At 53.3% G+C, this 71,029-nt stretch overlaps 1 pseudogene and 2 gene segments (V, D, J or C); all 3 read left to right on the forward strand.

Moving 5' to 3' along the window:
* Nucleotides 1-2,919: 2,919 nt before the first annotated feature.
* Nucleotides 2,920-10,740, forward strand: LOC132487772 (immunoglobulin heavy constant gamma 4-like; the record flags this gene model as incomplete). The annotated part of the segment is given in 7 exon segments: nt 2,920-2,960; nt 7,135-7,456; nt 7,689-7,716; nt 7,847-8,176; nt 8,260-8,580; nt 10,000-10,133; nt 10,657-10,740. Coding segments are annotated over 7 exon segments (1,260 nt in total), but the record flags the coding sequence as incomplete, so codon positions are not given.
* Nucleotides 10,741-10,972: 232 nt separating this feature from the next.
* LOC132489326 (immunoglobulin heavy constant gamma 4-like) lies at nt 10,973-27,517 on the forward strand (annotated as a pseudogene).
* A 2,410-nt stretch (nt 27,518-29,927) lies between these two features.
* Nucleotides 29,928-58,850, forward strand: LOC132489331 (immunoglobulin heavy constant gamma 4-like). The segment is given in 10 exon segments: nt 29,928-29,985; nt 30,893-31,048; nt 51,732-51,796; nt 52,341-52,459; nt 55,380-55,673; nt 56,005-56,049; nt 56,191-56,520; nt 56,604-56,924; nt 58,345-58,478; nt 58,767-58,850. Coding segments are annotated over 10 exon segments (1,606 nt in total).
* Nucleotides 58,851-71,029: the final 12,179 nt, after the last annotated feature.

Raw genomic sequence — 71,029 nt, forward strand, 5'->3', positions numbered from 1 at the left:
TATATTTTGGAGATTAATCTTGTGTCTGATACTTTGTTTGCAAATATTTTATCCCATTCTGAGGGTTGTCTTTTCGTCTTGTTTATGGTTTCCTTTGCTGTGCAAAAGTTTTTATATTTCATTAGGTCCCATTTGTTTATTTTTGGGTTTATTTCCATTACTCCAGGAGGTGGGTCAAAAAAAGAGCTTGATGTGATTTATGTCAAAGAGTGTTTTTCCTATGTTTTCTTCTAAGAGTTTTATAGTGTCCAGCCTTACATTTAAGTCTTTTTTTATGAGTTGTTAACATATTTATTAACTTGGTTTTTTTAACATCTTTATTGGAGTATAATTGCTTTACAATGGTGTGTTAGTTTTTGCTTTATAACAAAGTGAATCAGTTATTCATATACATATGTTCCCATATCTCTTCCCTCTTGCGTCTCCCTCCCTCCCACCCTCCCTATCCCACCCCTCTAGGTGGTCACAAAGCACCAAGCTGATCTCCCTGTGCTATGCGGCTGCTTCCCACTAGCTATCTATTTTACATTTGATAGTGTATATATGTCCATGCCACTCTCTCACTTTGTCACAGCTTACCCTTCCCCCTCCTAATATCCTCAAGTCCATTCTCTAGTAGGTCTGTGTCTTTATTCCTGTCTTACCCCTAGGTTCTTCACAACATTCTTTTTCTTAGATTCCATATATATGTGTTAGCATACGGTATTTGTCTTTCTCTTTCTGACTTACTTCACTCTGTATGACAGTCTCTAGGTCCATCCACCTCACTACAAATCATTTAATTTCGTTTCTTTTTATGGCTGAGTAATATTCCATTGTATATATGTGCCACATCTTCTTTATCCATTCATCTGTCGACGGCCACTTAGGTTGATTCCATGTTCTGGCTATTGTTAATAGAGCTGCAATGAACATTTTGGTACATGACTCTTTTTGAATTATGGTTTCCTCAGGGCATATGCCCAGTAGTGGGATTGCTGGGTCGTATGGTAGTTCTATCTAGTTTTTTAACGAACCTCCATACTGTTCTCCATAGTGGCTGTATCAATTTGCATTCCACGAACAGTGCAAGAGTGGTCCCTTCACTCCAAACCCTCTCCAGCATTTATTGTTTCTAGATTTTTTGATGATGGCCATTCTGACCGGTGTGAGATGATATCTCATTGTAGTTTTGATTTGCATTTCTCTAATGATTAATGATGTTGAGCATTCTTTCATGTGTTTGTTGGCAGTCTGTATATCTTCTTTGGAGAAATGTCTATTTAGGTCTCCTGCCTATTTTTGGATTGGGTTGTTTGTTTTTTTGTTATTGAGCTGCATGAGCTGCTTATAAATTTTGGAGATTAATCCTTTGTCAGTTGCTTCATTTGCAAATATTTTCTCCCATTCTGAGGGTTGTCTTTTGGTCTTGTTTATGGTTTCCTTTGCTGTGCAAAAGCTTTGAAGTTTCATTAGGTCCCATGTGTTTATTTTTGTTTTTATGTCCATTTCTCTAGGAGGTGGGTCCAAAAGGATCTTGCTGTGATTTATGTCATAGAGTGTTCTGCCTATGTTTTCCTCTAAGAGTTTGATAGTGTCTGGCCTTACATTTAGGTCTTTAATCCATTTTGAGCTTATTTTTGTGTATGGTGTTAGGGAGTGATCTAATCTCATACTTTTACATGTCCCTGTCCAGTTTTCCCAGCACCACTTATTGAGGAGACTGTCCTTCCTCCACTGTATATTCCTGCCTCCTTTATCAAACATAAGGTGACCATATGTGCGTGGGTTTAACTCTGGGCTTTCTATCCAGTTCCATTGATCTATCTTTCTGTTTTTGTGCCAGTACCATACTGTTTTGATTACTGTAGCTTTGTAGTATAGTCTGAAGTCAGGGAGCCTGATTCCTCCAGCTCCGTTTTTGGTTCTCAGGATTGCTTTGGTTATTCGGGGTCTTTTGTGTTTCCATACAAATTGTGAAATTTTTTGTTCTAGTTCTGTGAAAAATGCCAGTGGTAGTTTGATAGGGATTGCATTGAATCTGTAGATTGCTTTGGGTAGTAGAGTCATTTTCACAATATTGATTCTTCCAATCCAGGAGCATGGTATATCTGTCCATCTATTTGTATCATCTTTAATTTCTTTCATCAGTGTCTTATAATTTTCTGCATACAGGTCTTTTGTCTCCTTAGGTAGGTTTATTCCTAGATATTTTATTCTTTTTGTTGCAATGGTAAATGGGAGTGTTTTCGTAATTTCACTTTCAGATTTTTCATCATTAGTGTATAGGAATGCCAGAGATATCTGTGCATTAATTTTGTATCCTGCTACTTTACCAACTTCATTGATTAGCTCTAGTAGTTTTCTGGTAGCATCTTGAGGATTCTCTATGTATAGTATCATGTCATCTGCAAACAGTGACAGCTTTACTTCTTCTTTTCCGATTTGGATTCCTTTTATTTCCTTTTCTTCTCTGGTTTCTGTGGCTAAAACTTCCAAAACTATGTTGAATAATAGTGGTGAGAGTGGGCAACCTTGTCTTGTTCCTGATCTTAGTGGAAATGGTTTCAGTTTTTCACCATTGAGGATGATGTTGGCTGTTGGTTTTTCGTATATGGCCTTTATTATGTTGAGGAAAGTTCCCTCTATGCCTACTCTCTGCACGGTTTTTATCATAAATGGGTGTTGAATTTTGTCAAAAGCTTTCTCCTCATGTATTGAGATGATCATATGGTTTTTCTCCTTCAATTTGTTAATATGGTGTATCACGTAGATTGATTTGCATATATTGAAGAATCCTTGCATTCCTGGAATAAACCCCACTTGATCATTGTGTATGATCCTTTTAATGTGCTGTTGGATTCTGTTGCTAGTATTTTGTTGAGGATTTTTGCATCTATGTTCATCAGTCATATTGGCCTGTAGTTTTCTTTCTTTGTGACATCTTTGTCTGGTTTTGGTATCAAGGTGATGGTGGCCTCATAGAATGAGTTTGGGAGTGTTCCTCCCTCTGCTATATTTTGGAAAAGTTTGAGAAGGATAGGTGTTAGCTCTTCTCTAAATGTTAGATAGAATTCACCTGTGAAGCCATCTGGTCCTGGGCTTTTGTTTGTTGGAAGATTTTTAATCACAGTTTCAATTTCAGTGCTTGTGATTGGTCTGTTCATATTTTCTATTTCTTCCTGAGTCAGTCTTGGCAGGTTGTGCATTTCTAAGAATTTGTCCATTTCTTCCAGGTTGTCCATTTTATTGGCATAGAGTTGCTTGTAGTAATCTCTCATGATCTTTTGTATTTCTGCAGTGTCAGTTGTTACTTCTCCTTTTTCATTTCTAATTCTATTGATTTGAGTCTTCTCCCTTTTCTTCTTGATGAGTCTGGCTAATGGTTTATCAATTTTGTTTAGCTTCTCAAAGAAGCAGCTTTTAGTTTTATTGATCTTTGCTATTGTTTCCTTCATTTATTTTTCATTTATTTCTGATTTGATTTTTGTGATTTCTTTCCTTCTGCTAACTTTGGGGGTTTTTTGTTCTTCTTTCTCTAATTGCTTCAGGTGCAAGGTCAGGTTGTTTAGTCGAGATGTTTCCTGTTTCTTAAGGTGGGATTGTATTGCTATAAACTTCCCTCTTAGAACTGCTTTTGCTGCATACCATAGGTTTGGGGTCGTCATGTCTCCATTGTCATTTGTTTCTAGGTATTTTTTATTTCCTCTTTGATTTCTTCAGTGATCACTTCGTTATTAAGTAAGTAGTGTATTGTTTAGCCTCCATGTGTTTGTATTTTTTACAGATCTTTTCCTGTAATTGATATCTAGTTTAATAGCGCTGTGGTCAGAAAAGATACTTGATACAATTTCAATTTTCTTAAATTTATCAAGGCTTGATTTGTGACCCAAGATATGTTCTATCCTGGAGAATGTTCCATGAGCACTTGAGAAAAAATGTGTATTCTGTTGTTTTTGGATGCAATGTCCTATAAATTTCAATTAAGTCCATCTCATTTAATGTATCATTTAAAGCTTGTGTTTACTTATTTATTTTCATTTTGGATGATCTGTCCATTGGTGAAAGTGGGGTGTTAAGGTCCCCCACTATGATTGTATTACTGTCGATTTCCCCTTTTATGGCTGTTAGTATTTGCCTTATGTATTGAGGTGCTCCTATGTTGGGTGCATAAATATTTACAATTGTTGTATCTTCTTCTTGGATGGATCCTTGATCATTATGTAGTGTCCTTCTTTGTCTCTTCTAATAGTCTTTATTTTAAAGTCTATTTTGTCTGATATGAGAATTGCTACTCCAGCTTTCTTTTGGTTTCCATTTGCATGGAATATATTTTTCCATCCCCTTACTTTCAATCTGTATGTGTCTGTAGGTCTCAAGTGGGTCTCTTGTAGACAGCATATATATGGGTCTTGTTTTTGTATCCATTCAGCCAATCTGTGTCTTTTGGTGGGAGCATTTAGTCCATTTACATTTAAGGTAATTATCGATATGTATGTTCCTAATCCCATTTTCTTAATTGTTTTGGGTTCGTTATTGTAGGTCTTTTCCTTCTGTTGTGTTTCTTGCCTAGAGAAGTTCCTTTAACATTTGTTGTAAAGATGGTTTGGTGGTGCTGAACTCTCTCAGCTTTTGCTTGTCTGTAAATGTTTTAATTTCTCCATCGAATCTTAATGAGATCCTTGCTCGGTACAGTAATCTTGGCTGCAGCTTTTTCTCCTTCATCACTTTAAATATGTCCTGCCAGTCCCTTCTGGCTTGCAGAGTTTCTGCTGAAAGATCAGCTGTTTACCTAATGGGGATTCCCTTGTGTGTTATTTGTTGTTTTTCCCTTGCTGCTTTTAATATGTTTTCTTTGTATTTAATTTTTGACAGTTTGATTATTGTGTGTCTTGACGTATTTCTCCTTGGATTTATCCTGTATGGGACTCTCTGAGCTTCCTGGACTTGATTAACTCTTTCCTTTCCCATATTAGGGAAGTTTTCAACTATAATCTCTTCAAATATTTTCTCAGTCCCTTTCTTTTACTCTTCTTCTTCTGTACCCTGATAATTCAGATGTTGGTACGTTTAACGTTGTCCCAGAGGTCTCTGAGGCTGTCCTCAGTTCTTTGCATTATTTTTTCTTTATTCTGCTCTGCAGTAGTTTTTTCCACTATTTTATCTTCCACGTCACCAGATACAGCCCTGGGAAAGAAAGGAGGCAGGAGTGGAGCTGCACTAGGGTGAGGTCTTGGGGGTGGGCCAGAGGGGCACGGGTGCTGAGGGCCAGAGCTCCAGGGACAAGTGGCAGGGAGGCAGCAGGTGGCAGGGGGCTGGGAGGGTAGGGGGCTGCCTGGGAGCTTTGGGAGAGCAGGTAAAGCTAGTGTAGGTGAGCCTGGGGCTGGGAGGGCAGGGGGCTGCCTGGGAGCTTTGGGAGAGCAGGTAGAGCTGGTGTAGGTGAGCCTGGGGCTGGGAGATCAGTGTGCTGCCGTGGGACCTTTTGGGGAGCAGTAGAGCTTGTGCAGGTGAGCACGGGGCTGGGAGGGCAAAGTGCTGCCCCAGAACCTTTTGTGGAGCAGTGGAGCTTGTGCAGGTGAGCACGGGACTGCGAGGGCAGGGTGCTGCCCCTGGAACTTTTGGGGAGCAGTAGAGCTTGTGCAAGTGAACACGGGGCTGGGAGGGCAAAGTGCTGCCCCAGAACCTTTTGGGGAGCAGTGGAGCTTCTGCAGGTGAGTCTGGGGCTGGGAGGACAGGGACCTGTCCAGGACCTCAGCCAACCAGGTACTGGGGTGAGCAGGTGAGTAGGCAAGTGTCATAGGGTGCAAGGGCCATTTCGTGCTGTGGGCCCAGCGCTGCAGTGACAGTGGTCAGTCCGACGCCGGTGAGCAGGTGACATGAGGACACAGCATCCGTGAGCTGAGCCCAGAGACCTGAGCCAAGGGGGCTGGGAGGGCAGGACACAGGGCAGCTGGCAGTGGGGACGGAGCAGGGAGTCCTACAGGACATCGGGCTGGGGGTCCCCCTGGACTGTGCTGAGGGCCCAGGGCCGGGTAGAAGGGACACAAGGGCAGGGAGGACTCAGGCCTGAGATGGTGAACCGGAGCTCAGATGGGCAGAGGCTAGACACTCGATGGACAGGAAGCCCGGGCTCAGCTGAGGGGCCAGGATGAGGGGCTGGAGGCAGGTGAGGGAACCTCTAGAGGAGGGGAACCTGAGTGCACAGAGAAAGCAGAGCAGCCTTTCTGCTGGAGCTCAGGGGGCTGGTAAGGCCGGGCACAGGGGGAGCTCAGGGGAGCAGGCAGAGATGTGCAGGGCAGCAGGGGGCTGGGAGGGCAGGGCCTGCCCATGAGCCCGGGGTCAGGGGACAAGGGCCTGAGCTAAAGGTGCTTTGGTCTGGTGGGAGGGGCCAGGTGGACGGCAAGGCCGGATGGAGAGACGACCATGGGAGGGAAGGTCTCTGGGGCTGAAGGGGCACGGGCATCACTGAGGGGACCTGATGGGCTGCAATTCATGGGCCCAGGGTCCCCAGTATTCCAGGCGCCTGTCGGGGCTTGGGACACGAGGTTACGACGTGCCAATGTGAGGTGGGGTTGACAGGGCAGCGGACCTGGCTGAGGGGAAACGAGGGGCCCTTTCAGAGCTCTAAGGGGGCTGCAGGTCTGGGTTAATCAGACCAGGTTCAGAGGGGACAGGTCCAGCTGGGGAATGGTGCTTGGGGTGCTAGCACCGTGTAGGAGAAAATGACGAGGGCAGTGCAAGGCTCCCAGGGATGCCAATGGGCAGAGTGATCCAGAACACAGAGGCCCTGGGTGGCAAAGAGCAGGCCAGGACAAAGGGACAGGAACAGAGCAAGGCAGTGGGCTCAGGGAGAAGTAGCCACTGCTCAGGGCTAAGACCGAGGGCCTGATCAGGCCAGGGACCCACAGGGGGACTGGGGCACAGGGGACTTTAATCCAGGTGGACACCCAGCCCTGACTGGGCTGCTGAGTCCAGGACCCACAGCTGTGAAGGCAGAGAACCAGAGTAGCAGAGACCATGTCAGGCCGCTGGCCTTCAGAAACTCTGGAATCACATAGTCTCTGGGCACAACGGTGCCCCAGGCCTGGACACCTGATGCCCTGCCCGGACCCTCACAGGGGTGAGGCCCTGGCAGTCACACGGCCTCTCTCTCACAGCCCCCACCACGGCCCCGGCAGTCTACCCTCTGCCTCCCAGCTGTGGGGACACACCTAGTTCCACAGTGACCGTGGGCTGCCTGGTCTCGAGCTACTTCCCTGAGCCAGTGACCGTGACCTGGAACCCGGGCGCCCTATCCAGCGGCGTGCACACTTTCCCATCTGTCCGAGGGTCCTCGGGGCTGTACTCTCTCAGCAGCACTGTGACCGTGCCTGCCAGCACCTTGTCCGGCAAGACCTTCACCTGCAACGTAGCCCACCCGGCCAGCAGCACCAAGGTGAACAAGAGCATCGGTGAGAGGACGGGCTGCAGGGAGGGTGTCCACTACGGGACAGACCTGGGGTCAGCCTTCCCACCTGCTGAGAGTTTCCACAAGATCCAGTGTGGGCAAGGCTGGATGCCTCCCCCAGCCCCTGGGCCCACAGAGGCGGGCACAGATCTCAGCTGCCAAAACCTGGCCCTGCCCTAAGCCCAGCCCCGGGCCATGCCCAACCCCGGTAACCTCCAGTCTGTTCTCTGCAGAAATCAACGGCCCAAACCCCTATTCCAAGTGTCCCAGATGCCCACATAAGTCAGCCGGCCTCAGCCTCCACCCCTCAGAGGTGGACCTTGCCCAGGCGTGGCACTGGGGGGTGGGGGTTGGGGGTGGATGAGTGTCTAAGGGGCGGTCCACCCAGGGGCTGACCCCCCACCGTGTCTCCCTGACCAGCCCCTCAGCTCCCAGGAGGACCGTCCGTCTTCATCTTCCACCCGAAACTCAAGGACACCCTCACAATATCCCGAACACCGGAAGTCTCCTGCATGGTGGTGGACGTGAGCAAGGAGGACCCCGATATCCAGTTCTCGTGGTACGTGGACGCTGTAGAGGTGCACACGGCCAAGACGAAGCTAAGGGAGGAGCAGTTCAACAGCACCTACCGTGTGGTCAGCGCCCTGCCCATCCAACACCAGGACTGGCTGAAGGGAAAGGAGTTCAAGTGCAAGGTCAACAACAAAGGCCTCCCGGCCCCCATCGTGAGGAGCATCTCCAAGGCCAAAGGTGGGTCAGGTGGACGGGCGCAGGAGGGTCCCTGGGGCCAAGAGCAGTGACCATCGTGCTAACAGCCATACCTCTCCCCACAGGGCAGCCCCAGGAGCCACAGGTGTACGTACTGGCCCCACCGCAGGAGGAGCTGGCCAAGACCTCGGTCAGCTTAACCTGCATGGTCACCGCCTTCTACCCGGGCGACATCGACGTGGAGTGGCAGAAAAACGGGCAGCCAGAGTCAGAGGGCAAGTACGGCACGACCCCACCCCAGCTGGACGCCGACGGGTCCTTCTTCCTGTACAGCAAGCTCAGGGTGGACAAGAAGAGCTGGCAGCAGGGAGACACCTACACGTGTGTAGTTTTGCACGAGGCTCTACACAATCACAACACGCAGAAGTCCATCTCCAAGTCTTCGGGTAAATGAGCCACACGGCATTGTTGCCCCAGCGAGCCCTCCCCCCCCTTGGGCTCTCAGGGCCCAGTGAGGCCGCCTGAGCCCCAGCCCTGTGTACATTCCTCCCGGGCGCCGTGAAATAAAGCACCCAGCGCCGCCCTGGGCCCCGCAATGCTGTCATGGTTCTTTCCGAGCAGAGCCCCGGGGCACGTCGGGCCTGCGAGGGGCAGGGGTGGACCCGGCTCTGGGTCACAGGGGTCAGCAGCAATGCGGGAGAGCTGACCCCACTCAGGGCCGGACCCAGAGTGTGCGGGTCTGCGCAGGCCGCTTGGGGGCTGCCCGAGGCCGGGGAGGGCCTCTCCTGGAGGCGACAGCTGCTCCGGCCGCCCTCCACCCAGCAGCTGCTGGGGCTCGAGTGTGTGCCTGGAACGGGAGAAGCCCACCAGAGACCCTCAGGAGAATGAGTGCCCACTTCTTCCCGCCCCTGTTGCAGCCCAAGCTGTGGGACACTGGCCGTCCTCGTCCCCATGTTCCTGTCCCTGGCTCCAGAGTCCGCGTGCCGGCTCTGTGCCCCGAGGGGGGCCACACGTGGCACGGGGTAGGGGGATGGCCCTCCTTCACGGTCGGGCACGGGAGATCAGCCCCCCCCACACTCAGGCCAGGTGGCTCTGCCCTGCTTGACCCTGCCGGGGGCCAGGCCTGGGCACTCGTGGGGACACTCATCCCTGTACCCAAAAGGGGCAGAGGCAAGCGGCCCTGAGTTCCCGGGGGGACCCTCCACACGCACCCGTGGACACCGAGCCCAGAGCCATTGAAAACAGATCCCCCACTGAGTCACACCAGCCGGCACACCACCGCCTTCATCCACATGCACTCACCTGCCCACGTACACATGTGCAGTGCACCCACCACAACACCCACGCACGAGCACACATGCGGGCCTTGCACACGGGCCCTCCCACAGGGCAGCTGCACAGACCCACACCCGACCTCAGAGCTGGGTCTCATGAGCCCTCACCGTAGACCCCAGCCTGGTCCCCACCCTCCAACGCCCATGGGACAGAGCCCAACAGGGGCAGGGCCCACGTGCTCTGCTGACCCTCCCGCCCTCCGGCTCTGGCCCCCAGCGGGAGAGGAGCCCAGGGCCTGAGCCACTGTCCTGCCAGGGGGTCCTGGCACCCTCCCCACAAGGACCCCAGCTCAGCACACAGCACAGGAGAGGGACCAGGACAGACTGGGCAGGCCGAGACGGGGGCCCAGGCTGGAGGAATGGGGTGTTGGGGCTGGTGCCCAGCGACTGTCCTCAGGTGCCTCTTGCCCGGCCCACCCGGGGCATCCCGCCACCTCCGCGCCACAATGGGACCTGCGCTGTGAGGCCCCGATGAGCCCCTCCCCGCCCCCCGGGGACAGGCGCAGCACTGACCCCGCCCTCCCTGTGCAGAACTGCTCCTAGAGGAGGAGGCCTGTGCTGACGCCCAGGACAGGGAGCTGGACGGGCTGTGGACAACCATCTCCATCTTCATCACCCTCTTCCTGCTCAGCGTGTGCTACAGCGCCACCGTGACCCTCTTCAAGGTGGGCGGGTCGGCCCCGCTGTGCCCTCGCCGTCCCCACTGTGTCTGCACCTGGCCCCTGGTCCCTCACTGTCTCTCAATTCCCCTCACTGTCCCTCACTGTCCCTCAGTGTTCCTCACGGTCCCTCACTGGCCCTCATGGTGCCTCACTGTACCTCACTGTCCCCTCACTGTCCCCTCACTGACCCCTCACCTCCCTCACTGTCCCTGACTGTACCGTCACTGTCCCCTACTGTGCCTCACTGTCCCCCACTGTCCCTCACTGTCCCTCACTGTCCCCTCACTGACCCCTCACCTTCCCTGACTGTCCCCGCACTGTCCCCTCATGGTCTTTCACTTTCCCTCACTGTCCCTCACTGTTCCTCACCTTCCCTCACTGTCCCACACTCTCCCTCACTGTCCCCAACAAGGCCTCCTGTCCCCCCTGGAACCCCTCGCTCTCCATCAGCCCAGGAACTGGGGGGCAGGCCCTGGGAGGTGGCCCGGGTGGGCTCCAGCCTGTACTCACCCCCGCCGCCCCTCAGGTGAAGTGGATCTTCTCATCGGTGGTGGAGCTGAAGCGGACAATCGTCCCCGACTACAGAAACATGATCGGCCAGGGCGCCTAGTGCTCATGACGGGCTGCGTCCAGGGCCGCCCCAGACCTGTAGGACCACGGCCATCCCCTTGTGCCGCTCAGCCTGTGCCAGGCCTGTTCCTCCGCCCGCTGACCTCGCCAGCCTCCGAGCTCACGAGCACCCTCGCCTGCACTCCCGGCCTCTGGTCTCGTGGCCACCACAACCTGCCCCCCACCCCCCTCACAGACCCAAGTGGACTGCAGGTGATGCCCACCCTGAGCTGATGTCCCCGCAGGACACCTGCGGGGCCCCAGGGACCACCTGGAAGGCCCGGGTCGGCTTGGGGGTCCCCTTCGAAGAGGAGGAGGAGGCCGGCGTCCGGGTTTCTGCACAGGGCCCGCCCCCTGCCTCTTGTCCCTGACAGGCTCCAGATGCAGGGTCTCCAGGAGGAGAGCCTGTGACAGATGCTGGAGGGAAACCGCACCCCTCAGCGCCCACCTCTCCCAGCAGGAGACCTTCTGCAGGTGCCGCTAACGGTCCCTCAGGTCACCTCCACCGAGGACGCTGCTCAGATCAGGTCCTGGGCCCGAGGCCGCCGCAGGAGCCCCAGCACGGGAGGTGGTGAGGTCCAGCCAGACCGGCCTCTCGGAGAGGACGCTGTTGACCTGGCGCCCTGCGGGCTGAGCTGGAGGGGCTCCCGGAGAAGAAGGCAGAAGGCACGGCCAGCCCATCCTGCAGCCAAAGGCCTGAGTCACGTACAGCAGGAGCTCCGCCTGCACCGGTGTGGGGGTGAGAGGCGCGACCCGCGTAGGGCCAGCCTCCAACCCCGGGCCCCCGCCTCAGGGCCCAGTACCAACTCTCCCGTCTCTGCGGAAAAGCACAGTCAGCATCCGCATGTGGAGGAGCTGCTCCCCGGACGGAAAAGAAGGTCCATGTCACTGCAGCCTGGGAGGCGTTTCTCCTTTTCTGAATGTTGGAGCCCGTTGATGCTCTTCGCTGTCTCTTCATTTTTTTAATGACAATAAAGCGTTCTTTACAATCGCCTAGCTCGCTGAGAAGTCTCCCTAGGTTAACACACCACCTACCCTCGTGAAATCCACAGCCGGTCTCCCCCACACACCACCCAAGCCTGGGGTTCCCCCCCTGGCCTGTGGGCACAGGGGCGAGCCAGGGGCCTGGGGGAGCCACAGGGAAGTCGCACGTGTTGGGTGTGTCTGCACAGGAGGCTGTAACAGACAGCACAGGGGGCCTTTGACAACAGACATCACTGTCTGACACCCTGGAAGCTGGAATCCCAGATCCAGGAGGTGCAGGGCTGGCTTCTCCTGAGGGCTGTCTCCGTGCCGTGTAGACAACGTCTTCTCCCGTGTCCTCACGTGGCTGTCCCTCTGTGCGTGTCTCTGTCCTAATGTCCTCCTCTTTTAAGGACGCCAGTCAGCCTGGATTAGGGCCCACCCTGGAGACCCCAGTTTGCATCATCACATCTTTACAGACCCCATCTCCAAATACAGTTACATTCTGAGGTCCTGGGGGTCTGGGCTTCAAAACTGGAATTTGGGGCACACAATTCAGCCCAAAACAGCCGAGCTGGGTGCGAGAAAGGAGGACCAGGAGGGAAGGCCAGGAAGCCAGGCCAGGAGGGGCAGCGGTGGGGAGGGGCTGCCAAAGGGGAGCAGGGGCAGGCCTGGCTCAGCGCTCAGGACAGACTGGGCAGCGAGAAGGAGAGCAGGAGTGGAGGGCATCCGGGGGCACAGAGGTGACCAGTGTGTCACAGGGGAGCAGGGGTGGGGCTCCAGGGGCTCCGGTGAGGGACCAGGAAGGGTGGCCGTGCAGATGCCATGAGGCCGCTGTGCCCGCCAGTGGGCAAGGATGCAGGGATGGTCAGGACTCCGCCCTCACAGAGACCAGGGACCCATCCCTCCTGGTGATTCCACCTCAGAGGAGACACAACCCTCCCCAGAGGGCAGAGTCAGGATCCACAGCTGTCGGCCCTTCTCAGTAAAAGCTCCAAAAAAGTGGGCCGGCGTCTGGGTCGGGTTCTGGCCGTGCTGGGCTCCCTCAGGCCGGCATTTCAGGGGGGGACGCGGGGACGCAGCCTTGGGCTGTTGGAAGCCACGCTTAATTTTGTTGCAGCCTTTCAGGGTGAGGGGAGGAGGCCGCCACTCGACAGCCCCAGGCCGAGGCTCAGCTGGACAGCCCCCCAGACCACAATCCAGGGTCTGGTCAGCATGGACACTGTGCCCCAAGGCCATCCGATATGCCGGTCCAGCTTCCTATGGGAGAGAGAGAGACAGACAGAGGCAGACACAGAGAGAATGGTATGCAGGGAAGGGACTGCATCGCTCAGGGGGCCCTGCACCAAACGGGGAGGCTGGGAGGGGCGGCAAACAGGACGGCCGAGGGGTGGACAGCAGTGTCCAGGAGAAAATCTGGCCCTCAGGGACCCTGCCAGGCACGCTGGGCACGCTGGCACAGGAGCCCCTCTGCCTGCTGGGCTCCATGGGGATTCCAGGTGAGGGACTTGGGGATCACCCCACACCCTGCGTTTCCCTCCCCCTAAACATATAACCAAGAAGCTGAACTTGCCTGAGGGCAGCACAGCCTGCCCAGCCCTGAGCCCTGTCCCTCATTTCCATCCCCCTGACCAACGATCAGCCGCTAGCGGGCCCGCCCCGCAGGAATGCCAGAGTGGTCACACGAGGGCCGCCCCCACGGCCTCGTAACTGAACACCGTCCCTGGCACGGCTGCCTCTGGGTCCCTCAAGAACTGCCCCACACTGGGCCCCAGGGCTCCCACCCTCACCCCCCAGCAGTGCCACACCACACGGCATCCCTCACCTCTCCATGCCCCCCGAGCACCCCGAAGCCCAGTGGCGATGCCTGCCCTTGAGCCCCTCGGGTTGCCCCTGTGTGAGCCTGAGATCAGCCTCCCGCTGCCTCCTGACCCCTAGAGCCCCCCCAGACCATGAGCTCCACACACACCTGTCAGTGTCTCACCTCACCACCATACACCTTCATCTGTGTCTTACACACACACACAGACACACCACACGAGCGCCCAGAGGCCCCAGCTCAGCCCCAAGGTCAAAAGCAACAGGGGGCCCGCCTATCACAGCCCCACCCCACCCCACTTTGGGGCAAGTCCCAGAAGAGCATCTGTTCCCTCCACAGAGAGACCTGGGCTGGGCATGGGTGCTGACCACCCCAGGCTTCTCCCAGGCTCCTGCGCTTGGGCCCACACCGGTTCTGACTGAACAACCCCTGAAACACAGTGATTGCCTGGAGCCCAGGGCCCAGCCCATGCTGGAGCCCAGAGCCACATGTCGGACTCAGCGTCCCCACCAGCCCAATCCAGCGTCTGAGTCCAGCCCAACCAAGCCAAGGGCTCACTCCCCAGGCTCAGTCCCGCCCTCCGTGCCCCCAGGTCCAAGTGCGCTGCCCCCCATGCCCTGCTCCTGTCCCGTGCCCACCCTCCCTGCTGTCCACCCCCAGGCCCCGTTCGTGCAGAATGAGGATGCAGAGCAGACCTTCTGGGGAGAGGCCAGAGGAGTTTTCGGGGCTGCAGGCAGGGCCCTAGGCTGTGAGGCAGGGTCCCACAGCAGAAGGCGCTTCCCAAGGGGTCCGCAGTGTGGCCAAATCAGCCCTGCAGCACCCGCCCCCATCCCCCGTGCCCTCGTCCTGACATAGGAGAGAGATGGGCTCCAGGCTGAGCAGCTGCAACCACTCTCCTGCTGACACTTCAAGATGATTGGCCAGAGACCACCTGGAAAACCGTCCCCATGTAAGCAACCCAAGCCACCCTACGGCACATGACTCACTCCAAGTTCCCCGTGTGCTCTTCCACTCTTACCTTCCTTCTAGTAAACACAGTCTCCATTTCACAATCTTGGTCTCTTTCCTAAATTCTTTCTTCAAAGAAGACAAGGACCAAGGTCCATGTTCCAGCCACTCCACCACCAGATTCATTTGGGTGCCGTGATTCGGATCCCCAGATTCAAGGTAGATCGCAGGCCTCGTGCAGCTGCAGCTAGAGACCCCTGAGTTCTCTCTCCGCCTTCCACACTCTGCCTTTTCTAAGACTCTCGGGCCATGATCTCAGTCCATCCATCGTGTTATGCTTTCCCTTTTTGGAGGATGGCTGGGGTTTCCCCAAGCCACATAGCTTCAAGTCACACTCTGAGTGACAGTGGACACCATCCCCCAGGGCCTGATAGAAACACGTTCTCCAGCCATGAAGGAGCCTCATGAGCCTTTCTCCTAATTCCGTTTGGGATCCTCTTCTGGGGCTTTCTTTCCTACCTTACTTGCACAGGGGTCTCTTCTTCACTTCCCCCATCCTTGCCAAGCGTTGTGCTATGTAGGTAGAATTCACAGGTCTGTGTAGGACTTATTTTAGCTGCTAGGAAAACAGGGCGAGTGATCTTGGACTCTTGTGTTCCTGGTCACCCACCTCGCCCTCTGTCCACTGACCCCTTACAGGAATACTGACACCTCCGACCCTCAGGCCCTGACCTCCATGCCACCTTACATTGCATCCAACTCCAATTCCTCCAAGAGTTCTTTTCTTCATCTCTTGGAACCCCTTCTCTTCAGGCCTTGGCAACTTATTCCCTCCCAGCAAAAGACTTTGGGTTGGTCGATTCCACGCAGCCCACGTCCTGAATCTTCTAGATGCCCGGTCCAGGGCGATACACCCCAGCAAAGGATATAGTCAAAATATCATCCCTAAGGAAAGTCCTGGCAACCACTCTGCCCTAATCAAAAGGTCCTCCCCAGGCAATATGGGAGGACTGCCTGTGCAGGAAAGTACGTTCCACCAGAGATGTCTGGTTCAGAATCGAGGGGGATCTAGGGGAAGCCCTGGACCCCTTCCAGATTGAAGCCTCGTGGTACACGTTTCTGGCCCGCCGGAGTGAATTCCTAGGAGAGCCTCTTCGTTCTTGGCCGCAGGTGGCTCAGCATGGGAGGACCCCTTCTAAACCAGAAGACACACATCTGGGATGGATCCTTAAGAACTGGAAGCTTGTTAATTGAGTGGGGCTAAGAAAGGAAAAACTTGAGTTTTACTGTAACACCACCTGGCGTTTATATGAGTTGGGGGGATGGAGAGAAATGGCCCAGAATTATAATACTATCTTGCAATTGGATCTTTATTGGCCCAGGTTTGAAAATAGACTGAGGTTCCCTGTGTCCAGGCCTTCGTGGCCCTTTCCCCGAATCCCGCTCTGTGCGGCTCCTAAAATCAGAGGCCTAGGGAGTCAAAGAGCTCCCCCGACATCCTAGATGACCCTCCTTTAACCCTGCACGACTCTTGCGGGGAGAGCAAACCTCTCCTACTCTGAGCGCCCTACTTCTCCATATGTCCCTGACCAAAACCAAACCCAAGCCCAGCCTCCCTGTGCCCCTCCACGCCCACTGGTACCCCAGGATGGAAAAGCTAGTCTTACTGGGTAACCTGCAGTGGAACTTCCCACCATCTAGGATCGGGGAGATTATGCCCTCTGGGCAAGGGGCAAATGGCAAAGGCACAATCAGAGTCCACGTGCCCTTCTCCCTACCCGCTTTAGCCCAATGCAACCAAGACTGGGCCGATTTTCTAAAGACCCTAGTAGGTTTGCTGAAGGACTTCAAGCACTAACTCCGGCCTTTGATTTAACTTGGAAAGACCTCCAAATAGTATTGTCTACCTACTGTACCCATGAGGAGAAACAAAGGATTTGGACAGCAGACCAGGGGCATGCTGACCAGCTCGCCAGGCACCAACTCTACATTTATGATGGGGGTGGGAACACAGTCCCCCATCAAGAGCCTGTTTGGGATTATAGTTCCCAGGGGTGGTGGGCAGTGGGGGAACGAAGGCCAGGAGCCACATGGTCCAATGCCTATCAGAAGGAACGAGAAAGTACTTTAGGAAGCCAGTCAGCCATGAAAAGGTCAAGGAAGTGACCCAAGAGAAAGAAGAAAACGCAGCTCTTCTTCATGATGGCTTGTGGAGGTGTTTAGAAAATTTACTAACATAGGCCCCTTCACTCCTGAGGGTCAGTCCCTGCTGGGACAACATTTCATCAGCCAGTCTGCCCCTGATATTAGGCAAAAACCCCAAAAGTCACAATTAGGCCTATGCACCAACTCGTAGAGGTGGTCTTTGGGGATTTAATAATCAAGACCAGCCGGAGGGGGAAGAACGAACCCAGCATGAGTAAAGGCAGGTCAAAGCTCAAGCTCAGCTGACAGCCCTTGCTGTCAGCCATGTTTTGCAACCTCGGGAGAACCCAAAGGACACAGGAAAGTTCAACCATCAGTCCGGAAGTAAGACCAGGAAAGGGGAATGCTTCAAATGCAAGTCGACTGGCCATTGGACCCATGAATGCCAGAAGGAGCCCCCCAGGCCATGCCCAGTCTGCAAGCAGACAGTCATCAGGGTGGGACTGCCCTCGGTCCCGAAGGGGAAGGGAGGTTCCTGCTCCTGGGATGGCCATGCTGGACAACTGAGTCAGCCCAGGGATTCTGGCAGCTCCCCCCAACGAGATGTCCGTCTCCATCAAGGGGCCCTGGGCATCCTTGACGTGGCAGGTAGGAAGATCAACTTTTTAGTCTATACGGGAGCCTCTTACTCTGTCCTGATTTCTCACGCTGGGCCTCTTTCCTCTAAAAGCTGCGTTGTAACTGGTGTCGATGGAAAGCCTCTCACCCGTTACTTCACTGAGCCTCTCGTTTGCCAGCTTCAACAGCGTTTGAGCTCGCATGCCTTTCTGGTTGTCCCCGGAAGCCCCACCCCACTGCTGGGGAGAGATCTTCTGAGCTTCCTTGGGGCCATATTATGATTAGGAGACCCTGAGCAACCCCTTATTTTGACCCTAACTGAGGCTAAAGAAAAGAGGGAGCTAGAACCTATCCCTAACCACATCTCTGCAGATACAGTGACCCCTGAGAAGGCCATCAACGTGCTAGCCGCGGCCCAAGGGGGAATGTGCGCCATGTTAAAGGAACAGCGCTGGCTTTGGGTAAACCAAACAGGTCAAGTCCAAAAAGATACTCAGGGCTTCTTATCTGAGGCCTCTCAACTCAGGGAGCAGGCATCCCAGGGGTGGCTCTCACCTGGTCCTGGTTCTCTCGGTTCCTACCACTCATAGGACCTTGAACCTCTATCTTTCCTCTTCTCCTCTTGTCTGTTTATCGTCTTAGAAAGATTTGTCTCCTCTAGATTACGGCAATTCCATGTCAAGATGATGGTGATGCAGGGATTTCAGCCGCTCCCTGAAACACATCCTGTCAGCGTGGTAGCAGAACTCACCCTGGGGCCCCTTAACAAGGCAGTGAGAGTTCTGTGGCCCCAGTAGGGAGGGTCCATGAGCCCAGCACCAGCCTGAAGGAGCTACAGAAGAGGGACATTGCCCTACATCCTACCAATAAAGACTTCTTGGGGTCCACATATCTCAGGGGTGATTTGAGGTACGAGATAGATGGGCCCAGCACAGGAATCAGTTCAACCTCTGTCTCCTAACTTTTCCTAGTAAAGTTCATTAAAGAATCCCATGCCACCTGAGCGTACCTTGGGGAAGGTGCCTGTGGTAGCTTGGGAGCAGGAGGTGCCCCCCCCGAGGACGTGGACAAGGGGCCAGAGGGAAGGGGGCAGAGGGCAGCTCTGGGCCTCGAGGACCCAAATGTCCAGCCAGGCTCCACCTCAAGAGTCCTTCAATGCCCACAGAGACCCCGGTTCAGGCTCCACCACGCCTGCGCCACTGGCCTCCAGCCCAGACTCACCGCTCCTCCCCGCACAAAGGTAAAAGCAACAATCCCCATCCCCGTGGGCAAACCCTGAGGGGCTCATTCAGCGGTCAGTGCAGGAGGCCGCAGGAACACAGCTGCACAAGCACCAGGGTGAAAGCCGGCATCAGCCTCCTGGGGCCCCAGTCACCACCCAGCCATCCACCCACTGAGCTCACACAGACAGGCCAGTCCTCAGGCCCCGTCCCACCAGCCCGGACATCCTGATGAGCAAGCGAGAGCTGTCTGGGGCTAGCCACCACCATCCTCGAGAAGAAAGCTGGAAGCCACAAAGACAGGAGCCACAGGCACCAGGGAGAGGGCCGGCTGGCCAAGCACAGTGGTGGGCATGGGCTGAGCCTCCTCCTGAGGGTAAAGAGCTGGAGAAGCCCGCCCACAAGGGTCTCTAGTGCAACAGAAACGGGGCAGAGCACATGAGCACATGTGACACAGGGCAGGACTCCTTCATATACAAAGAGCACTCAGCAACCAATGAAAAGAAAGAAATGTGAGCAGTGGGTCCTTCACAGAAAGGAAAAACCGGGTGGCCAATAACAGGAAGAAAAGGTTTCGATTATTAGGAAAGGTACAAAAAGGAGGAAACTAGGGGCGGTGAGTGACCCTCTTGGCCTCTTTGAGGACCTGTGAGCAGTTAAGACCATTCTTCTGGGCCCGGTGGCCTCCTTCCCAGCATACAAGTGCCCAGACTCTGTTGACAGGAGAGTCCATTTGTGGCGAAGGCCCTTCTGAGAGCTGCCATCTGCGCTGGGAGACCAGGCCTCCCATGGACTCCAACACGGACCATGAAGCCTGTGGAGGTCGGGCATAGAAAACCCAGGACTGGGCAACTCTGAGGCTTGTCCAGAGACAAGCCTGTCCAGTTTGGTTCAAATAGAACATGAGAGGGGCAGTAGAGCAATTCACACAAGGTCAAGGGCACAGCCCTGCTCTGCTCGGCCCCCTCACACCGACACTCTCTGGGGATCTGCTCCAGAGGCAGGCAGGATGCCCTGGGGATCTGTGCTGGAGGAGGTGGGAGTGGTGCCCACCAGAGTTTGGAGGCCCAGAAGGCTCAGGCGAGGGGCCTATTACCCAGGGTGCTGTGGGCCGAGCAGGCATATTCCCTCAGGAGGGTGGAGCCGTGATGGCTGGGGTTCCCACTCTGTCCCCTGGGTCCCTGGGCCCCACTCACCACAACACACACACCAAAATAATGCATCTCTGTGGCATCGGGACTCCCCCAAGCCCTCTGAGACAGAAACCACCCAGAAGAAAAGGGAACTTCAGGAAGCAAGCCATGCCGCTGGGTTTCAGTCCTGTTCTTAGTGTTTGCAGGGTTGTGGTCAAGGAGTTCACACTTCCAGGAACTGGTTACCAGTCCTAGGAAGTAGGGCTGCAGACAGAGCACAGCCCTGAAGAGCCACATGCTCCTGGGGCCAGAGCAGGGAGGGGGCGTGGAGCCCTGGGCTGCAGGGGAGCGAGTCCACCACCCCAACACTTGGTGAGTGGGGTCTGAGAGGATCAGGACAAAGGAGTGGAATGGGAGCCACGGAGGGAAGACTGGCCTCGGGGACCCCACAGAGTGGCTGCAACAGCCAAGCGGGCACAGGGAAGGCGGGCTGCCCAGGGGTCACAGTGCTGGCCCAGGGCAGGGACTAGGGAGCCGGGCAGGGGCATGTCCACACCAACAAGGCTGGAAACCCAGGGGTGGCAGAGCTCGGCGGGGCTGCTGGGCCTTCAAGGAACATAATAGGCATGGGGATGGGAGCCTCAGGGCTTCACTCAGCAGGATGGGCTGCGGGCACAGGGGCTGGGGCTGAGGACGAGGCCAGGATGGACAGGTGGTCTGAGCAAGGACAGAGGGAGGACGCTGGCTCGGCACAGGGGAAGGAAAGGCCCCCCGTGTTGGGGGTGGGGGGTGGCTGAGGGTCCTGCCCAGGACAGTGGGGCCGGCTTGGATCTCAGGGCAGTGGCAGCCGGGGTGGCGGTGGGCTCTGGGCTGGCGCCGGGGCCCAGGGCAGCGGGAGTGCTGGGAGCACAGCAGGCAGGGCTGGCCTGGGCTCCTGTGTGTGCAGAGCTGGCCGCACAGAGGCTGAGCACGCAGCTGCACAGGCTACACGAGGGGCGAGCGGAGCCAGGGCCTGAGGGCCGGGAGCAGGGGCTGGGGGCAGGGAGCGGGGAGGCAGAGGGCAGGTGACCCGGCAACTGGAGGGAGAAGCGACCAAGGAGGATCCCGCGGGTGGTGGGAGAGAGAGGAGGGTGAAGCTCGGAAGGCCAGGAGCTCCTCTGGGAGGGGCCCACGGTGGGACAGGGTCTCTGCCAAGGGAGAGTGTGCCGGAGACAGGGTGGGCACCTAGAGACTCCAGGAAAGAGAGCTCAGCCCCAGGAAAGAAAGGAGGCAGGAGTGGAGCTGCACTAGGATGAGGGCCCGGGGGTGGGCCAGAGGGCATGGGTGCTGAGGGCCAGAGCTCCAGGGACAAGTGGCAGGGTGGCAGCAGGTAAGCAGGGGACGGGGAGGGCAGGGGGCTGCCTGGAGCTTTAGGGGAGCAGGTAGAGCTGGTGTAGGTGAGCCTGGGGCTGGGAGGGCAGGGGGCTGCCTGGGAGCTTTGGGGGAGCAGGTAGAGCTAGTATAGGTGAGCCTGGGACTGGGAGGGCAGGGGGCTGCCTGGGAGCTTTAGGGGAGCAGGTAGAGCTGGTGTAGGTGAGCCTGGGACTGGGAGGGCAGGGGGCTGCCTGGGAGCTTTAGGGGAGCAGGTAGAGCTGGTGTAGGTGAGCCTGGGACTGGGAGGTCAGGGGGCTGCCTGGGAGCTTTAGGGGAGCAGGTAGAGCTGGTGTAGGTGAGCCTGGGACTGGGAGGGCAGGGGGCTGCCTGGGAGCTTTGGGGGAGCAGGTAGAGCTTGTGCAGGTGAGCCTGGGGCTGGGAGGTCAGGGGGCTGCCCGGGAGCTTTGGGGGAGCAGGTAGAGCTGGTGTAGGTGAGCCTGGGGCTGGGAGGTCAGGGGGCTGCCCGGGAGCTTTGGGGGAGCAGGTAGAGCTGGTGTAGGTGAGCCTGGGGCTGGGAGGTCAGGGGGCTGCCCGGGAGCTTTGGGGGAGCAGGTAGAGCTGGTGTAGGTGAGCCTGGGGCTGGGAGGTCAGGGGGCTGCCCGGGAGCTTTGGGGGAGCAGGTAGAGCTGGTTTCGGTGAGCACGGGGCTGGGAGGGCCGGGGGCTGCCTGGGAGCTTTGGGGGAGCAGGTAGAGCTTGTGCAGGTGAGCCTGGGGCTGGGAGGTCAGGGGGCTGCCCGGGAGCTTTGGGGGAGCAGGTAGAGCTGGTGTAGGTGAGCCTGGGGCTGGGAGGTCAGGGGGCTGCCCGGGAGCTTTGGGGGAGCAGGTAGAGCTGCTGTAGGTGAGCCTGGGCCTGGGAGGGCAGGGGGCTGCCTGGGAGCTTTGGGGGAGCAGGTAGAGCTGGTGTAGGTGAGCCTGGGACTGGGAGGGCAGGGGGCGGCCTGGGAGCTTTGGGGGAGCAGGTAGATTTTCTTCAGCTGAGCATGGTGGGTGGAAGAGTAAGCTGCTGCCCCATGAGCTTTGGGGAACAGGGAGATCTTGTGCAAGTGAGCAGGGGTTTGGGAGGATAGGGACCTGTCCAGGACCTCAGCCAACCAGGTACTGGGGTGAGCAGGTGAGTAGGCAAGTGTCATAGGGTGCAAGGGCCATTTCGTGCTGTGGGCCCAGCGCTGCAGTGACAGTGGTCAGTCCGACGCCGGTGAGCAGGTGACATGAGGACACAGCATCCGTGAGCTGAGCCCAGAGACCTGAGCCAAGGGGGTTGGGAGGGCAGGACGCAGGGCAGCTGGCAGTGGGGACGGAGCAGGGAGTCCTACAGGACATCGGGCTGGGGGTCCCCCTGGACTGTGCTGAGGGCCCAGGGCCGGGTAGAAGGGACACAAGGGCAGGGAGGACTCAGGCCTGAGATGGTGAACCGGAGCTCAAATGGGCAGAGGCTAGACACTCGATGGACAGGAAGCCCGGGCTCAGCTGAGGGGCCAGGATGAGGGGCTGGAGGCAGGTGAGGGAACCTCTAGAGGAGGGGAACCTGAGTGCACAGAGAAAGCAGAGCAGCCTTTCTGCTGGAGCTCAGGGGGCTGGTAAGGCCGGGCACAGGGGGAGCTCAGGGGAGCAGGCAGAGATGTGCAGGGCAGCTGGGGCTAGGAAGGCAGGGCCTGCCCCAGGTGCCCTAGAGTCAGGGGAAGAGAGGCCAAGGAAAAGGGAGCCCTGGTCTGCTGGGAGGAGCTTTGTGGATGGCAAGGCCAGGTGGAGAGGGAACCTGGTCTCCGGGTGGAGTGCAGGTCTCTGGGGCTGAAGGGGCACGGGCGACCCTGAGGGGATCCAGTTGGCCGCAGTTCTTGTACCCAGGGTCCCAACCCTCTTCCAGGAGACTGTAGGAGCTGGGACAGGAGGGGTGAACGTGCTAAAGCGAGGTGGGGTTGGCAGGGCAGCGGACCTGGTAGAGGGGAAATGAGGGGCTCTTTTGGGGCTCAGACGGGTCTGCATACCTGGGCTGAGCAGAGCAGGGTCACAGGGGACAGGTCCAGCCGGGGAATGCAACTTGGTGTGTTGGCACCCTGCAGGAGGAGAAGGCTAGGGGTGGTGCAAGGCTCCCAGGGATGCCGATGGGCAGAGCTGATACGGAACACACGGGCCCTGGGTGGCAAAGAGCAGGGCAGGACAAGGGGACAGGAGCGGAGCAGGGCAGTGGGTGGCAGAGGCCTTGACAGGCTGCGGCAGCAGAGCAGTGGGCTCCGGGAGCAGTAGCCACTGGTCAGGGCTCAGACCAAGGGCCTGATCAGGCCAGACACCCACAGGAGGGTAGGGGCCCCAGGGGTCTCTAATCCAGGTGGTCACCCAGTACTGGCCCCCAGGTGGGTCTGGAGCCCACAGCTGCAGACGCAGATACCTGGGGTGGGAGACAGCCATGCCGGGCGGCTGGTCTTCAGACACACTGGAAGCACATGGTTGCTGGGCTCAGCAATGCCCCAGGCCTGCACACCTGATGCCCTGCCTGGACCCTCGCAGGGGTGAGGCCCTGGCAGTCACACGGCCTCCTCTCTCACAGCCTCCACCACGGCCCCGGCAGTCTACCCTCTGGATACCACCTGCGGGGGCACACCTGGCTCCACAGTGACCGTGGGCTGCCTGGTCTCGAGCTACTTCCCTGAGCCAGTGACCGTGACCTGGAACTCGGGCGCCCTATCCAGCGGCGTGCACACCTTCCCATCCGTCCGAGGGTCCTCGGGGCTGTACTCTCTCAGCAGCACTGTGACCGTGCCTGCCAGCACCTCGTCCGGCAAGACCTTCACCTGCAACGTAGCCCACCCGGCCAGCAGCACCAAGGTGGACAAGCGCATCGGTGAGAGGACGGGTGCAGGGAGGGTGTCCACTACGGGACAGACCTGGGGTCAGCCTTCCCACCTGAACAGACCGCACACCAGGGATGGTGAATCCCGCCCAGGGTGTCACGGGAGGCCTGTCTCTCTCCCTCACCTGAAGGCCTCCCAGGCTCAGGGAGGGGGTCCTCTGGGCGTTTCCAGCAGATCCACTGTGGGCAAGGCTGGATGCCTCCCCCAGCCCCTGGGCCCACAGAGGCAGGCACAGGTCTCACCTGCCAAAACCTGGCCCTGCCCTACGCCCAGCCCTGCTAACCTCCAGTCTGTTCTCTGCAGTGATCAGTAGCCCCAAACCTGGCCCATGTCCCCAGTGTCCCGAATGCCACAAGTGTCCCGAATGCCACAAGTGTCCCAAATGTCCAGGTAAGTCAGCCGGCCGCACGCTACGCCCCTCTGGGGTGGACCTCGCCCAGGCGTGGCCTTGGGGCTTGGGAGAGGGGATGAATGGGTGCCCAAGAGGAGGTCCACCCAGGGGCTGACCCCCACCGTGTCTCCCCAACCAGAGCCTGAGCTCCCAGGAGGACCGTCTGTCTTCATCTTCCCCCCGAAACCCAAGGACACCCTCACAATATCCCAAACACCCGAGGTCACCTGCGTTGTGGTTGACGTGGACCACGAGGACCTCGATGTCGAGTTCTCCTGGTACGTGGACGATGTACCGGTGCACACGGCCAAGACGAAGGTAAGGGAAGAGCAGTTCAACAGCACCTACCGTGTGGTCAGCGCCCTGCCCATCCAACACCAGGACTGGCTGAAGGGAAAGGAGTTCAAGTGCAAGGTCAACAACAAAGGCCTCCCGGCCCCCATCGTGAGGAGCATCTCCAAGGCCAAAGGTGGGTCAGGTGGACGGGCGCAGGAGGGTCCCTGGGGCCAAGAGCAGTGACCATCGTGCTAACAGCCATACCTCTCCCCACAGGGCAGCCCCAGGAGCCACAGGTGTACGTACTGGCCCCACCGCAGGAGGAGCTGGCCAAGACCTCGGTCAGCTTAACCTGCATGGTCACCGCCTTCTACCCGGGCGACATCGACGTGGAGTGGCAGAAAAACGGGCAGCCAGAGTCAGAGGGCAAGTACGGCACGACCCCACCCCAGCTGGACGCCGACGGGTCCTTCTTCCTGTACAGCAAGCTCAGGGTGGACAAGAAGAGCTGGCAGCAGGGAGACACCTACACGTGTGTAGTTTTGCACGAGGCTCTACACAATCACAACACGCAGAAGTCCATCTCCAAGTCTTCGGGTAAATGAGCCACACGGCATTGTTGCCCCAGCGAGCCCTCCCCCCCCTTGGGCTCTCAGGGCCCAGTGAGGCCGCCTGAGCCCCAGCCCTGTGTACATTCCTCCCGGGCGCCGTGAAATAAAGCACCCAGCGCCGCCCTGGGCCCCGCAATGCTGTCATGGTTCTTTCCGAGCAGAGCCCCGGGGCACGTCGGGCCTGCGAGGGGCAGGGGTGGACCCGGCTCTGGGTCACAGGGGTCAGCAGCAATGCGGGAGAGCTGACCCCACTCAGGGCCGGACCCAGAGTGTGCGGGTCTGCGCAGGCCGCTTGGGGGCTGCCCGAGGCCGGGGAGGGCCTCTCCTGGAGGCGACAGCTGCTCCGGCCGCCCTCCACCCAGCAGCTGCTGGGGCTCGAGTGTGTGCCTGGAACGGGAGAAGCCCACCAGAGACCCTCAGGAGAATGAGTGCCCACTTCTTCCCGCCCCTGTTGCAGCCCAAGCTGTGGGACACTGGCCGTCCTCGTCCCCATGTTCCTGTCCCTGGCTCCAGAGTCCGCGTGCCGGCTCTGTGCCCCGAGGGGGGCCACACGCGGCACGGGGTAGGGGGATGGCCCTCCTTCACGGTCGGGCACGGGAGATCAGCCCCCCCCACACTCAGGCCAGGTGGCTCTGCCCTGCTTGACCCTGCCGGGGGCCAGGCCTGGGCACTCGTGGGGACACTCATCCCTGTACCCAAAAGGGGCAGAGGCAAGCGGCCCTGAGTTCCCGGGGGGACCCTCCACACGCACCCGTGGACACCGAGCCCAGAGCCATTGAAAACAGACCCCCCACTGAGTCACACCAGCCGGCACACCACCGCCTTCATCCACATGCACTCACCTGCCCACGTACACGTGTGCAGTGCACCCACCACAACACCCACGCGCGTGCACACACGCAGGCCTTGCACACGGGCCCTCCCACAGGGCAGCCGCACAGACGCACACCCGACCTCAGAGCTGGGTCTCATGAGCCCTCACCGTAGACCCCAGCCTGGTTCCCACCCTCCAACACCCACGGGACAGAGCCCAACAGGGGCAGGGCCCACGTGCTCTGCTGACCCTCCCGCCCTCCGGGTCTGGCCCCCAGCGGGAGAGGAGCCCAGGGCCTGAGCCACTGTCCTGCCAGGGGGTCCTGGCACCCTCCCCACAAGGACCCCAGCTCAGCACACAGCACAGGAGAGGGACCAGGACAGACTGGGCAGGCCGAGACGGGGGCCCAGGCTGGAGGAATGGGGGGCTGGGGCTGGTGCCCAGCGACTGTCCTCAGGTGCCTCTGGCCTGGCCCACCCGGGGCATCCCGCCACCTACTCGCCACAATGGGAGCCGCACTGCGAGGCCCCGATGAGCCCCTCCCCGCCCCCCGGGGACAGGCGCAGCACTGACCCCGCCCTCCCTGTGCAGAACTGCTCCTAGAGGAGGAGGCCTGTGCTGACGCCCAGGACGGGGAGCTGGACGGGCTGTGGACAACCATCTCCATCTTCATCACCCTCTTCCTGCTCAGCGTGTGTTACAGCGCCACCGTGACCCTCTTCAAGGTGGGCGGGTCGGCCCCGCTGTGCCCTCATGGTCCCCACTGTGTCTGCACCTGGCCCGGTCCCTCACTGTCCCTCAAGTCCCCTCACTGTCCCCTCACTGACCCCTCACCTTCCATGACTGTCCCTCACTGACCCCTCACTGTCCCCTACTATGCCTCACTGTCCCCCACTGTCCCTCACTGTCCCTCAGGTCACTCACTGACCTCTCACTGTCCCCTCACTGTCCCTCAAGTCCCCTCACTGTCCCTCAATGTCCCTCACTGTCCCTCTCGGTCCCTCACTCTCCCTCACTGTTCCTCACGGTCCCTCACTGGCCCTCATGGTGCCTCACTGTACCTCACTGTCCCCTCACTGACACCTCACCTTCCCTGACTGTCCCTCACTGTCTCTCACTGTCCCCCACTGTCCCTCACTGTCCCTCACTGTCCCTCACTGTTCCTCACTGTCCCCTCACTGACAGCTCACCTTCCCTGACTGTCCCCGCACTGTCCCCTCATGGTCTTTCACTTTCCCTCACTGTCCCCTCACTGTCCCCTGACTGTCCCTCACTGTCCCTCACTGTCCCTCACGGTCCCTCACCTTTCCTGACTGTCCCCGCACTGTCCCCTCACCTTCCCTCACTGTCCCACACTCTCCCTCACTGTCCCCATCATGGTCTCCTGTCCCCTCTGGAACCCCTCGCTGTCCATCGGCCCGGGGACTGGGGGGCAGGCCCTGGGAGGTGGCCCGGGTGGGCTCCAGCCTGTACTCACCCCCGCCGCCCCTCAGGTGAAGTGGATCTTCTCATCGGTGGTGGAGCTGAAGCGGACAATCGTCCCCGACTACAGAAACATGATCGGCCAGGGCGCCTAGTGCTCATGACGGGCTGCGTCCAGGGCCGCCCCAGACCTGTAGGACCACGGCCATCCCCTTGTGCCGCTCAGCCTGTGCCAGGCCTGTTCCTCCGCCCGCTGACCTCGCCAGCCTCCGAGCTCACGAGCACCCTCGCCTGCACTCCCGGCCTCTGGTCTCGTGGCCACCACAACCTGCCCCCCACCCCCCTCACAGACCCAAGTGGACTGCAGGTGATGCCCACCCTGAGCTGATGTCCCCGCAGGACACCTGCGGGGCCCCAGGGACCACCTGGAAGGTCCGGGTCGGCTTGGGGGTCCCCTTCGAAGAGGAGGAGGAGGCCGGCGTCCGGGTTTCTGCACAGGGCCCGCCCCCTGCCTCTTGTCCCTGACAGGCTCCAGATGCAGGGTCTCCAGGAGGAGAGCCTGTGACAGATGCTGGAGGGAAACCGCACCCCTCAGCGCCCACCTCTCCCAGCAGGAGACCTTCTGCAGGTGCCGCTAACAGTCCCTCAGGTCACCTCCACCGAGGATGCTACTCAGAGCAGGGCCTGGGCCTGAGGCCGGCACGGGAGCCCCAGCACGGGAGGCGGTAAGGTCCAGCCAGACCGGCCTCCCGGAGAGGACGCTGTTGACCTGGTGCCCCGCGGGCTGAGCTGGAGGGGCTCCCGGAGAAGAAGGCAGAAGGCACGGCCAGCCCAGCCTGCAGCCAAAGGCCTGAGTCACGTACAGCAGGAGCTCCGCCTGCACAGGGGTCGGGGTGAGAGGCGCGACCCGCGTAGGGCCAGCCTCCAACCCCGGGCCCCCGCCTCAGGGCCCAGTGCCAACTCTCCCGTCTCTGCAGAAAAGCACAGTCAGCATCCACATGTGGAGGAGCTGCTCCCCGGACGGAAAAGAAGGTCCACGTCACTGCAGCCTGGGAGGCGTTTCTCCTTTTCTGAATGTTGGAGCCCATTGATGCTCTTCGCTGTCTCTTCATTTTTTTAATGACAATAAAGCGTTCTTTACAATCGCCTAGCTCACTGAGAAGTCTCCCTAGGTTAACACGCCGCCTACCCTCGTGAAATCCACAGCCGGTCTCCCCCACACACCACCCAAGCCTGGGGTCCCTCCCTGGCCTGTGGGCGCAGGGGCGAGCCAGGGGCCTGGGGGAGCCACAGGGAAGTTGCACGTGTTGGGTGTGTCTGCACAGGAGGCTGTAACAGACAGCACAGGGGGCCTTTGACAACAGACATCACTGTCTGACACCCTGGAAGCTGGAATCCCAGATCCAGGAGGTGCAGGGCTGGCTTCTCCTGAGGGCTGTCTCCATGCCGTGTAGACAACGTCTTCTCCCGTGTCCTCACGTGGCCTTTCCTCTGTGCGTGTCTCGGTCCTAATGTCCTCCTCTTTTAAGGACGCCAGTCAGCCTGGATTAGGGCCCACCCTGGAGACCCCAGTTTGCATCATCACATCTTTACAGACCCCATCTCCAAATACAGTTACATTCTGAGGTCCTGGGGGTCTGGGCTTCAAAACTGGAATTTGGGGCACACAATTCAGCCCAAAACAGCCGAGCTGGGTGTGAGAAAGGAGGACCAGGAGGGAAGGCCAGGAAGCCAGGCCAGGAGGGGCAGCGGTGGGGAGGGGCTGCCAAAGGGGAGCAGGGGCAGGCCTGGCTCAGCGCTCAGGACAGACTGGGCAGCGAGAAGGAGCGCAGGAGGGGAGGGCGTCGGGGGGCACAGAGGCGACCAGTGTGTCACAGGGGAGCAGGGGTGGGGCTCCAGGGGCTCTGGTGAGGGACCAGGAAGGGTGGCCGTGCAGATGCCATGAGGCCGCTGTGCCCGCCAGTGGGCAAGGATGCAGGGATGGGTCAGGACTCCGCCCTCACAGAGACCAGGGACCCATCCCTCCTGGTGATTCCACCTCAGAGGAGACACAACCCTCCCCAGAGGGCAGAGTCAGGATCCACAGCTGTCGGCCCTTCTCAGTAAAAGCTCCAAAAAAGTGGGCCGGCGTCTGGGTCGGGTTCTGGCCGTGCTGGGCTCCCTCAGCCCGGCATTTCACAGGGTCTGGCTCATCCCGGGGACGAGGCCTTGGGCCGCTGTAAGCCACGCTTAATTTTGTTGCAGCCTTTCAGGGCGAGGGGAGGAGGCCGCCACTCGACAGCCCCAGGCCAAGGCTCAGCTGGACAGCCCCCCATACCGGGAGCCGGAGTCTGGTCAGCATGGACACTGTGCCCCAATACCATCCGATGTGCCGGTCCAGCTTCCTGTGGGGGAGAGAGAGACAGACAGAGGCAGACACAGAGGGAATGGTATGCAGGGAAGGGACTGCATCGCTCAGGGGGTCCTGCACCAAACGGGGAGGCTGGGAGGGGCGGCAAACAGGACGGCCGAGGGGTGGACAGCAGTGTCCAGGAGAACATCTGGCCCTCAGGGACCCTGCCAGGCATGCTGGGCACGCTGGCACAGGAGCCCCTCTGCCTGCTGGGCTCCATGGGGACTCCAGGTGATGGACCTGGGGGTCACCCTACACCCAGCATTTCCGTCCCCCTAAACATGTAACCAAGAAGCTGAACTTGCCTGAGGGCAGCACAGCCTGCCCAGCCCTGGGCCCTGTCCCTCATTTCCATCCCCCTGACCAACGATCAGCCGCTAGCCGGCCCGCCCCGCAGGAATGCCAGAGTGGTCACACGAGGGCCGCCCCCACGGCCTCCTAACTGAACACCGTCCCTGGCACGGCTGCCTCTGGGTCCCTCAAGAACTGCCCCACACTGGGCCCCAGGGCTCCCACCCTCACCCCCCAGCAGTGCCACACCACACGGCATCCCTCACCTCTCCATGCCCCCCGAGCACCCCGAAGCCCAGTGGCGATGCCTGCCCTTAAGCCCCTCGGGTTGCCCCTGTGTGAGCCTGAGATCAGCCTCCCGCTGCCTCCTGACCCCTAGAGCCCCCCCAGACCATGAGCTCCACACAACCTGTCAGTGTCTCACCTCACCACCACACACCTTCATCTGTGTCTTACACACACACACACACCACACGAGCGCCCAGAGGCCCCAGCTCAGCCCCAAGGTCAAAAGCAACAGGGGGCCCGCCTATCACAGCCCCACCCCACCCCACTTTGGGGCAAGTCCCAGAAGAGCATCTGTTCCCTCCACAGAGAGACCTGGGCTGGGCATGGGTGCTGACCACCCCAGGCTTCTCCCAGGCTCCTGCGCTTGGGCCCACACCGGTTCTGACTGAACAACCCCTGAAACACAGTGATTGCCTGGAGCCCAGGGCCCAGCCCATGCTGGAGCCCAGAGCCACATGTCGGACTCAGCGTCCCCACCAGCCCAATCCAGCGTCTGAGTCCAGCCCAACCAAGCCAAGGGCTCACTCCCCAGGCTCAGTCCCGCCCTCCGTGCCCCCAGGTCCAAGTGCGCTGCCCCCCATGCCCTGCTCCTGTCCTGTGCCCACCCTCCCTGCTGTCCACCCCCAGGCCCTGTTCGTGCAGAATGAGGATGCAGAGCAGACCTTCTGGGGAGAGGCCAAGGGAGTTTTCGGGGCTGCAGGCAGGGCCCTAGGCTGTGAGGCACGGTCCCACAGCAGAAGGCGCTTCCCAAGGGGTCCGCAGTGTGGCCAAATCAGCCCTGCAGCACCCGCCCCCATCCCCCGTGCCCTCGTCTGACCTCTCTCCTAACTTTTCCTAGTAAAGTTCATTAAAGAATCCCATGCCACCTGAGCGTACCTTGGGGGAGGTGCCTGTGGTACCTTGGGAGCAGGAGGTGCCCCCCCCCCGAGGACGTGGACAAGGGGCCAGAGGGAAGGGGGCAGAGGGCAGCTCTGGGCCTCGAGGACCCAAGTGTCCAGCCAGGCTCCACCTCAAGAGTCCTTCAATGCCCACAGAGACCCCGGTTCAGGCTCCACCACGCCTGCACTACAAGCCTCCAGCCCAGACTCACCACCCCACCCCGCATGAAGGTAAAGGCTACAGTTCCACTCCCCATGGGCAAACCCTGAGGGGTTCATTCAGCGGTCAGTGCAGGAGGCCACAGGAACACAGCTGCACAAGCACCAGGCTGGAGGCCAGCATCAGCCTCCTGGGGCCCCAGTCACCACCCAGCCATCCACCCACTGAGCTCACACAGACAGGCCAGTCCTCAGGCCCCGTCCCGCCAGCCCGGATGTCCTGATGAGTAAGCAAGAGCTGTCTGGGGCTGGCTGCCACCGTCCTTGAGAAGAAAGCTGGGAGCCACAAAGGCAGGAGCCACAGGCACCAGGGAGAGGGCCGGCTGGCCAAGCACAGTGGTGGGCATGGGCTGAGCCTCCTCCTGAGGGTAAAGACCTGGAGAAGCCTGCCCACAAGGGTCTCTAGTGCAACAGAAACGGGGCAGAGCACATGAGCACATGTGACACAGGGCAGGACTCCTTCATATACAAAGAGCACTCAGCAACCAATGAAAAGAAAGAAATGTGAGCAGTGGGTCCTTCACAGAAAGGAAAAACCGAGTGGCCAATAACAGGAAGAAAAGGTTTCGATTATTAGGAAAGGTACAAAAAGGAGGAAACTAGGGGCGGTGAGTGACCCTCTTGGCCTCTTTGAGGACCTGTGAGCAGTTAAGACCATTCTTCAGGGCCCGGTGGCCTCCTTCCCAGCATACAAGTGCCCAGACTCTGTAGACAGGAGAGTCCACTTGTGGCGAAGGCCCTTCTGAAAGCTGCCATCTGTGCTGGGAGACCAGGCATCCCATGGACTCTGACACGGACCATGCAGCCTGCTGCGGTTGGGCATAGAAAACCCAGGATTGGGCAACTCTGAGGCTTGTCCAGAGGGCCCGAGTGTTTGGTTGCAGTAGAACATGAGAGGGGCAGTAGAGCAATTCACACAAGGTCCAGGGTGCAGTCCTGCTCTGCTCGGCCCTGACACACTGACATTCCCTGGGGAACTGCTCTGGAGGCGGGCAAGATGCACTGGGGATCTGGGGATCTGGGAGGGAGGGGAGATGCACTGTAATGTAAGCTGGATGTGGAGAGGTGCCCTGGGGATCTGTGCTGGGGCGGGGGAGGGGTGATGCATGGGCTAAATCCCAAGGGGTCCTCAAGAACATTCTCATTCACAAGACACTAGGCCAGAGCTGTGGTGGGATACTCAATTTACACCTGTACCTGGCCAACCATATATAAAGATGGAACTCTGACCCAAGAATGCAGCCAACAGCCCAGGACACCCAGCCACCATCACAGGATCCAGCCCAGGAAACAGCCTGCTCCCTCCATGCTAACCTAAACCTAACCCTCCGTGCTAGACCTGCAGGAAGTCAGACGTCCATCTCTAGTGACAGCCCAGGAAGCCCTACAACAGCCCTGTGACACCCTTCCCACGGGCGGGGCTTGATCAATAACCCACGGCTTCCACGTTCTTTGTCCTCGCTTCTGACTGAGGACCAATCAGAGAAAACCGGATGTGCCCCAGCCATCGCAGGGGTGCCTGCGTCTTGTCGGCTGTCCAGCTTCCCCAGCCCCGCAGCCCCCATCAGGACACCGGAGGCACTCTTTTTCCTATAAAGAAGCTTTCTATACACAGAAAATATTTTAACATGCTAACACACACATGATATAATAAGTATGTTATAGGCCCTTACATGGGCATAGTGTTATATGTATATAGTAACAATTAAGCCACATACACATAATAAAGCCTCAAAGCCACCCACTCTCCTGCTGCCCGAGTCGCTGCCCAGCCAGCTGGGCACGGCTCCCTGGCTGCAGCAGCTCAGAATAAACAGCCTCTGCTTTTCCCATTAAAACATTTCCAGTGTTTTAGGAGACACAAGTTCTCGTGACAATAACTCAGGGTCACAGTGACAAACAGCCCCAAATGCATCCCGAGACCTGGACACAACAGAGACAAAGGTGAAGTTGGCATTCGGGCCTGGGCAGGGAGGTGATCGCCCATGGAAATGAGCAGAGAAGGGGTTGATGGGACAGCCACGAGGCCAGAGCAGCACCAGGACAGGGAGCACCGTGCTTGACCACCGTGCTCTACTGCGCAGAGACAGATGCTGGTAGAGGACCCTGCCTCCTCTTCCTCACAGGACTGGTCACACAGCCGGGCCTGCAGGCACCCTGAAGGGCACACAAACCACACCACGAGGAGTGTTGGGACATTTCTTTTTTTTTTTTTTTTGAAATATAGTTGATTTACAATGCTGTGTTAGTTTCAGTTGTACAGCAAAGTGACTCAATTATACATATACATGTAGCTATTCCAGATTCTTTTCCCTTATAGGCTATTATCTATTCTATATAGAGTAGTGTGTATATGTTAATCCCAAACTCTTAATTTATCCCTCCCCTCCCCTCTCCCCTTTGGTATCCATAAGTTTGTTGTCTATGTCTGTGAAGTCTATTACTGTTTTGTATGTAAGTTCATTTGTATCATTTTTTTTAGATTCCGCATGTGAGTGATATCATATGATATTTGTCTTTCTCTGTCTGACTAACTTCACTTAGTATGGTAATCTGTAGGTCCATCCATGCTGCTGCAAATGGCATTATTTCATTCTTTATTATGGCTGAGTAATATTCCATTGTATATATGTACCACATCTTCTTTATCCATTCATCTGTCGATGGGCATTTAGGTTGCTTCCATGTCCTAGTTATTGTAAACAGTGTTGCAATGAACACTGCGGTGCATGTATCTTTTTGAATTATGGTTTTCCTGGATATATCCCCAGGAGTGGGATTGCTGGATCATATGGTAGCTCTATTTTTAGGTTTTTGAGGAAACTCCATACTGTTCTCCATAGTGGCTGCACCAATTTTCATTCCCACAAACAGTGTAAGAGTGTTCCCTTTTCTCCACATCCTTTCCAGCATTATTGTTTGTATAGTTTTTGATGATGGCCGTTCTGACTGGTGAGAGTTGGTACCTCATTGTGCTTTGATTTGCATTTTTCTAATAATTAGGAATGTTGAGCATCTTTTCATTTACCTTTTGGCCATCTGTATGTCTTCTTTGGAGAAATGTCTATTTAGATACTCTGTTCATTTTTCTATTGGGTTCTTTGTTTGTTCTTTATATTGAGCCATATGAGCTGTATATACATTTTGGAGATTAATCTCTTATTGGTTGCATGGTTTGCAAATATTTGCTCCCAATCTGTAGGTTCTTTTTTTGTTTTGTTTATGGTTTTCCATTGCTGTGCAAAAGTTTTTCAGTTTAATTAGGTCCCATTTGTTTATTTTTGTTTTTATTTCCATTACTCTAGGAGGTGGGTCAAAAAAATCTTGCTGTGATTTATGTCAAAGAGTGTTCTGCCTATGTTTTCCCCTAGGAGTTTTCTAATATCCAGTTTCACATTTACGTCTTTAATCCATTTTAAGTTTATTATTGTCCATGGTGTTAGAGAATTTTCTAATTTCATTTTTTTACATGTAGCTGTCCAGTTTTCCCAGCACCACTTATTGAAGAGACTATCTTTTCTTCATTGTATATTCTTGCCTCCTTTGTCATAGATTAATTGACCATAGGTGTGTGGGTTTATTTCTGGGCTGTCTATCCTGTTCCATTGATCTATATTTCTGGTTTTGTGCCAGTACCATACTGTTTTGATGACTGTAGCTTTGTAGTATAGTCTGAAGTCAGGGATCCCGATTGCTCCAGCTCCATTTTTCTTTCTTAAGATTGCTTTGGCTATTCAGGGTCTTTTCTGTCTCCATACAATTTTTAAAATTTTTGGTTCTAGTTCTGTGAAAGATGCCATTGGTAATTTGATCTGGATTGCATTGAATCTGTAGATTACCTTGGGTAGAACAGTCATTTTCACAATGTTGATTCTTCCAATCCAAGAACATGGTATATCTCTCCATCTGTTTGTGTCATCTTTGATTTCTTTCATCAGTGTCTTATAGTTTTCGGAGTACAGGTCTTTTGTCTCCTTAGGTAGGTTTATTCCTAGGTTTTTTATTCTTTTTGATGTGATCATAAATGGGAGTGTTTCTTTAATTTCTCTTTCTATCTTTCATTGTTAGTGTATAGAAATGCAACAGATTTCTGTGTATTAATTTTGTATCCAGCAACATTACCGAATTCATTGATGAGCTCTAGTAGCTTTCTGGTACTGTCTTGAGGATTTTCTATGTATAGTATCATGTCATCTGCAAACAGTGACAGTTTTACTTCTTCTTTTCCAATTTGGATTCCTTTTATTTCTTTTTCTTCTCTGATTGCTGTGGCTAGGACTTCCAAAACTATGTTGAATAAAAGTGGTAAGAGTGTACATCCATGTCTTGTTCCTGATCTTAGAGGAAATGCTTTCAGCTTTTCACTATTGAGAATGATGTTAGCTGTGGGTTTGTCATATGTGGCCTTTATCATGTTGAGGGATATTTCTTTGAAGCTCTGAGTGAGTGTTCCCATCCAAAGTCTGAGCAACCTCTTGGGGCAGAAGATCATGAGCTTCCCTGGGCCCCCTGAGCCTCAGTGACCATCTCACCTGACAGCACTTCGCCTGCTCTTGTTACAATTTTATACATGTTTGATTTCCTGGGTGACATCAATTCCCGCCTGAAAGGCCTCCAGGGGCTTATGTTTTCTGGATTCAACCTGGACTTGCCCAGCAATAAGTAAAAAGTCCTTCTGGAAGCAGAACTTCAAAGGTGGAATGGGCACCGTGTCTCTGCCCTGCAAGCAGCAACCATCATGATCCCGGGACAGTGGGCATGAGATCCGGGCACATGGTGGCCACACCAGCACCTGGAGAGAAAGGGTGTGGGCGTCCTCAGCAATGACAGAAGGAAGTGCCAAATAGAGAAGTGAGCAGGGGTGGGCCCAGGAGACTCAGTTGCAACAGGTCGGGTCAGGTCAGGATTGAGCCAGGTTGTGGGCAGGTTTTTTCCAGACTCTTCATTAATGCAGAGTTAAGCAGAGCTTACATAGATCCATGTGCTTTGTGAGCAACACCAGGGAGTTGTGAGTGCAGCTTGCAGAGCCAGTGACTGACTGTCCAGAGGGTGACACCGATCCTGTTCCACATCTAATGGCTTCTCCTACAATGTTCACTCCCTCTGATGTTGTCAGACTTCCTGTTTTAGCCTTTAGGCTGAAATCCAGCAAATAGATGCACATGCTTATCAGAGAGGGTCCTAGGACTGGTCAAATGTGGGAAAATAAGCAAGATAATTGGCCAGAGGCGAACAAAGACCTGGAAGGACTGTCCTATATAAGTGATTTTAATCACTTTTTACAGCTCTCCTCCTCATGAGAGAGGATGCCCACACCCTTTCTCTCCAGGTGTGTATTTCTGCCTTACTTCTGTCTTAAATAAATAAACTACTTCTCTATGAGCTCTCCCTCATGTAGTGCTGTGTCTCTGATAATAAACTTTGTACCTCTTTTCATAGTTTTTCCTCCTTGAAACACTCTTGCTTTCAGATGGTGCAAGAACCAGGGCAACTTTGTTTCTAGCCTCTAGCCCTGCTGGACTAGCAGCTAGGATCCTGGTTTTCATCCAGGATACCCAGGTACAATTCCTGGGCAGGGAACTAAGATCCTGCCTCAGGACTGCTCCTTGCTATCTCTCCGAGATCATTTGGTGCCAAAACACGGAAGTTCAAGGTAAACTGCGGGTCTCGTCCAAACTGCTGGCTGGAGACTCCTGACTTTCACTATCTCTCCCACGCTTCTCTGATTTTCTTTCCCACCTTACTTGCACAGCAAGCTTTCTTTTTTACCTAATACTTTAACACCCTCTTCAGGAAGGACTAACTGCACCCTGGCCGCAGGCAAGCCCACCGTTGTCAGTGTCAGATAAAATCCTCAAGTCCTGACCCCCATGGCACTTTCCAGAGTGGCCAACTGCAGTTCCTCCAGGAGCTCCCCTTTCACTCCAGGCCTTGGAAGCCCATACACCGCAATGCCCAGCCTATTAGGCTGGCCACATTCAAGCAGGCCACAGCGCTCAGTCTCAAGGATAGACAACAGATCCCCACCCCCCACCACCAGAAACATCATGGCAACTGCTCTACACTGGTCCAAATGTCCTCTCCAGGTAATAAAGGAGGACACCTTGTGCAAGGTACCAAGGATGACCAGAGACATCTTGTTAGAAATCAGTGGGGGAGGGAGTGGAGTCAAGATGGAGGTGGGGCAAGATGCAGAGTTAGCATCTCCCCACAACAAGGACGCCTGCCAGCAGCTGGTGGAGGACAGTGACCCCCAAGGAGATGGGAGGAACCCCAGAGTGAACTGGTAGGACATAGGGGGACCGAGGAAGGAGGAGAAGTGGAGGCCAGAAAGGACTGGTGCCCCTGAGGCCAGGGAAATCAGGAGACGCAGGTGGGAGGGACTCTCCGGGAAGAGGAAGAGCAGGAGAGGAGTGGAGGGTGATCGCCTGGCCCACTCGGCCGGGGAGACTGCTGAGCTCTCAAGCTGCTTCCCCCCACTCCAACACCCCATCCAGTCCGCCTGGGTCCTGGGGGCATAGGAGGGAGGCCAGGGGATCAGGAGAGGCAGGTGGGAGGGGCCCTCCCAGACCCCAGACCAGAGGAGCAGGAGAGGAGAGGAGGGCATTTGCCCCACACGTTCGAACTCAGGAAGCCTACTGGGCTCCCAGCTGAGGTCCCTGCCCTCTGAGACCAGGGGTGGGGGGCACACCGGGGCCCCTTCTGTTACTTGAGCCTAAGCCCCACCTCCCACAGCCCCCAGGGCCTTTTCCAGCCCTGTGGGTCCTGAGCATTGGCCCCGCCCACTGCCCAAACCTCACCCTTGCTTAGGCCCAGCCCTCCACAGCCAAGGTCTCCCCCACCCTCTTTTTTTTCCCCTCCGCCTCTTTTTTACTATTGTGGTACTGTTGTACCTTCCAGGTGTTGATTCATCTATATTTTTATTTTTATATTCTTCCCAACATATCTGTTAGTTTCCTAGCCTAATTTTATTTTTTACTTTGTTATTGTTGTTGTTGTTTTATTTTTTGCTGCCCCAGGTGGCTTGAGGGATCTTGGTACACAAGCCTGAGGTCAGGCCAAAGCTCCTGCGGTGGGAGCTCCATGTCAGAACCACTGGACTAACAGAGAACCTCAGACACCAGGAAATATTCATCAGAGTGAGGTCGCAACGGAGTTCCTCACCTCAGCACCAAGATCAAGCTCTACCCAATAGACTACAAACTCCAGTGTTGGAAGCCTCAGGCCAAACAACCAGTAAGAGAGGAACACAATTCCACTCATTAAAAAAAAAAAAAAAAAAAATGACATGGAAAAAGGATATGTCACAGATGAAGGAGCAAGGTAAAAACCTACAAGACCAAATAAATGAAGAAGAAATAGACAATCTACCTGAAAAAGAAATCAGAGTAATGATAATAAAGATGATCCAGAATCTCAGAAATAGAATGGAGACACACATTGAGAAAATACAAGAAATATTTAACAAAGATCTAGAAGAACTAAAGAACAAACAAACAGAGATGAACAACATAATAACTGAAATGAAAAATACACTAGAAGGAGTCAATAACAGAATAACTGAGGCAGAAGAACCAATAGTGAGCTGGAAGACAAAATGGTGGAAATAACTGCCAAGGAGCAGAATTTAAAAAAAAAAAAATGAAAACAATTGAAGACAATCTCAGAGACCTCTGGGACAACACTAAACAAACCAACATTCAAATTATAGGGGTCCCAGAAGAAGAAGAGAAAAAGAAAGGGTCTGAGAAAATATTTGAAGAGATTATAGTTGAAAACTTCCCTAACTTGGGAAAGGAAATAGTCACCCAAGTCCAGGAAGCATAGAGAGTCCCATACAGGATAAACCCTAGGAAAAACACAACAAGACACATATTAAGCAAACTAACAAAAATTAAATTCAATGAAAAAATATTAAAATCAGCACGGGAAAAACAAAAAATAACATACAAAGGAATCCCCATAAGGCTATCAGCTGATTTTTCAGTGGAAACTCTGCAGGCCAGATAGGAGTAGCAGGATATACTTAAAGTGATGAAAGAGAAAAACCTACAACCAAGATTACTCTGCCCAGCAAGGATCTCATTCAGATTCAATGGAGAAGTCAAAAGCTTTTCAGACAAGCAAAAGTTAAGAGAATTCAGCACCACCAACCAGCTTTACAACAAATGCTAGAGAAACTTCTCTAAGTGGGAAACACAAGAGAAGAAAAAGGTGAACAAAAACAAACCCAAAACAATTAAGAAAATGGGAATAGGAACATACATATCGATAATAACCTTGAATGTAAATGGATTAAATGCCCCAACCAAAAGACACAGACTGGCTGAATGGATACAAAAACAAGACCCTTATATATGCTGTCTACAAGAGACCCACTTCAGACCTAGGGACACACACAGACTGAAAGTGAAGGGATGGAAAAAAAATTCCATGCAAATGCAAATCAAAAGAAAGCTGGAGCAGCATACTCATATCAGATAAAATAGACTTTAAAATAAAGACTATTAAAAGAGATAAGGAGGGACACAACATAATGATCAAGGCATCTATACAAGAAGAAGATATAACAATTATTAAGTGTTTATGCACCCAACATAGGAGCATCTCAATACATAAAGCAAATACTAGCAACCCTGAAAGGAGAAATTGACAGTAACACAATAATAGTAGGGGACTTTAACACCCCCCTTACACCAACGGACAGATCATCCAAACAGAAAATAAGTAAGGAAACACAAGCTTTAACTGACACAATAGACCAGATCGATCTGACTTATATTTATAGACCATTCCTCCCAAAAGCGGCAGAATACACTTTCTTCTCAAGTGCACATGGAACATTCTCCAGGATAGATCCCATCTTGTGTCACAAATCAAGACTCAGAACATTTAAGAAAATTGAAAGCGTGTCAAGCATCTTTTCTGACCACAACACAATGAGATAGGAAACCAATTACAGGAAAAAAACTATAAAGAAACACAAATACATGGAAGCTAAACAGTACACTACTAAATAACCAAGAGATCGCTGAAGAAATCAAACAAGAAATTTTTTAAATACATAGAAACAAATGACAATAAAAAGAAGATGACCCAAAACCTATGGGACACAGCAAAAGCATTTCTAAGAGGGAAGTTTATAGCAATACAATCTCACCTCAAGAAACAAGAAAAATCTCAAATAAACAATCTAACCCTACACTTAAAACAACTAGAGAAAGAAGAACAAAGAAAATCCAAAGTCAGTAGAAGGAAAGAAATCATAAAGATCAGAGCATAAATGAAGAAGACAATAGCAAAGATCAATAAAACTAAAAGCTGGTTCTTTGAGAAGATAAACAAAATTGATAAACCCTTAGCCAGACTCATCAAGAAAAAAAGGGAGAGGACGCAAATCAATAAAATTAGAAATGAAAAAGGAGAAATCACAACTGACACAGCAGAAATACAAAGGATTATAAGAGACTACTACAAACAACTATATGCCAATAAAATGGACCACCTTGAAGAAATGGACAAATTCTTGGAAAGTTACAATTTTCCAGGACTGAACCAGGAAGAATTAGAAAATATAAACAGACCTATCACAAGTAATGAAATTGAAACTGTAATTAAAAATCTTCCAACCACAACAACAACAAAAATCTTCCAACAAAAAAAAAGTCCAGGACCAGATAGCTTCACAGGCGAATTCTATCAACATTTAGAGAAGAGCTAACAGCCATCCTTCTCAAACTCTTCCAAAAAATTGCAGAGGGAGAAACACTCCCAAATTCATTCAATGACGCCACCACCATCCTCATACTAAAACCAGAAAAAGATATCACAAAAAAACGAAAATTATAGACCAATATCACTGATGAACATAGATGCAAAAATCATCAACAAAATACTAGCAATCAGAATCTGATAGCACATTAAAAGGGTCATACAACATGATCAAGTGGGATTTACCGCAGGGATGCAAGGATTCTTCAGTATATGCAAATCAATCAATGTGATACACCATATTAACAAATTAAGGAATAAAAACCATATGATCATTTCATTAGATGCACAAAAAGCTTTTGACAAAATTCAACACCCATTTATGAAAAAAACTCTCCAGAAAATGTGCATAGAGGGAACCTACCTCAACATAATAAAGGTCATATATGACAAACCCACAGCAAACATCAATCTCAATGGTGAAAACCTGAAAGCATTTCCTCTAAGATCAGGAACAAGACAAGGATGTCCACTCTCGCCACTCTTATCCAACATAGTTTTGGAAGTCCTAGCCACAGCAATCAGAGAAGAAAAAGAAATAAAAGGAATACAAATTGGAAAAAAAAGAAGTAAAACTGTCACTATTTGCAGATGATATGATACTATACATAGAAAATCCTAAAGATGCCACCAGAAAACTACTAGAACTCATCAATGAATTTGGTAAGGTTGCAGGATAAAAAATTAATGCACAGAAATCTCTTGCATTCCTATACACCAACAATGAAAAGTCCGAAAGAGAAATTAAGGAAACACTCCCATTTACCATTGCAACAAAAAGAATAAAATACCTAGGAACAAGCCTGCCTAAGAAGGCGAAAGACTTTTACTTAGAAAACTATAAAACACTGATGAAAGAAATCAAAGATGACATAAACAGATGGAGAAATATACCACGTTCTTGGACTGGAACAATCAACATTGTGAAAATGACTCTACTACTCAAAGCAATCTACAGATTCAATGCAATCCCTATCAAACTACAAATGGCATTCTTCACAGAATTAGAAGAAAAAATTTTACAGTTTGTATGGAAACACAAAAGACCCCGAATAGCCAAAGCAATCTTGAGAAGGAAAACCGGAGTTGGAGGAATCAGGCTCCCCAACTTCAAACTATACCACAAAGCTACAGTAATCAAGACAAGTATGGTAGTGACACAAAAACAGAAATATAGATCAATGGCACAGGACAAAATGCCCAGAGATAAACCCACACACATATGGGCACCTAAGTTACAACAAAGGAGGCAAGAATATGCAGTGGAGAAAAGACAGCCTCTTCAATAAGTGGTGCGGGGAAAACTGGACAGTTACATGTAAAAAAATGAAATTAGAGCACTCCCTAACACCATGCACAAAAATAAACTCAAGATGGATTAAAGACCTAAATGTAAGACCGGACACTATAAAACTCTTAGAGGAAAACATAGGAAAAACACTCTTTGACATATATCACAGCAAGATTTTTTTTGACCCACCTCCTAGAGTAATGGAAATAAAAACAAAAATAAACACATCGGACCTAATGAAGCTTAAATGCTTTTGCACAGCAAAGGAAACCACAAACAAGACAAAAAGACAACACTCAGAATGGGAAAAATTATTTGCAAATGAAACAACAAAGGATTAATCTCCAAAATATGCAAACAGCTCATGGAGCTCAATATTAAAAAAACAAACAATCCAGTTAAAAAATGGGCAGAAGACCTAAATAGATGTTTCACCAAGGAAGACATACAGATGGCCAAGAGGCACATGAAAAGATGCTCAACATCACTAATTATTCGAGAAATGCAAATCAAAACTACAATGAGGCGTCACCAGATGCCGATCAGAATGGCCATTATCAAAAAAATCTAGAAACAATAAATGCTGGAAAGGGTGTGGTGAAAAGGCAACCCTCCTGCACTGTTGGTGGGAATGTAAATTGATACAACCACTATGGAAAACAGTATGGAGGTTCCTTAAAAAACTAAAAATAGAACTACCATATGACCCAGCAATCCCACTACTGGGCATATAACCTGAGAAAACCATAATTCAAAAAGAGTCAGGTACCACAATGTTCATTGCAGCACTATTTACAATAGCCAGGACATGGAAGCAACCTAAATGTCCATCGACAGCTGAATGGATAAAGAAGATGTGGCACATATATACAATGGAATATTACTCAACCATAAAAAAATGAAATTGAGTTATTTGTAGTGAGGTGGATGGACCTAGAGTCTGTCATACAGAGTGAAATAAGTCAGAAAGAGAAAAGCAAATACCGTACGCTAACACATATATAGAGAATCTTAAAAAAAAAAAAAAAGTGGTACTGATGGACATAGTTTCAGGGCAGGAATAAAGAGGCAGACATAGAGAATGGACTTGAGGACATGGGGTGGGAGGGGGAAGCTGGGGCAAAGTGAGAGTAGCATCGACATATACACACTACCGAATGTAACATCGTTGGCTGGTGGGAAGCAGCCGCATAGCACACGGAGATCAGCTCGGTGCTTTGCGATGACCTAGAGGGGTGGGATAGGGAGGGTGGGAGGGAGGCTCAAGAGGGAGGGGATATGGGGACATGTGTATGCAGATGGCTGATTCGCTTTGTTGTGCGACAGAAACTAACACAGTATTGTGAAGTAATTATGCTCCAGTAAAGATCTTTTTTTAAAAAAAAGGAAAAGAAAAGATATCAGTGGGGGAGTAGAGGGCACCCCACACCCCATTAGACGAGAGAAGGGAACCCAGGCCCTCTGAGTGTCCGTCAGGCGCCTCCTACTACTGTTTCCAGGGTGCTGGCCTTCATCTCTAGGAGCACTGTTCTTGGTTGCAGGTTATTCATCATGGGAGGATCCCCTTTCTAAGCCAGATGGACTGAGAAAGGGGAAGCTTAGGTTTTGCTGTAACACTGCCTGGCCTTTATATAAGTTGGGGGTTGGGAAAATGGCCTAAAATGTGTTTCTTACAGTTAGATCTTTTTGCCACAGGATGGCGAAATGCACTGAGCTTCCCTATGTTCAGGCCTTTATGGCCATTTATCATAACCCTGCTCTATGTGGCTCCTCTAATCAAAAGCCTGAGGAATCAAAAAAAAAAAAAAAACCACTCTCCTGACATTCTAAACGATCCTCTTTTAAACACCACCACCCCGCACCCAGCTCTCATGGGGGAAACCAAGCTTCTCCCACTCATGCAAATTCCCTCCAGTTTCTTCTGGTCCAACTAAGATCCCCACCTCCCCAGAGGGACAACCCCTGATGGGACAGTGTATCAGCCAGCCTGCCCCTGTTATTAGGGCCAATTTGAGCAATATTTGGTCTATATTTTAGCTATGAAACTATGACTACAGAAAAAGAAAGACGATTTTTTTTGACACTGGATGGCCACAATATTCTTTAGACTCCGGAGAAAGTTGGTTAAGGTAAAACTCTTTTGAAATTACAAAACTGGTTCTTTTTGCATGTGCAGTTAGAGAAAGCTAGCTCGTTAAAACACTTTTTTTCAAAATTCTGACCCTGAGAGAACAAAAATATGCCTAGGGGAAAACTTGAAATTAACTCTTATGCTGTCCTTGAAATACAGACATAGCCCATTTTGCCTGAGACTTTGGCCTTGGATTAATTAGTAGAACTTCAAGCCAAGAAAAAAAGAGAGAGAGAAAGAGAGAGAGACAAAGAGGCATTTAAACCTCAAGTGGAAGCTATGAGATATCTGTCTGGATATATTTATGCCTCAGTATGTGTCTTTGTCTTTGGATAATATTGCTGAGGTTAATTTGTCAATAAGCTCTATTTACTTGGCTTTTTAAAAGTAAGCACTTACAAATCAAGCAATTCTAAATAGAAGAGATACTAAACTAAATAAATTTCAGGTTCACATGATCTGGGAAATATTCAGTGTTGAATCTCTTACAACGTTTGTACACTTTGGAAATAATTATGTTTTCGTTTTTCCAGATTTTTGGCAACTTGAAACTTTAGAGCTTTGCTAAATCAGGTCAAATGAGAAGAACTCATTAAAGGTCTAAATCATTTTTAAGATAAAATACTGGAATATTGATTGCTGAACAAATGTAAATTTACCTTTTGTCTTCTTACAAGAGGGAAACTAAAGATGTTTGGCTTTATTAGACACATGCCTTGTACCACACTGAGAAAAGAAATTGTGCTTTGTGAAAGTGCATGTTTTTAGAGGTTATGGAATATGTTCTTAAGGTTGTTAATCAGAAAATGCCAGCATGACAAACAGTTCACAATTGCTTTCTTCTTGGTTTTCACTAGAGATTAAGGTTTTTAAGGGTTAAAAATTATAATACATCATTAAAGCTACTAAAAGGATAAGGGAGGGACTTCCCTGATGGCATGGTGGATGAGACTCCGCACTCCCAATGCAGGGGGCCTGGGTTCGATCCCTGGTCAGGGAGCTAGATCCCACATGCATGTCACAACTAAGAGTTCAAATGCCACAACTAAGGAGGCTGCCTGCTGCAACTAAGACCCCACACAACCAAATAAATAAATAAATAAATATTTTTTAAAAAGGATAAGGGAAATATTTCGGTGTGTGAAGCAAGTAGAATATATGTTGTCAGTGATAGAAGATATGAAGACTGGAATTTGGTTTTCTCTCTCTGTTAAGAGAACAAAGTTTCCTTGGAAAGCTGCCTTTGGTAACAGATTATATGAATTTATTTGCCTTTAAGTGACTTATATTTGCTTTTAAAATCTTTTGTCACTTTGGTTGAATAAATAAGTATTATTTCACAATGACCTACGATTCTATTTGACTAAGTGTTTTAAAACTTTTTGATATTTTTAACAAACTTCCTAAGAGTCAAATTCTAATTAAAGTTCTTCTGACCTCCAGCTAACTTTGAGGTGCTTCAGAAGGCCCCTGGAGCATCTCAAAAAATATATATTAAACTAACTGGGATTATTTGACAGATTAAATTACAGGAGAAACTGTTAAATAAAAGGTAATAACAACAGAGCCTGTAAAGATTATGGCACATGCAGATAAAATTCATTCTACTTCTACACAAAGATTAACCCCTCATTGTCAGACTTGCCATCCTGACGCCCTTGTAGCATGGCAGCGGTCTACTCCAAAATCAGAGAAATCGAAACGGGTCAACAATAACTGTAAATTAAGTAGTCAGGGCTACGGGAAATCCAAGATGGCTGTCTGGCTTCTCCTGGCTCCCTGGCAAGCCTCATTTTTTATTTGATGGCTTAAAGCCTTCCCTGGCTGCAAGGCTGATGCCCTCACAATGAAAGAGGAAATGGTTAGAAAATGTGTTTTCCACTGGGGGTACACTTTCTATAATCTCCAGTGATCAAGGCAACCACTTCACTGGACAAATCATATAAGCCTTAACCAAAAACCTTACAAATTTCTTAAAATTATCACCGTCACTATCACCCTCTACCATCAGGCAAGGTCAATAAAACTAATGGAAAAACTGTACTCAAACAAAACCAAAACCAATTACATGGGATCCAACGAACTGCTAAATATGATTATGATTTTTATGATTTTTGCCTGACATATTACTGGCTTCTAATCTTTGTTTTTAAGATATAGAGAAGCCCTTCTCTTCAAGCTACTTATGGTTTACGACAATTAGGTGATTTACACCTGTGGATCAAATGAAAACATTTTTCTTTTCTCTCTGCCTTGTCCCTCCAGAAATTGGAGACACTTGGTTATGAGCAGCCTTATCAGGTAAATACAAAAGACTGTCTCCTGACACGTACAGGAATCTCCAAATATTTGGGGGACCTCTAGAAGAGAGAAATCCACCAGGAAAAATGTGATGGCAGGACTTTGGCATGGCTTTCTCGGCCTTGAGAGGCCTTTTGTGAATTTAGTCGGAGACTCCTGAGGAATTACACCAGAGTCAGTATGGAGGAGCCTATGTGGTCAATGGGCCAGACTTATTTTACAAACAAATTAGTCAAAAAGGACTTGTTGTGATTTATGTCATAGAGTGTTCTGCCTATGTTTTCCTCTAAGAGTTTGATAGTTTCTGGCCTTACATTTAGGTCTTTAATCCATTTTGAGCTTATTTTTGTGTATGGTGTTAGGGAGTGATCTAACCAAAAGACAACCCTCAGAATGGGAGAAAATATTCGCAAATGAAACAACTGACAAGGGATTAATCTCCAAAATTTATAAGCAGCTCATGCAGCTCAATAACAAAAAAGGAACAACCCAATCCAAAAACAGGCAGAAGACCTAAATAGGCATTTCTCCAAAGAAGATATAGAGACTGCAAACAAACACATGAAAGAATGCTCAACATCATTAATCATTAGAGAAAAGCAAATCAAAACCACAATGAGATATCATCTCACACCAGTCAGAATGGCCATCATTTAAAAATCTAGAAACAATAAATGCTGCAGAGGATGTGGAGAAAAGGGAACACTCTTGCACTGCTGGTGGGAATGTGAATTGGCACAGCCACTATGGAGAACAGTATGGAGCTTCCTTAAAAAACTACAAATAAAACTACCATATGACCCAGCAATCCCACTACTGGGCATATACCCTGCGAAAACCATAATTCAAAAAGAGTCATGTACCAAAATGTTCATTGCAGCTCTATTTACAATAGCCCAGAGATGGAAACAACCTAAGTGTCCATCATCGGATGAATGGATAAAGAAGATGTGGCACATATATACAATGGAATATTACTCAGCCACAAAAAGAAACGAAATTGAGCTATTTGTAATGCGGTGGATAGACCTAGAGTCTGTCATACAGAGTGAAGTAAGTCAGAAAGAGAAAGACAAATACAGTATGCTAGCACATATATATGGAATTTAAGGGGGAAAAAATGTCATGAAGAACCTAGGGGTAAGACAGGAATAAAGACACAGACCTACTAGAGAATGGACTTGAGGATATGGGGAGGGGGAAGGGTAAGCTGTGACAAAGTGAGAGAGTGGCTTGGAAATATATACACTACCAAACATAAAATAGATAGCTAGTGGGAAGCAGCCACATAGCACAGGGAGATCAGCTCGGTACTTTGTGACCACCTAGAGGGGTGGGATAGGGAGGGTGGGAGGGAGGGAGACGCAAGAGGGAAGAGATATGGGAACATATGTCTATGTATAACTGATTCACTTTGTTATAAAGCAGAAACTAACACACCATTGTAAAGCAATTATACTCCAATAAAGATTTTAAAAAATTAGTCTTGATTTGGCTGTGTTTAATGGAGATAAGAGTACTTTAGGGAGAAAAAAAAAGAAGATTATGTTTCACTAAATATTAAATTCTAGATTTGTTAACTAAGGTGTTTACTAAAACCCACTTCCCAGATGGTCCCTTGCTGTTATGTTATATTGCTACAAGATTTAATTAAGTTATTAAAAGGACACTCTAAGTTTGTTCCTGAAGCTTAACTTCGTAATCAGTCTTTGGATAAAGATCTCCACTATCTACAAACAGGAGATTAACACCAGGCTATGGTCATTTAAGTTTAAAGGAACCAGCCTAGTAATACTAGAAAAAACAGACTAAGTCAGACAACCTGGGGATATACTGGGCTGCACCTAATGGAAGTTCTTGACTTACATTCTTACTTATGACCTTACTAATACATTCTTACTTATGACCTTACTAATACTGCTAGCTATTTTATTTTTTATTGCCTGTTTTACAAAATCATTCTTTCTTACATTACCAAATGTATGACTGAGCCTCTGATAAAATGATAATATATAGTCCCATATGAGATCAATGATTGTAATAGTGTAACTCTTGGTATGGGAAGAAACAACAAGAGGGAAGAGTTTCCTGGACCATAAGAGACTAGGAAGACAGGTGGTCCAGAGACTTTTGGCCACTGTTAATAAGGCCTACTTCAGTAACAGCACATTGAGTGGCCTGTCAAAGAAATCTTTGCCAGAACTGGGAATGAGCATTTCTAGCACTGTGAGATGAAATGGTCATGAAATGCCCCCCAAACCTTGGTCAAATTCATGACCATGAAGGGACCCTGCCAACTGGAAACTAGCACCTGTTGCCTACCTCTACCAGGATTAAATCATGAGCCACTATGGCTGCTAACCTTCAACATCCCCTGAATGGAGTTCAAGGTGGAGTTCAGGAAAGAGGCACTCTGTGCTCTGGGGAAAACTGACAGAACAGGCCTTCAGATACATATTCTCAGGTAGATTTTTAAGGGCCAAAATTCTTGCATCTTCTCATACTAGAAAAACACTAAAATCATTAATGGTGACAACAGTTTGGGCTATTAAGGAAAAAACTACAATTAAAAGTCAAGATAGAAGAACTGTGGTTCAGACATCCAAGGTAATACTAGGTGACACTATGGGTATGATTTCAGCCAGTCCTTGTATTGCTGAGAACTTAAGCTTTATGAGCTGTGTCAGATGTGAGGCCCTCAGCTAGTCTCAAGACAACACCAGCTGGCAGCTAGTAACTGCAACCTTACGTTTGCAAGGTCTCTTCTTGTACCTATTACATTTTAGACAATGAAATTGCTTTAGATCAGATGGTAACAAGATGAAAAAACATGTATGATGACAAATAGCTCCTGTTATTTATGTGTTAATACCACATTAAGCGTTAAAACCTACTTAGATAAAACCAGATAAGTGGCTACAAGTCTCTTCGAAATGCCAGGTCCAGACTGGTTTTCAGACTTATTCTCCTGAAAAGAAATGAGATGGATTTTGTCTATTAACATTCACATTGTCCAACTACTTCTAACTGGATCTGTTACACCTACATCAATCACAATGGGCTAATAAAAAAGATGTTGTGGCCAAAAAATCAAAACAGAAGCGATATTGTAAGAAATTCAATACAGACTTTAAAAATAGTCCACATCAGAAAAAAAACTTTTAAAAAAATGTATATAACCGTGCCAAATGCTCCATTCCTTTGGACAGGGTAACCCAAGCGCTGACACTACCTGGACCACCATCAAAAAATGTTACAAGGGGCTTCCCTGGTGGCGCAGTGGTTGAGAGTCTGCCTGATGATACAGGGGACAGGGGTTCATGCCCTGGTCTGGGAAGATCCCACATGCCGCGGAGCGGCTGGGCCCGTGAGCCATGGCCGCTGAGCCTGCGCATCCAGAGCCTGTGCTCCGCAACGGGAGAGGCCACAGCAGTGAGAGGCCCGCGTACCGCAAAAAATATATATATATATATTATGAAACATAACCTGGTTCTTACTCCTACTTGGGCCCCTGGTTACAATAATTCTTTTACCGATCTTTGACCCCTGCCTTCTTTTAACCAACTTGTTTAGTTTGTTCTCTCTAGAACACAGCAGTCTTCTAGACAAGATGACAATAATGCAAAGATTCCAGTCATTCCTCAGAATAGATCCTGTCAAAATAACAACAGAAGTCACCCTGGGGCCCCTTAATAAAACGGAGCAAGAGCTCCATGACCCCCAACTAGGTAGGATCTGTGAGCCCCAAGCCAGCCTGAAGAAGCTGCAGAAGACAGACGTTCACCCTTCATCTTCCCAATAAAATATCACGGGGTTCACGTCTCTCAGGGGAGATTTGGGGTAAGAGATAGATGGGCCCCTGGGCTGAGCAGCTGGAGCTTGCCAAGCAGAGTGAACTGGAGCTCTGTTTTCCCTGACACTCCCAGGACAAAGTCAGTGGCAGGAGCTGAGCCCTGCTGGAGTAGAGATGAGACGACCACGTCTATCGTTCCTGAGGTGAGCGAAAGCTCCCCGACTGCACATGCGCAGGAAGCCTCCTCGGGGGTCGAAAAGGGAGGGGCTGCCCCCCCATAACGTGTGGTCAAACTTCCCGTCAGCCTTTGCGTTGGAATCTTTCTTGTCAAAAAGACACACACTTGTCGGGAGGGCCCTAGGACAGGTCAGAGGTGGGAAAAGAGGCGAGGAAATGCGCCAGAGGGAGACAAAGATCCAGGAGAACTGCCCTGTGCAAACCACCTGACCATCCCTTTACTGCGCCTCATCAGGGAGGACGCCCACACCCTCTCTCTCCAGGTGAGTATCTCTGCCTTGCTCCTGTCTTAAATAAGCTACTTCTCTATCCCACACGTTGTGCTGTGCTTCTAATAATAAACTTTATACCTGCTTTTTACAGTTTTTGCCTCCTTGAAACATTCTTGCTTTCAAACAGGGCAAGAGCCAGGGCAACGTTGCTCCTAGCCTCCGGCCCCTGGTGGTCTAGCAGCTAGGATCCTGGTTTTCATCCAGGACACCCGGGTTCAATTCCTGGGCAGGGAACTAAGATCCCACTTCAGGGCCGCTCACTGCTGTCTCTCCGAGAACAAGATCTCCACCCATGGCACTTCTGGGTTGGGGGCTACGATGTCTCTCGGGTCCCCAATCCCAGACCTAATGCTGAAGTTACGGGATGGCCCAGGGGGCACACACAGGGTGTAGGGTCCGCTGCAGCACTCAAACGAGAAACTGAGGGTCAGTGTCCCCCAAATATGGGACGACCAGTCTCGGCCCACACACAGCAGTGGAGAGGCTCACGCTCTCTCTCACCTAGATGGCCATTTTCGGGCCCCAGTGACCATCGTGAACTCTGTCCTCCGGGGGACAGCTGTGGCCGGGGTAACAACTGCCCTCTGACCGTGCACGTTACACTGGCCTTTGGTCAGATATCTGGGCCATGGATGGAGCCAGGGAGAGGAGGAGGGAAGAGTCGGAAAACAGAGGTCTGGAGGGGAGGCCACCAGGGCAGGTAGGCAGGACGAGGCAGGGGCTGGGCTGCAGGCTGCGCCCAACCACACACTGTCCAGGGTCAGGAGAGGTGCCCACCATGGTAAGGACACCCAGAGGGCTCAGGCGAGGGGCCCGGTACCCGGACTGCGGTGAGCAAACCAGGCACAATCTCTGCAGAAGGTGGAAAGCTGTGACAGTTGGGGTGCTCACTCTGTCCCCTGGGTCCAAGGGCACCGCTCACCACAACACACACACCCAAAAGAGACACCCCGGGTGCATCTGGACTCCCCCAGGCCCTCTGAGACAGAAACCACCCAGAAGAAAAGGGAACTTCAGGAAGCAGGTTGTGCCACACGGTTTCAATCCACTTCTTCATATTTGCAGGGTTGTGGTCAAGGAGTTCACACTTCCAGGAACTGGTTACCAGTCCTAGGAAGTAGGGCTGCAGACACAGAGCACAGCCCTGAAGAGCCACATGCTCCTGGGGCCAGAGCAGGGAGGGGGCGTGGAGCCCTGGGCTGCAGGGGAGCGAGTCCACCACCCCAACACTTGGTGAGTGGGGTCTGAGAGGATCAGGACAAGGGAGTGGAATGGGAGCCATGGAGGGAAGACTGACCTCGGGGACCACACAGAGCGGCTGCAGCAGCCAAGCGGGCACGGGGAAGACGGGCTGCCCAGGGGTCACAGTGCTGGCCCAGGGCAGGGACTAGGGAGCCGGGCAGGGGCATGTCCACACCAACAAGGCTGGAAACCCAGGGGTGGCAGAGCTCGGCGGGGCTGCTGGGCCTTCAAGGAACATGATAGGCTTGGGGATGGGAGCCTCAGGGCTTCGCTCAGCAGGATGTGCTGCGGGCACAGGCGCTGGGGCTGAGGACGAGGCCAGGATGGACAGGTGGGTCTGAGCAAGGACAGAGGGAGGATACTGGCTCGGCAGAGGGGAAGGAAAGGCCCCCCGTGTTGGGGGTGGGGGGTGGCTGAGGGTCCTGCCCAGGACAGTGGGGCCGGCTTGGATCTCAGGGCAGTGGCAGCCGGGGTGGCGGTGGGCTCTGGGCTGGCGCCGGGGCCCAGGGCAGCGGGAGTGCTGGGAGCACAGCAGGCAGGGCTGGCCTGGGCTCCTGTGTGCACAGAGCTGGCCGCACAGAGGCTGAGCACGCAGCTGCACAGGCTACACGAGGGGCGAGCGGAGCCAGGGCCTGAGGGCCGGGAGCAGGGGCTGGGGGCAGGGAGCGGGGAGGCAGAGGGCAGGTGACCCGGCAACTGGAGGGAGAAGCGACCAAGGAGGATCCCGCGGGTGGTGGGAGAGAGAGGAGGGTGAAGCTCGGAAGGCCAGGAGCTCCTCTGGGAGGGGCCCACGGTGGGACAGGGTCTCTGCCAGGGGAGAGTGGGCCGGAGAGAGGGTGGGCACCTAGCGACTCCAGGGAAGAGAGCTCAGCCCCAGTAAAGAAAGGAGGCAGGAGTGGAGCTGCAGTAGGGTGAGGGCCCGGGGGTGGGCCAGAGGGCATGGGTGCTGCTGGCCAGAGCTCCAGGGACAAGTGGCATGGAGGCAGCAGGTGAGCAGGGGGCGGGGAGGGCAGGGGGCTGCCCGGGAGCTTTGGGGGAGCAGGTAGAGCTAGTGTAGGTGAGCCTGGGGCTGGGAGGGCAGGGGGCTGCCCGGGAGCTTTGGGGGAGCAGGTAGAGCTGGTGTCGGTGAGCCTGGGACTGGGAGGGCAGGGGGCTGCCTGGGAGCTTTAGGGGAGCAGGTAGAGCTGGTGTAGGTGAGCCTGGGACTGGGAGGTCAGGGGGCTGCCCGGGAGCTTTGGGGGAGCAGGTAGAGCTTGTGCAGGTGAGCCTGGGGCTGGGAGGGCAGGGGGCTGCCCGGGAGCTTTGGGGGAGCAGGTAGAGCTGGTGTAGGTGAGCCTGGGGCTGGGAGGGCAGGGGGCTGCCCGGGAGCTTTGGGGGAGCAGGTAGAGCTGGTGTAGGTGAGCCTGGGGCTGGGAGGGCAGGGGGCTGCCCGGGAGCTTTGGGGGAGCAGGTAGAGCTGGTGTAGGTGAGCCTGGGGCTGGGAGGGCAAGGACCTGTCCAGGACCTCAGCCAACCAGGTACTGGGGTGAGCAGGTGAGTAGGCAAGTGTCATAGGGTGCAAGGGCCATTTCGTGCTGTGGGCCCAGCGCTGCAGTGACAGTGGTCAGTCCGACGCCGGTGAGCAGGTGACATGAGGACACAGCATCCGTGAGCTGAGCCCAGAGACCTGAGCCAAGGGGGCTGGGAGGGCAGGACGCAGGGCAGCTGGCAGTGGGGACGGAGCAGGGAGTCCTACAGGACATCGGGCTGGGGGTCCCCCTGGACTGTGCTGAGGGCCCAGGGCCGGGTAGAAGGGACACAAGGGCAGGGAGGACTCAGGCCTGAGATGGTGAACCGGAGCTCAGATGGGCAGAGGCTAGACACTCGATGGACAGGAAGCCCGGGCTCAGCTGAGGGGCCAGGATGAGGGGCTGGAGGCAGGTGAGGGAACCTCTAGAGGAGGGGAACCTGAGTGCACAGAGAAAGCAGAGCAGCCTTTCTGCTGGAGCTCAGGGGGCTGGTAAGGCCGGGCACAGGGGGAGCTCAGGGGAGCAGGCAGAGATGTGCAGGGCAACTGGGGCTGGGAAGGCAGGGCCTGCCCACGAGCCCCAGGGTCAGGGGACGAGGGGCTGAGCTAAAGGTGCTTTGGTCTGGTGGGAGGGGCCAGGCGGACGGCAAGGCCGGGTGGAGAGACGACCATGGGAGGGAAGGTCTCTGGGGCTGAAGGGGCACGGGCATCACTGAGGGGACCTGATGGGCTGCAATTCATGGGCCCATGGGCCCCAGTATTCCAGGCGCCTGTCGGGGCTTGGGACACGAGGTTACGACGTGCCAAAGTGAACAGGGGTTGACAGGGCAGTGGACCTGGCTGAGGGGAAACGAGGGGCCCTTTCAGAGCTCTAAGGGGGCTGCAGGTCTGGGTTAATCAGACCCGGTTCAGAGGGGACAGGTCCAGCTGGGGAATGGTGCTTGGGGTGCTAGCACCGTGCAGGAGAAAATGACGAGGGCAGTGCAAGGCTCCCAGGGATGCCAATGGGCAGAGTGATCCAGAACACAGAGGCCCTGGGTGGCAAAGAGCAGGCCAGGACAAAGGGATAGGAACAGAGCAAGGCAGTGGGCTCAGGGAGAAGTAGCCACTGCTCAGGGCTAAGACCGAGGGCCTGATCAGGCCAGGGACCCACAGGGGGACTGGGGCACAGGGGACTTTAATCCAGGTGGACACCCAGCCCTGACTGGGCTGCTGAGTCCAGGACCCACAGCTGCGAAGGCAGAGAACCACAGTGGCAGAGACCATGCCAGGCCGCTGGCCTTCAGGAACTCTGGAATCACATAGTCTCTGGGCACAACGGTGCCCCAGGCCTGGACACCTGATGCCCTGCCCGGACCCTCGCAGGGGTGAGGCCCTGGCAGTCACACGGCCTCTCTCTCACAGCCCCCACCACGGCCCCGGCAGTCTACCCTCTGCCTCCCAGCTGTGGGGACACACCTAGTTCCACAGTGGTCGTGGGCTGCCTGGTCTCGAGCTACTTCCCTGAGCCAGTGACCGTGACCTGGAACTCGGGCGCCCTATCCAGCGGCGTGCACACCTTCCCATCCGTCCGAGGGTCCTCGGGGCTGTACTCTCTCAGCAGCACTGTGACCGTGCTGGCCAGCACCTCGTCCGGCAAGACCTTCACCTGCAACGTAGCCCACCCGGCCAGCAGCACCAAGGTGGACAAGCGCATCGGTGAGAGGGCGGGTGCAGGGAGGGTGTCCACTACGGGACAGACCTGGGGTCAGCCTTCCCACCTGAACAGACTGCACACCAGGGATGGTGAATCCCGCCCAGGGTGTCATGGGAGGCATGTCTCTCTCCCTCACCTGAAGGCCTCCCAGGCTCAGGGAGGGGGTCCTCTGGGCGTTTCTACCAGGTCCAGTGTGGGCACAGGCTGGACACCTCCCCCAGCCCCTGGGCCCGCAGAGGTGGGCACAGGTCTCACCTGCCAAAACCTGGCCCTGCCCTAAGCCCAGCCCCGGGCCATCCCCAGCCCCGGTAACCTCCAGTCTGTTCTCTGCAGAAATCAACGGGCCAAACCCCTGTTCCAGGTGTCCCAAATGCCCACGTAAGTGAGCCGGCCTCAGCCTCCACCCCTCAGAGGTGGACCTTGCCCAGGCGTGGCACTGGGGTGTGGGGGGGGGGGTGGATGGGTGCCTAAGAGGAAGTCCACCCAGGGGCTGACCCCCCACTGTGTCTCCCCGACCAGCCTCTGGGTTCCCAGGAGGACCGTCCGTCTTCATCTTCCCCCCGAAACCCAAGGACACCCTCACAATAACCCGAACACCAGAAGTCTCCTGCATGGTGGTGGACGTGAGCAAGGAGGACCCCAATATCCAGTTCTCCTGGTACGTGGACGATGTAGAGGTGCACACGGCCAAGACAAAGCTAAAGGAGGAGCAGTTCAACAGCACCTACCGTGTGGTCAGCGCCCTGCCCATCCAACACCAGGACTGGCTGAAGGGAAAGGAGTTCAAGTGCAAGGTCAACAACAAAGGCCTCCCGGCCCCCATCGTGAGGAGCATCTCCAAGGCCAAAGGTGGGTCAGGTGGACGGGCGCAGGAGGGTCCCTGGGGCCAAGAGCAGTGACCATCGTGCTAACAGCCATACCTCTCCCCACAGGGCAGCCCCAGGAGCCACAGGTGTACGTACTGGCCCCACCGCAGGAGGAGCTGGCCAAGACCTCGGTCAGCTTAACCTGCATGGTCACCGCCTTCTACCCGGGCGACATCGACGTGGAGTGGCAGAGAAACGGGCAGCCAGAGTCAGAGGGCAAGTACGGCACGACCCCACCCCAGCTGGACGCCGACGGGTCCTTCTTCCTGTACAGCAAGCTCAGGGTGGACAAGAAGAGCTGGCAGCAGGGAGACACCTACACGTGTGTAGTTTTGCACGAGGCTCTACACAATCACAACACGCAGAAGTCCATCTCCAAGTCTTCGGGTAAATGAGCCACACGGCATTGTTGCCCCAGCGAGCCCTCCCCCCCCTTGGGCTCTCAGGGCCCAGTGAGGCCGCCTGAGCCCCAGCCCTGTGTACATTCCTCCCGGGCGCCGTGAAATAAAGCACCCAGCGCCGCCCTGGGCCCCGCAATGCTGTCATGGTTCTTTCCGAGCAGAGCCCCGGGGCACGTCGGGCCTGCGAGGGGCAGGGGTGGACCCGGCTCTGGGTCACAGGGGTCAGCAGCAATGCGGGAGAGCTGACCCCACTCAGGGCCGGACCCAGAGTGTGCGGGTCTGCGCAGGCCGCTTGGGGGCTGCCCGAGGCCGGGGAGGGCCTCTCCTGGAGGCGACAGCTGCTCCGGCCGCCCTCCACCCAGCAGCTGCTGGGGCTCGAGTGTGTGCCTGGAACGGGAGAAGCCCACCAGAGACCCTCAGGAGAATGAGTGCCCACTTCTTCCCGCCCCTGTTGCAGCCCAAGCTGTGGGACACTGGCCGTCCTCGTCCCCATGTTCCTGTCCCTGGCTCCAGAGTCCGCGTGCCGGCTCTGTGCCCCGAGGGGGGCCACACGCGGCACGGGGTAGGGGGATGGCCCTCCTTCACGGTCGGGCACGGGAGATCAGCCCCCCCCACACTCAGGCCAGGTGGCTCTGCCCTGCTTGACCCTGCCGGGGGCCAGGCCTGGGCACTCGTGGGGACACTCATCCCTGTACCCAAAAGGGGCAGAGGCAAGCGGCCCTGAGTTCCCGGGGGGACCCTCCACACGCACCCGTGGACACCGAGCCCAGAGCCATTGAAAACAGATCCCCCACTGAGTCACACCAGCCGGCACACCACCGCCTTCATCCACATGCACTCACCTGCCCACGTACACGTGTGCAGTGCACCCACCACAACACCCACGCACGAGCACACATGCGGGCCTTGCACACGGGCCCTCCCACAGGGCAGCTGCACAGACCCACACCCGACCTCAGAGCTGGGTCTCATGAGCCCTCACCGTAGACCCCAGCCTGGTCCCCACCCTCCAACGCCCATGGGACAGAGCCCAACAGGGGCAGGGCCCACGTGCTCTGCTGACCCTCCCGCCCTCCGGGTCTGGCCCCCAGCGGGAGAGGAGCCCAGGGCCTGAGCCACTGTCCTGCCAAGGGGTCCGGGCACCCTCCCCACAAGGGCCCCAGCTCAGCACACAGCACAGGAGAGGGAGCAGGACACACTGGGCAGGCCGAGACGGGGGCCCAGGCTGGAGGAATGGGGGGCTGGGGCTGGTGCCCAGCGACTGTCCTCAGGTGCCTCTTGCCCGGCCCACCCGGGGCATCCCGCCACATCCGCGCCACAGTGGGAGCCGTGCTGTGAGGCCCCGATGAGCACCCCCCCCGCCCCCCGGGGGCAGGCGCAGCACTGACCCCGCCCTCCCTGTGCAGAACTGCTCCTAGAGGAGGAGGCCTGTGCTGACGCCCAGGACGGGGAGCTGGACGGGCTGTGGACGACCATCTCCATCTTCATCACCCTCTTCCTGCTCAGCGTGTGCTACAGCGCCACCGTGACCCTCTTCAAGGTGGGCGGGTCGGCCCCGCTGTGCCCTCGCGGTCCCCACTGTGTCTGCACCTGGCCCCTGGTCCCTCACTGTCCCTCAAGTCCCCTCACTGTCCCCTCACTGACCCCACACCTTTCATGACTGTCCCTCACCTTCCCTCACTGTCCCACACTCTCCCTCACTGTCGCCATCATGGCCTCCTGTCCCCACTGGAACCCCTCGTTGTCCATCGGCCCAGGGACTGGGGGTCAGGCCCTGGGGGGCGGCCCGGGTGGTCTCCAGCCTGCACTAACCCCCGCCGCCCCTCAGGTGAAGTGGATCTTCTCATCGGTGGTGGAGCTGAAGCAGACGATCGTCCCCGACTACAGAAACATGATCGGCCAGGGCGCCTAGTGCTCATGACGGGCTGCATCCAGGGCCGCCCCAGACCTGTAGGACCACGGCCATCCCCTTGTGCCGCTCAGCCTGTGCCAGGCCTGTTCCTCCGCCCGCTGACCTCGCCAGCCTCCGAGCTCACGAGCACCCTCACCTGCTCTCCCGGCCTCTGGTCTCATGGCCACTACAACCTGCCCCCTACCCCCCTCACAGACCCGAGTGGACTGCACGTGATGCCCACCCTGAGCTGATGTCCCCGCAGGACACCTCCAGGGCCCCAGGGACCACCAGGAACGCCCGCGTCAGCTTGGGGGTCCCCCTCAAAGAGGAGGAGGCCGGCGTCCGGGCTTCTGCACAGGGACCACCCACTGCCTTTTGTCCCGGCCATGCTCCAGATGCAGGGTCCCCAGGAGGAGGGCCTGTGACAGATGCTGGAGGGAAACCGCCCCCCTCAGCGCCCGCCTCTCCCAGCAAGAGACCTTCTGCAGGTGCTGCTAACAGTCCCTCAGGTCACCTCCACCGAGGACGCTACTCAGAGCAGGGCCTGGGCCCGAGGCCGGCACGGGAGCCCCAGCACGGGAGGCGGTAAGGTCCAGCCAGACCGGCCTCCCGGAGAGGACGCTGTTGACCTGGTGCCCCGCGGGCTGAGCTGGAGGGGCTCCCGGAGAAGAAGGCAGAAGGCACGGCCAGCCCATCCTGCAGCCAAAGGCCTGAGTCACGTACAGCAGGAGCTCCGCCTGCACAGGGGTCGGGGTGAGAGGCGCGACCCGCGTAGGGCCAGCCTCCAACCCCGGGCCCCCGCCTCAGGGCCCAGTGCCAACTCTCCCGTCTCTGCAGAAAAGCACAGTCAGCATCCGCATGTGGAGGAGCTGCTCCCCGGACGGAAAAGAAGGTCCACGTCACCGCAGCCTGGGAGGCGTTTCTCCTTTTCTGAATGTTGGAGCCCGTTGATGCTCTTCGCTGTCTCTTCATTTTTTTAATGACAATAAAGCGTTCTTTACAATTGCCTAGCTCGCTGAGAAGTCTCCCTAGGTTAGCACGCCACCTACCCTCGTGAAATCCACGGCCGGTCTCCCCCACACACCACCCAAGCCTGGGGTCCCCCCCTGGCCTGTGGGCGCAGGGGCGAGCCAGGGGCCTGGGGGAGCCACAGGGAAGTTGCACGTGTTGGGTGTGTCTGCACAGGAGGCTGTAACAGACAGCACAGGGGGCCTTTGACAACAGACATCACTGTCTGACACCCTGGAAGCTGGAATCCCAGATCCAGGAGGTGCAGGGCTGGCTTCTCCTGAGGGCTGTCTCCGTGCCGTGTAGACAACGTCTTCTCCCGTGTCCTCACGTGGCCGTCCCTCTGTGCGTGTCTCTGTCCTAATGTCCTCCTCTTTTAAGGACGCCAGTCAGCCTGGATTAGGGCCCACCCTGGAGACCCCAGTTTGCATCATCACATCTTTACAGACCCCATCTCCAAATACAGTTACATTCTGAGGTCCTGGGGGTCCGGGCTTCAAAACTGGAATTTGGGGCACACAATTCAGCCCAAAACAGCCGAGCTGGGTGCGAGAAAGGAGGACCAGGAGGGAAGGCCAGGAAGCCAGGCCAGGAGGGGCAGCGGTGGGGAGGGGCTGCCAAAGGGGAGCAGGGGCAGGCCTGGCTCAGCGCTCAGGACAGACTGGGCAGCGAGAAGGAGCGCAGGAGGGGAGGGCGTCCGGGGGCACTGAGGTGACCAGTGTGTCACAGGGGAGCAGGGGTGGGGCTCCAGGGGCTCCGGTGAGGGACCAGGAAGGGTGGCCGTGCAGATGCCATGAGGCCGCTGTGCCCGCCGGTGGGCAAGGATGCAGGGATGGGTCAGGACTCCACCCTCACAGAGACCAGGGACCCATCCCTCCTGGTGATTCCACCTCAGAGGAGACACAACCCTCCCCAGAGGGCAGAGTCAGGATCCACAGCTGTCGGCCCTTCTCAGTAAAAGCTCCAAAAAAGTGGGCCGGGGTCTGGGTCGGGTTCTGGCCGTGCTGGGCTCCCTCAGCCCGGCATTTCAGGGGGACGCGGCCTCGGGCTGCTAGAAGCCGCGCTTGTGTTTGTTTCAGCGTTTCAGGGCGAGGGGACCAGCAGGACAGCCCCCCAGACCAGCTGCCAGAGTCTGGTCAGCATGGACACTGTGCCCCAAGGCCGTCCGATGTGCCAGTCCAGCTTCCTGTTGGGAGAGAGAGACAGACAGAGGCAGACACAGAGGGAATGGTATGCAGGGAAGGGACTGCATTGCTCAGGGGGCCCTGCACCAAACGGGGAGCCTGGGAGGGGCGGCAAACAGGACGGCCGAGGGTGGACAGCAGTGTCCAGGAGAACATCTGGCCCTCGGAGACCCTACCAGGCACGCTGGGCATGCTGGCACAGGAGCCCCTCTGCCTTCTGGGCTCCATGGGGGCTCCAGGTGATGGACCTGGGGGTCACCCTACACCCAGCATTTCCGTCCCCCTAAACATGTAACCAAGAAGCTGAACTTGCCTGAGGGCAGCATAGCCTGCCCAGCCCTGGGCCCTGTCCCTCATTTCCATCCCCCTGACCAACGATCAGCCACTAGCGGGCCCGCCCTGCGGGAACGCCAGAGTGGTCACACGAGGGCCGCCCCCACGGCCTCCTAACTGAACACCGTCCCTGGCACGGCTGCCTCTGGGTCCCTCAAGAACTGCCCCACACTGGGCCCCAGGGCTCCCACCCTCACCCCCCAGCAGTGCCACACCACACGGCATCCCTCACTTCTCCATGCCCCCCGAGCACCCCGAAGCCCAGTGGCGACGCCTGCCCTTGAGCCCCTCAGGCTGCCCCTGTGTGAGCCTGACATCAGCCTCCCATTGCCTCCTGACCCCTAGAGCCCCCCCAGACCATGAGCTCCACACACACCTGTCAGTGTCTCACCTCACCACCACACACCTCCATCTGTGTCTTGCACATGCACACACACGCCTGCACCCCTGGGCCACCACCCGTCCCAGCCTCCTCCCTCACCAAGGGAGACACTGTCAGTCTGAACTCTGAATCCCGTTGTGGCATCTGTGGTGTGATGTCCGTGGTGTGATGTTCGTGGTGTGATGTCCGTGGTGTGATGTCCGTGGTGTGGTGTCTGTGGGGTCCAAGACAGAATGGTCGGTATGAGTGGAGGAGGGGAAGAGAAGGCGATGCAACGGACTGAATATTTCCCCCAAAATTCATACATTGAAGCCCTAAGCCTCTAATATGATGCCGTTAGGAGGTGGGCTTTGGGGAGTTGATGAGGTCATCAGGTGACCCCTTGTGAGTGGGATTAGTGTCCCTGTAGGGACCCTATAGAGCTTCCAGTCCTTCTCCACGTTAGGACACAGCAGGGCGATGCCATCTGTGAACCAGGAAGCAGCCCTCACCAGACACCGAACCTGTCGGCTCCATGACCTTGGACTTCAAGCCCCCAGAACAGTGAGGGCAACTGTCTGCCGTCCATATGTGTGTGGTGCCTTGTTGGAGCAGCCGGACGACCTGAGACAGGAAACCCCTGGCCAGGTGCCCCCCACCCCCAGGACCCTGGTGGGCTGGCAGAGCAGTCGCAGGGCTGGTGAGATGCAGGAAGGACCCGCCACCACCACCGTGGGGTGTAGGCACGCAAGACTCTGGGCACGCGTGCTGCTGAAGCCCCCACGTGTGCTCAGCTTGCATGGGGCGGGCCTGGGGACGGGCCAGACCGGGATTGGGGGTCGTGTGGAGCCCTGCTGCTACCACGTCACCAGGCCCGCCCAGCATCACAGGGACAGTCAGCCTGCAGGGGAGGGCGCAGGGAGTGCAGCCTGGCCTCCCCAAAGAGGCTCTTACAGGCACCCCCAGACGTGGCTGAGTCGCAGCACGATAGAGGGACCAGGCTGGGCACCCGTCTCCCCGTCATCCCTGTGGATCCGTCAGCCTGCTGTCCAGGCTGGGATCACCATTGTAAAGTCACAGCCAGGGCCTGCCCGGACCCAGCCCCGACCGGCACGGATGTGGGCAGGGGCTGGGGCTGGGGCTGGGGGCCGGTAGGTGGAGGAGTTGGTCACAGCATCAGCATGACTTGGGGCTGCGTGACACCCCCCCCCCACTGTCACCCCTGGGCTCTTTCCAAATGCAGGCTGCAGCGGACCAGGCTGGGGGAGAGGCCAGTGGGGGCTGTAGAGCTTGCCCACGGCCAGGTGTGGGGAGAACCAGACCAAGCAAGGTGCCTGCAGCGTCAGTGACACAGACAGACCCGGGAGGGCACAGTGCACAGGATGAGGTGGCCCAGCTGTCAGGCAGCTGGCTCTGGGCTCCTCAAGTGTGTCTTCATCCTGGGGGTACATCGATGGCTGTCCCCACCACTCACGGCCCACCCTCTGTGGTTCTGTCCTGGGGGACAAGGACACTCACCACACATTGGCTGTGCCTCAGCTGAGGAGCATGCACTGGAGTGTCCACTGTGCAGACCACCACTGCTCCGTCCCTCTGCCCTGACATTGGCAAGTTCCAGAAAGCACCTGCTCCTTTGTCCTGGATCCCAGAACAGAGAAGCCCAGACAAACTGCAACAAACGCGGCAGCAAGAGAGAAATAGACCCTGACATCGTAGCCTGTTCACCTGGGGGCTATGATCACAGTGCATCCAAGTGAAAGCTGGCTGATACAGCCACCCTCAAATGCCACTGAGTGAAGTAAACTCGACAACAAGCACAAATGTAATAACCACATCTGTCGTGCACACGGTGTCCTGACTTTTACAGGGTTTTCAGAGACTATTAGTCAGGGTTCTCAAGAGAAACAGAACCAATAGAACATAGATGACAGATATAGATAGATAGATGATAGATAGATGATTGATAGATAGATCTATGATAGATGATAGACAGATAATAGATACATACATACATATGATATAGCTATATATGTATATATGTACATCTATAGACAGAGCTAAAACTCAGCTAAAGATAGACATAGATATAGATGACATACATATATCGACATATAGAGACAACAAGATTTCTTTCAAGGAACTGGCTCTCATGTTTGTGCAGGGTTGCCTGGCAGTTCTGAAATCTGTGGGACAGGCCAGCGGGCTGGAAGCTCAGGTGGGAGTAGGTGCTCCTGTCTTGAGGCAGAATTCCTTCCTCTCCAGGAAGTCTCAATTTTGTTGTCCTCCCCTGGTTGGAAGAGGCCCGCCCACATCATGCAGGGGCATCTCATCTGCTTGGAGCCCGCTGACTGTAGATGTTTACCACCTCTACAAAATACCTCCACAGCGACACCCGGACCGATGTCGGAACGCAGGGCCCGGCTGAGTGGGACCGTGACCAGCTGAGTGGGGCCGTGACCAGCTGAGTGGGGCCGTGACTCTGACCCTTACAGGGACTTCCTCTCCTTTCGCACTCACAGCGCCCCAAGAGGCGGGGGTCACTGTCACAATCTTACCATGGAAGCCCCTGCCCGAGAGGACACCCTGCCTCTGGGGAGACGCCAGGGCCTCATCTGCGTCCGGAGCCAAAGCTCATGTTCTTTCCACTGCCCCCACTACCTCGTAGAGAGACTCGACAGCACCCTCCTCATCCGATTCCTGCCCTCGGGGACAGGCTGCCTGAGGACATCCCTCCAGCCTGGAGATGTTTGGAGAGACAGAAGCTCTGGACGTCCTGTGAAGGGGCGTCCATTTATCTACCGGACAAACTACTCACCCGACGGCAACCCTGCCATCATCGTTGGGCACTGAGTACCCCGTGGTGAATAACACAGATGTGGCCTCTGGCCTCAAGGACAGGAGGGAGCAGGGCAAAGGCAGGCATCCAGTAAATCATTCCACAAACAGTGACGTAAGGACCATCAGGATAAGTGCTATGAATGGAAAGCTGGAGCATGAGGCCCTACAACAGAAGAAACAGCCCAGTCTCGGGGCCAGGGTGAACTCCCCCGGGGGTAGCACCCTGAAGCGGAGCCCTGGAGGAATGGTGTGGCTGCCTTGGGTCTGCTTGTCAACACCTGGTCTCCTGCCCTCCTGGCCACAGAACTTCTGGACCCAGGATACGTGGGGCCAAGTGGGAGCAGATGTCAGTGACATGATAGGTTTCAAAACATGGTCTGATGATGACTCTCACACAGATACATAAAGAACACATCTCACAATTTTATTTAACTCAATTAATGGTTTACACCCACTTCAAAGTAGAATTCAAAGTACTACATGTATATAGTTGAATCAAGGATGCTGAAACGAGTTTATACGTAGGAGGCGGAGAAGAATCAATCGTCCTTCCAGAAAAGAGAATTTGCATTGCCATCAATTATCCATGGCTTACAGAGTTGTGAAGTAGCTCAAAGATAATGAAAATCATAGAGCCCGTAGAATAAGATTACCTTGAAGGGTGTGCAAGACAATGCCTTGCTTTCCACCGAAGACACAAGGAGTAACCCTTTGGTCCATTTCCAAGTCTTTCACAATTTCTCCTGTTAACATATACAACTCACAGAAACAGATCCAGAATATATAGCAAACTCCTGCAAATCAATCAGAAAAATCAAACAATTCTGTAGAGAAGTGGTAAAGAGAATTAAACAGATGTTTCACAAAAGATGTCCAGGGCTTCCCTGTTGGCGCAGTGGTTGAGAGTCTGCCTGCCGATGCAGGGGACACGGGTTCGTGCCCCGCTCTGCAACAGGAAAGGCCACAACTGAGAGAGGTCCGTGTACCGCCAAAAAAAAAAAAAAAAAAAAGTGTCCAAAGAGCCCTCAGACATTTGAAAGGAACCAGACTGGTTACGAGGGAAATGAAAATGAAAAACCACATCAGAGAAAGTAGTTCTGACTCCACCACAAGTGAGGCAGCTTGGGCCAGACTAATCCCTTTCAAATAGCAACTATAAGCCCTGGCGGCGGGAGTGGGGGGGTGAGGGGGGAACTGGTTTAAAAGAGGAGCTGAAGGCACTGGGGAATGACCGAAAGCAAGCAGACACAGGAGAAAATGATCCCCTTGAAATACTTCTCTGAGGATGTACCCCTACCAGGTACCAGGTACAACTAGAACATGATCAGGAACTGTAGTCACACTGGCTCGAGGGGTCAGATCATGGGATGCAGGGCTGCATTGCAAGGGCAGCTGGAAATTAAGGGGAGATGTCCATAAAAGGAGGGAGCCACAGAAGGGGAACCCCCAAATTCTGTATGTACACTCTGCTCAAATCCTTGACTGTCCCCTTACCTGTGCATGTGTAGGGGAAACTCCAGAGGGCCTGGGAAAAACCACAAGCAGGAGGTTGAAAGAACTGAGGAGACATTAGCTACTGCCAACCACAGAAAGAATCCCATGGCAGACAGGTTTTGGAATCCAGTCAAGCTGACTGCCTCCTGACAAAAAAACCAATACTTCTCTGAGGAAGAGTACAAAATCCATACTCTGGGTTATACTTCATCCACCACACCCAGCACACATTCAAAAATTACTAAACGGGGCTTCCCTGGTGGCGCAGTGGTTGAGAGTCCGCCTGCCAATGCAGGGGACACAGGTTCATGTCCCGGTCCGGGAAGATCCCGCATGCCGCAGAGCGGCTGGGCCCGTGAGCCATGGCCGCTGAGCCTGCACGTCCAGAGCTTGTGCTCCACAACGGGAGAGGCCACAACAGTGAGAGGCCCGCGTACCGCAAAAAAAAAAAAAATTATTAAATGTGCAAAGAAATAAGAAAATGTGACCCATGGTCAAAATACAAAATAGTCAATGGAGAATGATCCAAAGATGACCCAGATACAGACCCAATTATGACAAGGACATTAAAGCAGCTATTATAAATATGTTCAGAGATCTTAAAGGAAAATATGCTCATAATGAGTGTCTAGATAACCTCTACAGAAAATTTTAAACTATCTACAAGAACCAAATAAAAATTCTAGAACTAGAAAGTACAATTCTGAATTTTTTAAGTCACTTGATGAGCTTAACAGCAGATTGGAGAAAGCAAAAGAAAGGTCAGAAAACTACATTTCAATATAGAGACATTCTATATTTATTATAGATATTCTAATGTATTATGTATGTAAAATATATTTATATATAATACATAGATCATATATAATACCTATATATTTTATATATCAATAAAATGTTCTTTTAATCCAATCCAAAGAACAGAAAGAAAAATATTGCAAAAAAAGAAAAGAAAAGAGACTCAGTGTCCTATGAGGCACTATGAAACATTTGAAAATACATAAAATTTTGGAGGCCCAGAAAGGGACAAGAGATAGAATGGGGCAGAAAAAGTCTTTGAAGAGATAAAAAGCAAAATTTCCCAATGTGCTGAAAATATCAATTTACAGATTTAAGAAGCTCAGCCAGTTCCTAACCATAAATACAACATGATGTGCCATGCTGAGACACATTGTGCAAACTGACGAAGACCAAAGGTAAAGAAGATGTCTTGATAGCAGCCAGAGAAAGAACACCGACATACAGGGAACAAACTACATCTGGCTTCTCGTCGGAAAAAAATGGTGACCAGGAAACAATAGAAGGGGGGAGTTTCAACCCAGAATTCTATATCCAGAGAAAATATCGTTCCAAAATGAATATGTAATAGACATTTTTAGATACACAAAAACCGAGGGAGTGCATTTCCAAGAGACCTGCAGTAAAGGAAAGGCTAACAGAAAATCTTTGTGCTGAAAGGAAATGACACCAAATGGAAACTCTGATCTACAGGATGGAAAGGCGAGCATCAGAGATGGAAAATATACAAGTGCAAAAACTAATCTTTTTTCTCTTAGCTTCTTAAAAAGATAATTGATTGTTTAAAGTAAAAATTATTAACAGAGTGTTGTGGGATTTATAATAGGTACAGATGCAAAATATATGACAGTAGCACAAAAGATGAGTTCATAAATGAAACTGTACTTTCTCAAGGCTCTAATGACTTATGTGAGGTAGTCAATTATTTAATCTAAGTTCATTGTGATGACTTCAGGATGCACATTATATTCACTGAATCCATATGCAAAGAGGCTTATCTAAAAAGTCGACAGAGGGGCTTCCCTGGTGGCGCAGTGGTTGAGAATCTGCCTGCCAATGCAGGGGACATGGGTTCGAGACCTGGTCTGGGAAGATCCCACATGCCACGGGGCAACTGGGCCCGTGAGCCACAACCACTGAGCCTGCGTGTCTGGAGCCTGTGCTCTGCAACAAGAGAGGCCACGACAGTGAGAGGCCCGTGCACCACGATGAGGAGTAGCCCCCGCTCGCCGCAACTAGAGAAAGCCCTCGCACAGAAACAAAGACCCAACACAGCCAAAAATAAATAAATAAATAAATATAAATTTATTAAAAGTCAACAGAGAAATTTTTTTTGAAAAAGGAAATCCTAGGGCTTCCCTGGTGGTGCAGTGGTTGAGAGTCCGCCTGCCGATGCAGGGGACACGGGTTCATGCCCCGGTCCAGGAAGATCCCACATGCCACAGAGCGGCTGGGCCCGTGGGCCATGGCTGCTGAGCCTGCGTGTCCGGAGCCTGTGCTCCGCAACGGGAGAGGCCACAACAGTGAGAGGCCCGCGTACCGCAAAAAAAAAAAAAAAGAAAGAAAAGAAAAAAAGGAAATCCTAGATCACACATTGTTTCAGTTGTCATGCCTCTTTCGTTTCCTTTATTTTTTTATACGTTTGTTGATTTACTTATTTTTGGCTGCATTGGGTCTTTGTTGCTACGCATGGGCTTTCTCTTCATTGCTACGCATGGGCTTTCTCGAGCAGGGACTACTCTTCATTGTGGTGCACGGGTGTCTCATTGCGGTGGCTTCTCTTGTTGCAGAGCACAGGCTCTAGGTGAGCAGACTTCAGTAGTTATGGTGCATGGACCCTAGAGTGCAGTCTCAGTAGCTGTGGCACATGGGCTTAGTTGCTCTGCAGCATGTGGGATCGTCCCGGACCAGGGATTGAACCCATGTCCCCTGCATTGGCAGGCTGATTCTTAACCACTGAGCCACCAGGGAAGTCCTCAAAGAAGTTAGAATGGAATAAGTACTTAAAGTACTTACTATGTACTAAGTATTAACTAATAAGTACTAAGAAGTACTTATTAACCCAAAAGAATGTAGGAAAGAAGGAATAAAGCTACAGTGAACACACATGATAGACAAACGTTAAGAGGTGTTCCCATAAGATTAGGGACACAGCAAGGACGCCTGTCACTTCTGTCACACTATTTTGCAGTGTTTCTCAGATATGTGCTTAACTATTTGTGCATTGTGAAATCAAATCAGACAGTTACAGCAGCTCTCTTTAATAAACAAAGAAAAAAGTCTATGCATTGTACATAACAAGGGTAAATATTTTCATGAAAATTTTGTTTCAGTTACATAAATATACATAATATATGTTACATATAAATAATGTGTGTATGTGAATTAGATTATAATATAAGACACTTTTTTTACAAGGATTGTGGTCAAAACAGTTTGGAAAATATTTATTTAATAGATTATTGGAGGTCCTGGCCAATGCTACGTGACAAGAAAAAGAAACAGGGCTGTTAAGATTGAAAGGAAAGATGTGAAGGAAGTATTATTTGTAGATGATGTGATCATTTCCAAGGAAAAGCCAACACAATCAGCAGACAAACTGTTAGAACTAACAAGAAAAGCGGGACAATTTCCATGCAAGACCAACTTACCAAAAGCAGCTGTGTTCCTCTATGTCAGCAAAAACCTACTAGAAAATGTAACAGAAAGCCGAGCACAAGTCACAGCAATGGGAGGAATAACCTGGGAAAGAACGCCCAAGACCTCTGAGAAAAAAATTGAACTCTATTCAAGGATATAAAAGAAATCTGAATGGCTGGAGAGATACACTGGTCAAGGAAATAATGACATGTTAGATTAAAGTGTCATCTATCTCCCAGACTAAGAAGTACAGTGTACTCCCAACCAAAATTCCAGCTGGGTTGGTTTTGTTTGTTTCTTTGTTTTGTTTGTGAGATCCATTTACAGCTTAGACCATTTTGAAAAATAAAAGCACAGGATGAGGGGTTTCAGGGGGACTGTCCCCCTGAATGTTAACACATACACAAAACCATCACTGAAAAGGATGGTGCTCATGCACAGACCACCAGACCCAAGGGATAGGGGAGCACTCAGAGACAGCCTGGTCGTTCCTAGGAACGTGGACTACAATGAGGGTGGCGCCTTCAGGCAGCGGGAAAGCTTCTGAGGTGGGGAGGGGGGGGGGGAAACTGGCTTCTTCCATGGAGAACTTCAACCTGGGTTTCTACTCCACACCATATGCACAGTGGGTGGTGGTGGAGCCTGCTGGGATCAAACACTTACATCTGAAAGGCTAACTTTATTTGTTTTTAATTAAAATAAATTTATTAATAAATAAATAAATAATGAGGCATTGTAAGAGTAGGTAATGAAGATTTTTTTAAAAGAAACATAAATGAACTACAGCTACCTGTGTCAACAAGGGCGAACCTCAAAAACAAAACAATGAGAGGAAAAGCAAGTTGTGGAAGGTTACAGAGTACTACACTCCTCCTTCTGAGTTGAAAAGCCATACAAAACAATTTATCATTTTAGTGACACATGTGTATATATATACATGTATGTACACACTATATATACACACACACATATAGCTATAATAAAAGTACAAAAACTTTTCAAATCATGCACACCAAATTCAGGACAGTAGTAACCTCTGGGGTGAGCAGGAAGGGGAATGGGACCAGAGAAGGGGTCACAGGAAATTTCACACTAACTGGGCTGTTTTACTTCTTATGCTGAGTAGTGGGTACACAGTTATTGTTGGGTAGTCCTCTAGTTTTACACACCTGAAATTTTTTTTTTTTGCTTTATAACAAATTTAATCAGTTATACATATACATATGTTCCCATATCCCCTCCCTTTTGCGTCTCCCTCCCACCTTCCCTATCCCCCACCTCCAGGCGGTCACAAAGCACCGAGCTGTTCTCCCTGTGCTATGCGGCTGCTTCCCACTAGCTATCTACCTTACGTTTGGTAGTGTATATATGTCCATGCCGCTCTTTCACTTTGTCACAGCTTACCCTTCCCCCTCCCCATATCCTCAAGTCCATTCTCTAGTAGGTCTGTGTCTGTATTCCTGTTTTACCCCTAGGTTCTTCATGACATACTTTTTTCTTAAATTCCATATATATGTGTCAGCATAGAGTATTTGTCTTTT

The sequence above is a fragment of the Mesoplodon densirostris genome, chromosome 4 (genome assembly GCF_025265405.1).
Source record: "Mesoplodon densirostris isolate mMesDen1 chromosome 4, mMesDen1 primary haplotype, whole genome shotgun sequence".
Classification (NCBI taxonomy): domain Eukaryota; kingdom Metazoa; phylum Chordata; class Mammalia; order Artiodactyla; family Ziphiidae; genus Mesoplodon; species Mesoplodon densirostris.